At 34.5% G+C, this 72089-nt stretch overlaps 2 protein-coding genes and 1 long non-coding RNA gene across 4 annotated transcripts; 2 read left to right on the top strand and 1 right to left on the bottom strand.

Annotated features, from left to right (window-relative positions):
* Positions 1–16539: 16539 nt before the first annotated feature.
* LOC121206499 (uncharacterized) lies at positions 16540–22609 on the bottom strand. 2 transcript variants are annotated; one of them, XR_005901533.1, is made up of 3 exons: positions 22253–22609; positions 21115–21262; positions 16540–16577 (listed from the first exon to the last, which is right to left on the bottom strand). It is a non-coding gene; the product is annotated as an uncharacterized lncRNA (long non-coding RNA). The 2 variants fall into 2 exon arrangements; XR_005901534.1 differs by having other exon boundaries at positions 21115–21213.
* Positions 22610–40674: 18065 nt separating this feature from the next.
* Positions 40675–41511, top strand: LOC107889880 (probable leucine-rich repeat receptor-like protein kinase At1g35710). Its single transcript, XM_016814426.2, has one exon. The coding sequence runs from the start codon at positions 40675–40677 to the stop codon at positions 41509–41511; it is 837 nt and encodes a 278-aa protein (XP_016669915.2).
* Positions 41512–41832: 321 nt separating this feature from the next.
* Positions 41833–49316, top strand: LOC107889881 (MDIS1-interacting receptor like kinase 2-like). Its single transcript, XM_016814427.2, has 3 exons — positions 41833–42004; positions 47505–48665; positions 48922–49316. The coding sequence occupies exons 1-3, from the start codon at positions 41833–41835 to the stop codon at positions 49314–49316; spliced, it is 1728 nt and encodes a 575-aa protein (XP_016669916.1).
* The last annotated feature ends 22773 nt before the right edge of the window (positions 49317–72089 follow it).

The raw sequence follows: 72089 nt of genomic DNA, 5'->3' as shown, positions 1-72089 counted from the left end.
TTCTTGTTTTGTTATTCTACTATTTTATCTACTTTGGGTTGTAAGTATGCCTTATAGGTATTGAAAATTAGACCCCGATTCTTAAACCATAATGAAAAGTGGCATATTAGCTTTTTTTCAAATGCTTGTGGTTAAAGATTAGCAACAGTTTGTGCATATAGTGCAAAGAATTATCAAGTGCTGAAGTTGTTTTGTTATAAACACTGAAGATTTTCTATCTTTCAAATGATAGAAAATGCAGAACTTGCTTAATCAGTAGTCTTACAAAAGTTCATCGGAGACTACCAACCATGTTCTGCCAATCACTGTAACCTTGACTAATGGTTTTACCATAAACAGATAAAAGTTGAAACAAATTAAAATGGATCATGTTCTGCAAATCCCTAATAGTCAGTCATGTATAAGCTTATGCTATTTTCACATCATATATTTTTTTCTCCATATGAACTATTAAGTCAACATGAAGAAATTTCTTTCTTTGCATTGTTCCGAATCAAATAATTATTTTTTTTAAAATAAAAATGGGTCCACATTGTTTCTGCAAGTAGCTGAGTAATAGAATAATATTATTTTGTAGTAACAAGGTAACAAAATAATAGAATAATATTATTTTGCATGTAGCATTGAGATTGTTTTCACCAAAAGTTCTTTTTTTCTCCAAAAATTAGTAGCAATTGAAAAAAAAAATGAGTGTGTAGAGGTAAGTGTTTGATTGAATCGAGTCGAAACGAATATAATAGAAATATTTAGAGTTAGTTGAGTTGACAAATTCTTTTTTATCATCCAAACTCGATTTTTTGTTCCTAAATCGAGTCATGTTAAATGAAATTCGAGCCGAATCAAATCAAATAAATTTATTTGAGTTAAATTTTTAAAAAGTTAAATAGGCCAAATTGAATTTTGTTGACAATACGACTAAATTACAAGTTAGAACACACAAATTTGAGGTCATATATATTTCAAAACTCTTTCAAAGAAAAATAGGAGAAAATAAAAGATAATTTAGTATGATAAACTTAATTTGATAATTTACTTATTTAAGGGCTCTAATTTATTATTTTGGAATTTTTAAAAACTATATAATTTAACATTTTTCTATAATTTTAAAGAAATTTTAAGAAGTTTATATAATTTTTAAATTTTGAAAATTTTCTATACCTTTTCTTTATAAAATTTTGTAATTTTTTATAAATATTTGAGAGATTATTTTTATTTTTATTTTATATGATCAATTTACTCATTTTTGAAATTGATAGGGATTCAAAAAATTATTTACATTAATTAAAGTTGTAAAACAAATTAAAGTTTCATTAACCATTTGCATTCTGCTCCATTATTGGAATGTTGGAAATCTTGACTATACTTTTCTGCAAGCATATATATCGAATCCCTTGTTACACGTTGCATGATAGTGATGTTGTTTTTGAAGGAAAAAAGCACAATATTTTCATAATCAAATAATTAGTCAAATCGATGAGACTATTAATTTTGTATTCGATCAGTTCATTTAGTTTAATTAAATAAATTATTTAAAAGATCATAAAAAACACAGTTTAATCCATTCAATCGAATTTTTTTAGCTCAATGCAATTAATTTGTACCGATTTACGAGTTAATCATTTTAACCGTATCAATACAATTCAACCAACCGATCAGATCCAATTCAAACAACATTTCTTACGTGAGTATGGCCCAATCACTTCATTTATTAATGGTAGAATTTTTATTAAGATTATTTCTACAGTTTTACCATTGATAATAAAAAGAATAAAAGGAACAATATATAAATAACTAAAAATAATCAATCCATTTCTAAGAGGGGTCCGTTGGATTGGCGTTCTGAGATAACATTCCATGGAAAAAATTGGAAGACAAATACACTCGACTTTTCCACGTACATGTATATCCACTCCCCTGTTTCTTCCTACATGATAATGATGTGTTTTTGTCCCTAAGAACGGAAAAAGGTAGCTACTTTTATGCAAAAATGGCTGATTTCAAATCACTTCATTTATTAAGGGTAGAATTTCTACTAAGATTATTTCACCATTTTACCTATTAGTAATATAAATAATTAAAAAGGAATAATTTGATTTTTTAAAGGATTGATCCTTCTAAACAATGATCCATCTTTATTAGGATCTTGTGTATTTTTTATTAAATTATTTTTATTTTATAATTTACCGATCATTGTTCCTATACACAATCTCCAATTGCAATACCTTTCAATGAATTATATCCAATTGAACTTAAAAATTATATTCTTATAAGTGATAAAATTTAGAAGGAAGAAAAATAGATATATCTCACAAGAATTTACTTAGCCCAGTTGATCAATCTTGAGGACACAACTTAATTTAAATTAATTAGTTTCTCCAAAACAAGAAACGAAGGTAAGAAAGAGAGATTTAGGAAGGACTTGATAAAAGAGCATCGCTTTTTTTTCTTAGAAACTTCAACGAACAAACACAGAACATCCGCTACAACTTCCAGTTTACTCCTAAAAGACGAAGACAATTCAATAGCATAATACTAATCAATTTGTGTGAGACAATGACTAAAGGCTTAAATATAATATCTAATAAAATTAAATTAGTTTTCATATGTATTTAAACGAAATACAATTTGAGAATTGGAAGTGAAGCATCAATCATTACCTAATTAATAGTGTTAGAATTGACCCGATTAAGCAACAAGTAAAAAAAAATAGCGGAACAAATTGAAAAATTGAACATACAAATTTAAAGTGGAAAAACCCCTCCAAAGAGGATAAAAAACCACAGGCAAATATAACTTTACTATAATGGCAAAAGAACAAAGAGTACAAAAGATGGAGATAAAAACTAAACCCCGAAAACAAAGAACCCTCAAAACGTAAACACAAAATTCTCTAAATGTGTTATGAGTTCTAATATCTAATGAGTGTATTTTTCTAAGGTTGTAAAAGAGCCTATTTATAGGCTAAATTCATAGGTCAAATAATAATAAAATAATCTAAACTAATCAGTGTTTAATTCAAACAAGTAAACAGAGTTTAACTGAAAGATTATTTTTTAAATTTGACTGAAAATAGGAGTCATATTTAACAAATCTCCACCTTGACTCATATTTCCACAATGCCATCTTTGCCAAAGCCCGCCACGAGCCTACCTTGAACTATGCAGGGAATTAACTGAGTCGAATTTGTGCTTAAAAACTGGAAGACTTCTAGCCTTTGACTTGTACACTATCAAATCAAAACTAACCCTGGTTTGATTTTCACGAACACAATGCCCTAACTTTTCAAAACCTGCATCCAAAAGAGAACTTCTCTTCACCGAAATGGTCATACCTTTTTCCCTCCTATGACCAAGTTGCTTCCGCTCCAAACGAGTTGACTTCAACTCCATAACAAACGAGGGACGTCCGATTTCACTAGTCACTGTAGAACCTTCTAGAATATAAAGACTGCTGGTTCTTTTACCTTTTAACAAAACGAGAGCTCCACGAGATACTTTAATGCCACTTGACTCGGTGTTAATTCTGCATCCTTTCAAGTCTAAAGTACTCAAGGAGATGAGATTTTTTCGTAAATCAGGTACATATCTGACATCTGAGAGTGTCCTAATTGTCCCATCGGGCATCTTAATTTTAACAGTACCAATACCAATTACCTTACTAGATAAATCATTTTCCATGCACACAACTCCACCTTCAACCGAACTGTATGTGGAGAACCATTCTCTATTAGGACACATGTGGAAAGAGCATCCCGAATCTAGGATTCATTTGGACGTGAGCTTGGAGTTATCGCTCGTTGACACTAACAAGAAATCATCACTGTTTTCATCAACCAAATTAGCACCAGCTACATCTTCCTTGTTACTCTCAGCAGCTCTTTTATTTCGCAGTTTATAACAATCTGCTTTGGCGTGACCTAACTTTTTACAATAGCGACACCTTTTGTCTCGTTTCTTTGATGCCACCAAAACGGAAGCTTGCCTATCTGTCTTGCTATCCAAACTAAACTTATTGTCGAGTTTTTCTCTACTCAACAAACGACCCTTCACATCTTTGAACGAGAGTTTGCCTCTACCATAAATCAGGGTCTCCCTGAAAGACTTGTATGAATAGGGTAAAAAGCACAATAATAGCATAGCTTGATCTTAATCGTCAATATGAACCTCAACATTCTTTAAATCATTTAAAAGAGTAATGAATTGACTAATGTGATCTCTAAGAAGCTCACCTTCATTCATGCGAAATGTAAATAGACGTTGTTTCAACACTAAACGGTTAGCTAGAGACTTAGTCGCATAAAGAGTTTCTAACCTTTTCCACAAGCCGGATGAGGTTTTCTCCATCAATACCTCCTGCAATATCGTATTCGTGAGGTACAACTAGATTGCAGACAATGCCTTTTCATCAACCTCTTCCCATTCTGTTTGATTTAGATTCTCAGGCTTTTTCCTAGTAACAACCTTTTTCAAGTCGGTTTGAACTAGAATTGCCATCATCTGAACTTGCCACAGATTGAAATTTGTCTCACCATTGAACTTCTCAATTTCAAACCTTGTTGCTGCCATATCTGAATGTACTAATCTATGGAAATTGAACTAGCTTTGATACCACTTGTTAGAATTGACCCGATTAAGCAACAAGTAAAAAAATAGCGAAACAAGTTGAGAAATTGAACACACAAATTTAACGTGAAAAAACCCCTCCAAAGAGGATAAAAAAACCACGGGTAAATATAATTTTACTATAATGGCAAAAGAACGAAGAGTACAAAAGATGGAGATAAAAACTAAACCCCAAAAACAAAGAACCCTCAAAACGTAAACACAAAATTCTCTAAATGTGCTATGAGTTCTAATATCTAATGGGTGTATTTTTCTAAGGTTGTAAAAGAGCCTATTTATAGGCTAAATTCATAGGTCAAATAATAATAAACTAATTTAAACTAATCAGTTTTAAATTGAAACAAGTAAACAGAGTTTAACTGAAAGATTATTTTTTAAATTTGACTGAAAATAAAAGTCTTATTTAACAAATAGCTATTATGAAATCCTACTTTCACACTAGTATCTCTACACTCTGTTTACTTTTCGCAATTGTAATGAGCAGTGGAATTACGAAAGCAACAAACGATGATTTAGAATCTCTTGTAGCAGAGGAAAAAGCATTGAAGGAAATAGGGTGTTGGAGTAACTATAGCAAGAGTGATGTCGAACATTGTATGTGGCCTAGTGTCAAATGTAGTGCAACTGGAAGGGTCAACTAGATTGATCTTAGTGGCCATGCTCTAAATGGGAGTATAACGCCTCAAATCGAAACTCAAGTGCCTCATCCTGTCCTCAAATAATCCTAGAGGTGAGCTACCTTCTTCACTTGGAATCCTTACTCAATTGGTAGTGCTTGATGTTTCTTATAATGAAATTGTTGAGCATTCGCCTGCAATGCAACATGTGACCAGCAGCAACTCATCAAGCAGACCAACATTGGAGCTGAACCGAGTGCAGTAGCTAGTTTGATTCATTTTGTTTATTTTGTTCCTATGTAACTTTGTTTAGTTTCTTGTAATCTGTCTACAAAGTTAGTAGGATTAGAATTTGATTTGAAATTGATATAGCAGCTGATATGTCAGCTTGCTTTTGTGTGTAATTCAAGTTTGTATTAGTCATGTATTAGTAGGAGTAGTTATATTATTAGGTAACTGTCCACTTATTTTGTAACTTACATATATTTTCAAATTATCAATAAAATTGTGTGAGTTTTCAGTTATCTTCTTGTTCAAACTCTACTCTCTCTCGTTTTTGCTTCATTTCTTTTAATTTTGTTTTTGTTTTTTGCTTGCTTGCTGCCTTTGTTCCAACAAATGGTAATCAAAACCTGTCATCTTTGAGGGCCTCTGTTGTTGGTTTTTTTTTGAGAAAAATAGCTCGAGAAGAAAGAAATTGAAGTTGTTGAGTTTGTTTCAGCACAATGAGTTTCACACCGCCTCCACCACTTATGTTTGCTAGTGAGAACTACCACATTTGGGTAGTCAAGATGAAGACATACCTTCAAGCACACGATTTATGGAATGTGGTTGAGAATGATGTTGAACCACCTCACTTGAGGGCTAAACCTAAACAAACTAGGATGAGCATTCAATTGGCAGATAAAAGTATTAGATTTCCTAAGGGTATTGTTGAGGACGTGCTTGTTAAAATTGATAAATTCATATTCCCAGTAGATTTTTTTGTTCTAAACATGGATGAGGATAGTGACATACCTTTAATTTTAGGACGACCCTTTTTAGAAACTGCTAAAACTATCATATATGTTGGTATAGGTGAGTTAATACTTCGTGTAGGTGATGACACGATTAAACTCCAAGCTCATGGTTCTGTTAGGATATCTAGTGATCGAGATGATTTTATGAGTTCTTTTAATGTGAGTAACCTTGCAGCTCAATCTTCTTTGCAGTAAATTCCTCGAAAAAAGGTGATAGAGCCACTGTCCAGCTCAAATGAAAAAAAATAGAACAACTCATGAAGAACGAAGGCTTTAAATCAATGAATTAGACGAATGGCGGACACATGTCAATGAGAAAACAAAAATACGCGATGCAGAATCGAAACAAAGCCATGACATGTATAAGGATGTAACAAACCACTTTAAGGTTGGGGACCAGGTGTTGTTAGATGAAACGGATCCTTGAATCGCCACTTTAGAGCTTAATGAAAACGGAGCAACTCCTTTTACGGCACTGAACATTTTCTCATACGGTACAGTCGAGGTAAATCATTCTAAATTTGACACTTTTAAGGTAAATATTACTCGGCTAAAACCTTATATTGATAATAGAATTGATAGTGAGAAAGAGGAGTTTCGACTTCGTGAACCACCGTGACCATGCAAATACGAGGTAAGTCAAGCTTAGACTTTAAATAAGCGCTTCTCGGGAGGCAACCTGAGTGCTAACACTGTTAAATTCTTAATTTTAACTCACATTATATTTTTAAAAATTAATTAATAAAAAAATGTTTTTAAAAACCACACGGCCTAGACACACGGGCGTGTCCTTGGCCGTGTGGAGCTTGGGCTTTAATTTTTCCCAAAAATCGACAGAGGCACGGCCTTAAATAGTCCACACGGGCGTGTCCTTGACCATGTGAAACCTGGAGCTAAAATTTCCAATTTTAAACCAAGTCAAGAGTTACACGAGCAAGGCACACGGCCGTGTGTTAGGTCACACGGGCGTGTGGAAGGTTACACGAGCGTGGGAGAAGTGAGGGAGATTGCACATGGCCGTGTGACACAGCTATGTGAACCACACGGCCTGGACACACGAACGTGTCCGAGGCCGTGTGAAATCTGGGCTTGATTTATAGAAGAACACAGGTTAGAACGATAACACACGGGCGTGTGACACGGCCATGTAGCCTAACACGGGCCTATACACGACCGTGTCACCCCATAAATCCCTAAACTTAAATTAGTTTTCATTCTTTGTCTTCTTCCTAACTCAACAAATCCCACCCATAACCCTAGCAGCCGCAGCCTTTAGCCGCCGCTCCTATCTCCGTCACTAGCCTCCGATTACCGGCCTTTTCTCTCTTCTAAGCCACACCCCTCCCCTTATCCACTTCCTCAGCTCCCCTCTCCAATATTATTTCTCTCTCCCTAACATGAACTCCCTACCCTATCATCACCTACGACCCAACCTCGGCCCCCTGCGCACAACACTAACCTGAGCAGACCCAACCCTCCTCCGTTCGGTCACCACTCCCCGTCGACCATCTGTACCTCCGACTACTGCCCTGTCAGTTTCTTTTTATTTCCTAACCTTTTCTTTATTTTATTTTAATTTTCATTCTTTATTTACTTAATTTCTTTATTTCTTTCTTATTTCTTATTTTATTTTCAGCTTACTGATTATGTGGTTTTCAGTTGTTGTTAATTAGTTTTCCATTATATATTTTTGTTCTTGTTTAATGTTATTCTCTTCTATTTGTTACAGTACGAATACGTTATCCTTCATTCTTATGTGTAGTTTTGATTAAAATCATATTGCTTATCTCACTACTTTGGTTTACTTTAGATTACTATTTTCAATTCCTTGCTCATTGGTCATGTGTCCATTGTTCTTTTTCTATTGTTCTTTATTCTTAGCTTAAAACTATTTATTTAGTTTTCCTTTTGTAATTCTATTTTCAGATTTTCATGCTTCTTTATTGTATAGGAGCACATTGTTTTTTTAAGCCTACTTGAATTTTTAATTAGGTGCTACTTTATTTATTGATGTATTATTTTACTTTTGTAGGTACATTATGACGAACACACGTGGCAATCTAAGAGTGTTGTTCCCGCTTCGAAAAAGTGGAAGGGCCTCAGCAGCTCCTCCTCGAGCGCTTAGTTGAGGTCCGCCATCCCTATCACTGATTCCTAGCAGACCCATAAGAGGATCCCTTTTAGTTACTTAGACAGCGACCACTCGATCCAGGCCTCTGTATCATTAGGCCACATTGGAACAAGTCCTCCTAGCTGACGATGTTCACGCCTTTATCACTATAGCTCCGTGGGACATATTCTTTTCTATTACCGAGCCCACCTACATGGAGCTTATATTGGAGTTCTGTGTGACGTTCCTAGTTCAGTAGGTCATGACAGTTCACGATGAGCCAGGCACCATCACCTTTCGACTTGGTGGTTTGGTGCGCTAGATAGAGCCACCTTGAGATCGGTGAGGCTATGGGGCTCTACACCAAGGAATTTATGAGCACTGAGAATTTCCTGGGACTACATCAACACATTCATTATGTCCTATCTTGTTGTTGGACTGAGCTTACAGTAATTCAAATACCATATGACGCGAGTCGTTTCAAGGGGACGTCTCTCTCTCCTGCCCTACGGTACCTTCACGCTCTTCTAGCCCATACTTTGACAGGTCGGAGAGAGAGCACATGAGTTGTTAGTACTTATGATGCATATTTTCTATGGAGTATGGCTACTAGACATGTCTTTGATTTGGCGTATTTCATCGCTCTAGCCTTTCGCCATCAGACTGAACGCTACAAGAAGGGCCCCCTCTATTTAGGCCCTTACGTGAATCACCTCGCTCGACACTTCGGTCTCCTCGACACACCGGAGCAATCCTTTACACTCACTCTAGTTGGCCAGATGTCCCCTCAGGGTATTTCGAGCATGATCCATATGAGGGTGATCGAGTGACGCCGTAGAGTGGATCCTCTTCAGTACAGACTGTTTCATTCTGACGATCAGAATGACCCCGAGAACTTCGCTGATGATGTTCCTCCCTATCACGAGGACCCACCATAGCCTCCACCATGGAGTTACCGACATGCTCCCTCTGCTACTAGCTTCCGAGGAGTATCTTCCGAGGAGTTCACTAGTTTCCGTTAGTACTACGTTCAGCGGTTTGAAAGTATTGATGCGACTTTGCAGCAGATTTGTTAGCATCTCCACATTGCTCCTCCAGCGCCGACGGCTCACGACATTGATGAGTCTGATGATGAGGACCATTGAGTCCATTTGTCTGTATTTTTATTTTTATTTTGTTTTTATATTTGAACTATATTTTTCTTTCTAATAATTGTGCCTAATCAAGTTTTAACCCTTTAGTCTTCTTCAAAATTTGTGTTTATTTTCATATCAGTTGCTTAGAGTCATACTCTCTATTGAGCTTTGTCTACAATTCTGCTTTTTACTATTCTGGGAATTTCATCCATTATTCAGGGCAGTTTTAGTTTTCTCCCTCTCTTATGATATTCTTGTTATACTGTGATAATATATGTTTGTACATTGAGGATAATGTACATCTTAAGTGTGGGGAGGTGATTTATATAATTATTAGAAAATCCCTGAATTATGTCTTGTGTTTAAGTAATTTTCTCATATTACTATTAGAATGAATTTTTATCAATTTGTGATTTTTATTGATGTGTTTTGGATTAAATTCATAGGTATTTGTGCATTGATGGTTTAAACTTTAAGACATGAGAGAATCAAGCATGATAAGTCTATTTTCAGAATTAAAAATTTTTAGGTTGTTTCCCTAAGTTGAGGTATTACTTTAAAGTTTGAAATTTGCGAGATTGACATCAAAAACCATAAGTTTTGTGAGATTTTGAGCCCTTAGAGCATACATTTTTCTTGCTCACTTTATTGTTGGTTATGAGTGTGTCAATATTGATTTGTTATTCTAGAACTTGCTTCGATTATACATGTTGAGACCACACCTTTAATTTGATATACTGAGATGATAAAGACACCTAGGTTTTAACCAACTTATCCCATAAAAAGCCTACCTACATAATTAACCCTTAGTTAACCCCTTTGAGCCTAACAAACCATTTCTTGATTTACCCATTAATATTAACCCATAACTCATTTTTGATTCGTTGAGAATATTTCCTATTTTATTGACTCCCTTTTTGTCGAGATTTGATTTGGTTAGTTGCCTAACTATATTCTTTTGTTTCAATTGTTGAATTTTTTTTCTTATTATCCATTGATCTAAAAAAATAAAAAAAAGACATATATGTTTATTATTACTAGTTCTTTGGTTTGAGCTTAAGTACTTAATTTCATATTTTTAGAAGAAGCTCGTGTTATTCTTTAATAATTTCGATTGACGTAATTATTCAGCATTAGTTTATTTTTCTAATTAGGTAATTTATCAATTTGATCTCGATTCTAACCTTGTTTTTCAGCCTTTATCCATGCATTTAACCCAAGCCCCATTACAACCCTTTAAAGACCTTTTGATTTGTGTATCATCTCATTTTATAGTGGTGGAGATTATGGTAATAGCTTTTCATGTTTGACTTTTGAGTGCTTAATTTTTGAACCTTAAAACACTTTGAGTGAATCTTTAGTGAGGGTGTAAAATCTTGTCGATTTTGAATTAAAGGAATTTACTTAGATAAGGGGAAATACCTATGTTTTCATGCTTTAAAAATGTATGACTTGGATTGTTTGAATCTTTAGTGCTCTTTCAGTTGAATCATCAATGTGTGATTACTTGTGAATTGTGATAAAACAGTACTGATGAGAATTATGAATTGAAAAAGTTTAGTTTTAATTGTGAGTTGATGATTTTGCTTGAGGACAAGAAAATGCTTAAGTGTGGGGATATTTGATAAACCATAAATGTAACATGTTTTAATCTCATGCTTGGCATGTTTTTGGATGATTTATTACATAATTTAGTGAATTTGATGCTCCTAATCCTTTAATTTCATGTTTCTATACTTAGATGAGCATAAGGGAACAAAAAGAGAGGAAAACAGGCCAAAAACGGACAAAACGGGCTGATTTAAAAATCCACACGGCCAAGACCATTTCCACAGGATGAGCACACGCCCATGTGGTAGCCCGTGTCGATATCGCTCTCTGTTTCCCAAACACATGGAAAAAGCCAATTTTTAGGGTTTCTAAGCATTCTAAAGTCTATAAATACATACTAAAAGAGGAATTAAAGGGGAGTTAGAGCTGAACGAAGAAAAGACTCGAAGAATGCCAACAAATTCAACTTAGAAGTAGGATCTCCTTCAAGACTGAAGATCTGCATTCAATTTCTCTCGAAGTTTTTGGGTTTCTTTGTGTTTTGTTGTTTTCCTAATTTTGAGATGTTTTCCCCTAAAAGTATGAACTAAATTCCCTAGATACCTGGGGAGGATGAAACCTAAGATGGACCTTATTATTTGATTTTTTTGAATTATATGATAAATATTTGTTCTTGATCTTAATTATGTATTCTTATTTCATGTTTTAATGTTTTCAAGATATTAATTCATGATTGATGTGCTTATTCAGTGGAGAAAAAATCTCTATTTAAGAGTGGATCTAGCGTAATTGAGTGGAGTTGCATGCAATCCTAGAAATAGGACGACATAAATCTATCGGATTAAAGTCAAATCTAATAAGGGAATCTATAGATCAAGTTAATGCAACAATACACTACAAGAAAATAGACTTTTAGCGGTGCTTTTTTAGCCTTTAGCATAAAAAATAGACCGTACATTTCAGGACCCAAAACTTCAGTGATAATTCTGTTATAAATGTAACAGAACTATCAGTCGAAGCAATCGCTTCATACTCCTCCTTCTTCTCATTTAGTTTCTCCTAATAAATCAATCAAAGAGTTAGAAACGAAATATATAATAAAAAAGAATACAACATAACTTAACATTATTTAAAACTACTAACGACGAATTAAGTCATTATAATTAAACATTATAAATATTTATAATAAATCAAATTTTATTAAGTAAATATACCATAATTTCTCCAACTTTTGATGTCATAGGAGATCCATCTTTCTTCCTATGCATAATCTCAAAAAGCTGAAGGCGTCCAACTTTTTGACCATACGAGATTTCCTACAATATAGTAGTAAAAATATTATTTAATAGTAAAAAGTCATTAATATTTGATAGAATTAATAAATTCATAATACTTCGGCCTCAGCTACAGAAGTAAAACTTCTCGACCCTGCCATGTACGTAAATTTTTGTTTTTGCCTGCTACTTGTTCCAACTCGCTCACGGTCTTACATAATGAAATTATTATTACGTATATAGTAAACACTGTATATAAGAGCTTGGAAGTATGTAATACCTCTCCTTTCTTTGAATTCCAGAATCTAACCGCATCTTCCCATTGGTACCTCAGCATTTCCGGCGGGACATTTTGCAATTTTTCTTCGAGGCTTATGTCTTTCTTAAAATATTGTTTTTTCAAAGAGTTTTATGGTCTCTTCATTTTTTACCCAATGCCTTCTTGATATAGTCATCCGAGACCTCTAAAGCAAATCTTTCCTAAAAAAACACAAGTTTAGAATGTAAATATAAATGAAACTTAAACCAAAGTATTGTAAATTACATTCACGTTTTGTTACCTTAATATCATCGAGAGCCTGATTTTTGTTGCTATCAGGCAAGTGATGCCATGATTCGTAGTTGATGGGCAACATATTGGCATTTCGTGCTATAATGCCCAAATAGCCTACTAAAAGTCGAGCTTCAAATCCAACAGGCTGACCATGACTGTTTCTACTTACTTTGACACGCTCGATAGGATTTAAGTCGTATAAATCTTTAAGAAGCGTACGTCCTCGACCTCTGTGTGTCCCACCACTTTCAGCTGAAAAATGATATATTATTGTTATATTAAAATTGAAAAATAAATCAATAATAAAAGTCAACACACATATAAAATAAACTTAACATTACTTTAAAATTCTGCAGGCTCGTCAAGTGTCTCCGGCACATTCGAAAAGCCAACAACTGTCTGCTGTTCACTATTTCCTTCTTCCGAATTTGGAGTATTCTGGAAAATACTTAAATCTCGTAATCTTCTTCTACGCATTTTTCCTGCAATACACATAAAATAGCTGAAATTTTAGTAACAAATTACAACAATAATAGTACATATAAAATAGTTAAATTATATAACATGACCATGATTAAAATTATAATATTACATATAATTAAAAAATCGTAAAATCTTACTACATCATTATTCGTAAATATCTTCATCCACATCATGTCGAACCCATTGATGTTGTGTACTAGTACTAGGGATATTTTCATCTAAATTTTGTTCTGGAAAAGGAATGTTTTTTATCTTTCGGCGATGTCATCTCTACTTTCATTACCCATGTCAAACAAGTCTCTAGGGGTGTTCTGGAGTACAACATACCAACCCTCATCAGTTGGATCTTTCGAATAAAAAACTTGTTTCACTTGAAAAGAAAATACATATGGCTCGTCCATCAATTGTTGTCCAGTGTGAATCAAACGAGAGAAATTAACCATTGTAAAACCAAATTGATCTTTTTTAATTCCGCGAGCATTATTAACATCAGCCCAATCACACAAAAAAAAAACAACTTTCCATTTGTCATAGTAATCCAACTCAATAATGTTGGTAAGAAGTCCGTAATACTCCACATTACCCTCAACTGGATTAGTGTCCCTAGCACTAGCATAACTTGTAATTGAAGAATTAACAACAATTTCACAATTTTTAGTTCTCCTCATTCTCTCGCTATATTTTGTATGAAATTTGTATCCATTGATGAGGAAGTCACTATATCTTTTTATTACTCTATTCGGACCTGGGGAAAGCCATTTAACTTCGTCATTGACATCCTTCCTACTCCAAACCTATTGAATCGAAAGTAAATTGAGTAATTATAAATGTATTATATAAAAACATTCTTATTTGATTAACTAAATTTCACGATTATATGTAACTTATTAACTTCAGTTACATACCGTTTGGCTTAACCATTCATGAAAAGATTCTGTGAATAACTTATTAATCTCTCGATATTGTAATCTTCCAGAGTGTGCACGAGATCTCAAAATTTGTTTGTACTTACTATGTTAAAAACAATTTTAATTGGTTAGAAGATAAACAAATCAAAACAACGAATATGTGAGGAAATTTTAGAACTTTCTTGCGTAACGGTTCAATTCAATCGTGGTGAAAAAGTACATATCGATGTGCTTGTATCCACGACATATCATCTAATTCTGCAATTTCAACTTTGCCGATTGGTTCTCCATAACTTTGGAATAAATAAGTTTCGGCCAAGTTATAATCATTGAGCCCAACATTTCTACTTGGTTTATTCAATCGTGTTTCAACATCTTCTAAATATCTAGAACAGAAGGTCATGCACTCCTCTGTCAAGTAGCCTTCAACAATTGATCCTTCTGGATAACGCTTATTGCGACAATAAGAATTCAATTTGCTTAGGAACCTAAACATGATATACAATATTTATCAAAAGATGTAACTAAATGTACAGAGGTGAATGAATGAATACTTGAGAAATAAATTAGCATCTTTCTATAGAATACATCCATCGATAAAAAACCAGTCCACCAAGTATTGCTTCGTAAGGGAGATGGATTACCAAGTGCACCATAATAGTGAAGAAGGAAGGTGGAAAGATATTCTCCAAATTGCATAAAGTCAAAGCCACTCGATCCTGTACTTTCTCAAGTTCTTCAACATCCAAAACTTTGCCACAAATAGCTTTCATTATATTGGATAGTTTAATTATACATGACGTTACATTTTTTGACATACAGCACCATAAAGCAACTGGGAGTAAATCTTGCATCAAGATGTGGTAATCATGTAATTTTAATGAATATAATCTTCGATCTTTAAGACTCACACATCGAGATATATTTGACGCATACGCATCTGGGACCTTTATATCCTTCAACACCATGCAGAACACTTCTTTCTCTTCCTTTGACATTGAAAAAATAGAAGGCGACAACCGATATTTCCTATTTGAAAGTACTTAAGGATGAAGATCACGCCGAATTCTCATGTCAACTAAATCAAGTCGGCTCTGAAGATTGTCTTTTGATTTTCCATCGACATTTAAAATTGTCCCAATTATGTTCTCGCAGACATTCTTCTCAATATGCATGACATCAAAATTGTGGCATAAAATGTTGTGCTCCCAATAAGGCAACTCAAAAAAAATACTCATTTTTTTCCACAAGTCTGCCTCATTAGGATCATCCTCTTTATCAGATTCATCACTAGATTCATCCCTCAATCTTCTCTTTGTTTGCGTGTTAGGTGGTTGATTCATCTTCCCATAACTAAAACTGATATCTTTTAACATAAACAAGATTTCAGATCCAATGGTCTGCTCAGGAGCTCATTTTTACTCTTCAGTACCGTCAAATAGAGTCCTCTGAAATCTAAATTTATGATTTCCATCTAACCACCGATGATGGCCCATGTAAGAGAACTTCTTCCCATTGGACAACAACTTCGAACAAGTTTGCGCAATACAACAAGGACAAGCATAACGTCCTTTAGTACTCCAACTCGACAAATTAGCATAAGCCGGGAAATCATTAATTGTCCACAACAAAGCTGTACGTAAATTAAAGTTCTCCTTTCTCAATACATCATATGTCTCATGTAACACCCCAAACCCGACCCAGACGTTATGACCGGATCCGACTTGCCACATCGAAGCGTTCAAAACATTTTATATTGTTGATCCAGAAAAAACTTACTTAGTGTTTTAAAAGATAATTTCATTATAGGTTAAAGTGAATGGAAGCTGTGCACCAGGTAGGAAACCGGAAAAGAGGTGGTGAGTCCATCAGACTGCTTAAGTACCAAACTCCCTTCGGATCCAATCCTAGACATGCATACCGCCATTGCCACACCTTAACGTCATGGATATTTCTAGGAAACCGATTTTGATTAAGTCATTTTTAGGAAAAGTGATTAATTTTGGAAAATACTTTCATTGCGAAAGCTGTTCTTGTTGTCGTATTATTTTGAAATCAATTGTTGTTTTTGAAAACGCGCCCTAAAGCTATCCAATTTCAACAGTTAAAATAAGTAATACCTATCTTAGTAACACATATTAAAACCATCAATAATAATTAAGCGGCCTTATTACATTTAAAAAACCCAAAACTTCAAACGTAAATAAAAGGATGTCCAGATCACCAGAAGAAAACCAAACTTTCAGAATGGGTGGCCACTCCGAATTCCCTCACAGCTCCAAGCCCACTATGGTTGGGGATTTCCTGCGTGGATGAAAATAAAAGGGGTGAGTTTGGGGAAACTCAGTGTGTAAGGAAACCCATTCAAAGCCCAAGTCAGCTCAAGCCTATTGGGCCTAAGCCCGTTCAGGTAAGAGTGGTACTGGACCAGAGCCCTTTTCAGATTACAATAAACTGGGCCTTAGCCCCTTATTCAGATAACAATATGGCCCATAGGCCCATTTCAAAATACATGCAACATCAATAACATATGCAAGCCCATTTGGAGAGACTACTCAACCCACCAACCACTACACTCCACCCGTACCAGCCCTACACTCCATGTGGGGAATAGCTCAACCCACCCAGCCCAACACTCCACAGTTGCAGCCTTGCTGCTCAGTTAACAGTAAATTGAGGCAAAGCCTCCAGTACGTGGACAAGCCACTTTTAGTACTTCCTTCGTCAATATCCTAATCCCATGCATCAGATAATAACAACATGGCATGCAGTAAATAACAACAGTCAAACATGCATTTAGGTCAATTTAACCCTAGGGGTATTTCGGTAATTTATCTACTAGGGGTAAAACTGTAAATTTTCCACTTTTAAAGGTATTTCAGTAATTTATCTATTTTAGGGTTTTTCATGCATATTCCTACTTTTCACGTACTAACAGAATCACGTATCGAGGGTTCTTACGAATTGGGCCCGTTGGCCCATCATTCCAATTTTGGCCCATTAAGCCCAAAAATATCGAGGGCACAGAGATCATGCACTTTGCAGTCCAAAATTTGCAGCTTACCAAAAACATTAATCGATTTACCTCACGAGCATTCGCACACTCGCAAATCTACAAAATACCGGTTTACGGCATTTCGACTTTTGTCGATCCAGACTAAGAAAGATGGTGTTAGTTACACACCTGTTTGCGACGATATGCTGACGAGATCCACACATGAACTGCCTACAATTGGATTACTAACACATTAATCTAACTATTCAAATATGAACTACGTATTAACCCCTTACAATATTCGGCCAACCACACCTACAGATCATAGTAAGCTTATAAGAAATCAATAAGCAACTCATTAACAAATTTTTGTCAATGTTTACCACATAATCATAATCTCACTGCAAGCTGTCTTCCTGAACAACAGTCACTAAATCATTTATAACTGGAGCTACGAAACTCCAAATCAAGTGTCGTTAATTTTACCTGAAAATAGACTCATATATCTTCTATCCATAAAATTTTCAGAAATTTTGGTTTAGCCAATCAATACCAGATTTTTCTTAAAATTTCCCATGTTTCACTGTTTCACTAATCTGACCACTCTTCATTACGAATCAAATTTCTCATTGTACAGAATTCAAACTATGTTCTCGTTTATTTCATTTGAAAATAGACTCAAGATTCAATTACATAATTTATTCAGCTTCTAACTCATCTCCCACAATTTATGGTGATTTTCCAAATTCACGTTACTGCTGCTGTCCCAAGCAGATTTATTACCAAATCACTCTTTTACACATAACTTGCATGCATGTTTTTTTTAAACATGTATATCACCAATCAATCATCACATATCTATGATTTTACTTAAGTATAATCTCCATTTCATCATTTTAAAGCACAACATATTGGCCGATTTTTCCCCTTAGCATCTAAGCACATGCATGCTCATTTGTTTGGCTCAACTTCACATATCTTCCATTTTTCATCAAAAGAACATGAAACAACAACCATTTCCTTCATTTTAATTCATGACCAAATGCTCACAACACAACCAAAAACCAAAATATGCTTCAAGAGTTAAGGTAGAATCAAGAAGAACTCATGAACATCAAGATAGAAGCAAACTACCATGAACTTACCTTCAATTTTCTTCCCCAAGTGACCGAACATTCAAGAGCTTTCTCCTCTCCTTTCTCTTCTCTAACTTTCGGCTATGATGAACAAAGATGGACAAAACTTTGTTCTTTTCACCCCTTTTTCTTTTAATAAAATTTCATATTTCATCCATTTAATTCTTTAATACAAAAGACATGAAATGGCCATCATGGAACATTTACCTAAACCATTATCATGGAACATTTACCTAACCCATTATCATGGAATATTTACCTAATCCATTATCATGGAACATTTACCTAACCCATTATCAATTTGTACCATGAATTATGGATATCAAGTGCTCATATTGTCTACAACAACATGATGGCTGGCCACTTCATGTAAAATGGGAGGTTTGTCGTGCAAATCCTCCTATTTTGCACTCCTATTTATTTAGCCACTTCAATTTAGCCTATAGCATTTTCAAACATTTTCACATAGGTTCTATTTCATAATTTCACTCACAAATGACAAAATTAAAGCATAAAATTTTGCCAACATTCACAGAATTTCCAAAAATTGGGGCGTTACATCTCAACACCAGACCATAATTGTTTTAACTCTTCAATAAGTGGCTGCAAATAGATGTCAATATCATTTCTGGGACCTTTCTCTCCAGGGATAATCATTGATAAAATAAATGAAAGATTGCTTCATGCAAATCCATGGAGGCAAATTGTAAGGAACACGCACTACAGGCCAAGTACTGTACAAAGTACTCATGATTTTAAATGGATTAAAGTCGTCAGCTGCTAACCCAAGCCTCACATTTCGAGGATCTCTTGCAAAGCTTGGAAATTTACTGTCAAATGATTTCCAAGCTAAAGAATCTGTAGGATGTCTTAATAATCCATCATCGGTCCGTTGATCATTATGCCACCTCATAGATTTGGCTGTCTTTTATGACATGAAAAGCCTTTGAAGTCTTGGTATTAGGGGAAAATATCACAAAAGCTTGATTGGCTTCTTTCTTAACTGTGCCCTACCTTTATCCGTATTCACATCTTCTGTATTACTATTCATCCAACAAGACTTACCGCAAACATGACAAGACTGTTGGTTTTTTTAATCACCCCAGTACAACATGCAGTCATTTGGGCAACTATGAATTTTATCATACCTAAGGCCTAAATCTTTTATTAGTCTCTTCATATCTTGACAAGACTAGGGGATTTTTGCAAACGGAAACATCTCTCTCAGAAACTCTAGCAGCATTGTAAAAGAGTTTCCGGTCCACCCTCCCAAACATTTTAAGTGAAATAAACGAATGCAGAAGGACAATTTCAAATATTTTGATCCCTCGTAAAGTTCTTCGTTCATTTCATTAAGTAAATTGTAGAACTTCGTCGCTTCTTCATTTGACTCCTCATCAGGTGCACTTGTTCCCGTTTCGCAAAAAAACATTTCCACCAATATTACAATCATCGGATGCAATAAAGTCAGGTGGAAACGATTGCTCACCATGACTATGCATATTAAATGCATCCCGTAACATACCTTTCGTGTCATCTTGTCTAGGTCGGATTAATCATTGAATAGGTTCTACTAGATGTACACTCTCCATGGAAAATCCATTTTTTATACCCCTGAATAAAGCCATCAACAATTAGATGTTCGTAGACAACTTCACGAAAATGCCAATTGATGTTGCCTCACTACTTACACGGGCAAAGAATCATATTCTCTTGGCTTGCATTTTGAAATGCAAAATCTAGAAAAGTTTGTACTCCATTTCGATAAGTGTTGCTTACCCTTAACAAATTCATCCAACTCCTATCCATTTCGTTGTTCTTAAAGTCTAAAGTTGACAAGAAATTATGGTTACTAAAATAGATAATACATATCAAGTACCAAGTATCTAATGGGTGTAAACTAATTCAGGTAAGTTGCGGGATTTTCAAGTGTATATTTATGTATTATGTAAGTTATGATATGATATAAATTTATGTAAGGTATGTAAGTTATGTAAATTATGATATGAAATATATTTATTTATTACGTAAGTTATGTAAGTTATATATTTATGTATTATGTAAGTTTTGTAAGTTATGTAAGTTATGATATGATATATATTTAACATTAAGATAAATATTATTTCCCTTTAAAAAAATTATTTTAATTAAATAATATTTAAATAAATTAATCCAAATTATTTGTGATAATTTTTAATGATATAAATGAGTTTGATTAAAATTATAAAGTTAGAATAGTAAAATAATTTAATATAATTATAAAAGTGTGACCCATCAATTAAAACTTAATTTAGTAAAAAATGTATTAAATTATTTAATTATTTTCGAAAATAATAAAAATATTGTAATTTTTTCTTTTATATTTTTATATGAAATCTAGAAAAATAACGCATATTAAAATTTTAACCCAATATCTCTTAATTTTTAATATTTGAACATTGTTATTTTGACTATAATCTTATTTGTTTTGTATGAAGTATTTATAAGTACATTTGTTGTAAAAGGTTTTTTCATCAGCATCACAACATAGATGTATTGTAATCTAATAATAGGATAAATGCATAATCAAATTTACGTTATTTGATTTTCATTTTTAAAATATCTTTGTTAAGGAAAAATAGGAGGAACTAGCATTGGATAAATAGTTGTTCTTCAAAAAAAACATAAATGATCTACTTTAGAGAAACAATGAGGTTCTGAGAGTTTAGACCTTGTTCGTTACTGGTAAAGATTAGCAGCCTTCACTTCAATGCAGCCCCTCAGATTATTTTGTAGAAACACCAACTGATCAACAACAGCTAGATGCAACCTTACAGTAATTGGGTGTAAGAGTTTTAGATCATCAGAACAAGTCCTGCCTAAAATCAATGATAGCAGTAACAATCATTATAGCAAAAATGGAACACCATGTACTCTTCCCTATGTTTAAGCCACACAACCCATATGCAACAAGCAGACTACAAATCAAATTTTAGAAGGATTTATTTATACTATGATGATAAATGATTTATTTCAAGGAGAGTTGCTCTTTGACCCCTTTACATCAAAACTCAAGTATTTTGACAAGAGCCGGCACAAACTAGAGTAATAAATTAAAATATAATCCATAAGAAATTTTTTTACTACATCCAAAGCCACTGTAGTGATTTTAGACAATTAAACCCTTTTTGGTTGTATAACACATACAGTAAATTTCCTTTTGACCACTATGCTAAGTATCATCATGTACAACCCCAATGGCAGTGACCCAAAGCATTTACTGACAGCTAAAGAGGACTCAGTTGCAGATCTCTACTCAATTTAATGCTGTTAAGCCTTTTAGCTAATAGCAATGAGATTTTTCAAGCTAATTTCTCTCCAAGGAAGTGACTCAAAGCCTTCAGCAACAACTAAAGGGAACTAGTTTAATCTCCCTATATTATTCCATTTGACAGCAGAAGAAATTGTTTTAACAGAATTGTCTTTAACTCTAGAGTAAAAAAGCATCATTTTAATTGCAAAGTTACCCTACTTGGATAGAATTAAAGCACTAAAACATACTTATAGTTATAGACACTTAGCAACCAGTAACCTACACAAAGAAGTTCTCATAACATCATGGACAAGTTAAACAGATGAAAGAATTTAGAATAGAGACCAATGCACTATGAAAGAATTTAGAATAGAGACCAATGCACTACTGTGCATATCATCATTGTAACTAAAAGGTCTACAATCTTGGAATATATAAGAGTAACATGTGAACATATAAAATGTTTAATGCAACTGATTTGTACCAGAATAGATAATCTTCAAACTCTTAAACCCTAAAACAAAATTCAAGAGAGCAAGAATTACGAAGCACTTACTTTGTTCTCGATGAAGCAATTGTTGAAGTTGGTATCAACCAAAACACGATCTGAGCGAGGGCTAAAAAAGCTGAAGAAACCTCCGACCTGGTCCATATAACAGTCAACAATATCAGAAAGGGTCGAACCAATAAAATGAGAACCGAGAAGAAAATGGGTAAAAGGGCTGAGTGAGGGTTTCTGCTTAATGATTGGTTGAGGCAAAGGGGTGCAACGGTTACGCCGCAGATGGTCGAGTCGACGGCGATGCAACAGATGGTCAGGTCCGGCGATGAAGAGATGGGTTGGGGTTTGATTTGCTAAAATTTAGGGTTAGGGGGAATTTTAAGGGAAAATTTTAGGGGAAAAACACTTAAGGTTTTTCAGGTATAATTTTGGGGATAAAAAGGTGGAAAAAAAATGATGCCGTTTAGGTAGAAAACTGAATACCTTTTGCGGTGTTTCAACAAAGTGCCACTAAATACAAAGTAAACGGCGACGTTTTACTCACGCATTACACATATTTCCGACATTTTTGAATCAAACGCCGGTAATGCATAGCTTATTGCGGCATTTTGGAACAAACACCACTAACAACAATGATAAAACGGCATCGTTTCAAGGACTTGTAATATACATTTGCGGCGTTTTATGGAAGCACCACTAAATAAAAATGATAAAATGTCACCGTTTTGCTAACCACTTATCAGATTTTACGGCATTTTCGGTAAACGCCACTAATAACAAGGGTAACACGTTGCCATTTTATGAAAACCTAACACATATTTGCGGCGTTTTTTGCTAAAACACTGGTAATAAGTAGCCTGTTGCGGCGCTTTACAAGAAACGCCACTAATGCCTTTAAAAATTAGATTTATTTAATATATAAATTAAAAAATATAAATTAGAAAACAATCAGCTATATACCCAAAAAACTTTAAAATTATTTTAAGTAATAGTATTTTAATTTTTTTCCTTTTAAATAAATATTTTTTAAAAAATTTAACTATTATTTAAAAGAATTAGATAAAATTTGAAATCTTGAAAATTATTCTAAATTTGAAATCTTTTGTTTTGAGATTATTTAATATATAAATTAAAAAACAACTAGTCATATACCAAAAAAAAAACTTTAAAATTATTTTAAACAATAGTATTTCAAATTTTTCATACTAATTAATTACCTTAAACCCCTAACCCCTATCCCTATAATCCTATAACCCATAACCCCTAAACCCTAAACGCCGATCCATTTAAGCCCGCAACCCATAACCCATAACCCCTATCCCATACCCTCAAAATCTTAAACCTTAAACCCCTAAACCATAAAACCTTAAACCATAATTAACCACTAACCCCTAAACCTTAAACCATAAACCAAAATCCCGAAACCCATAATCAATAAACCTTAAAACATTAACTCATAAGCCATAAACCCTTTACCCATGTCCCCTTAACCATTAAACCCCTTAACCCTTAACCCATATTGTAACACCCCTATCCCGTGACCGTCGCCGGAATAGGTAAGGGGCATTACCGAGCTTGTAACTCATGTCAGAACCGTAAAATTTTGAACTTTTTCTTGAAATAAAGGTCATTCATTTAGATAAGTACTAAGCACGGCCAGGGAAAAAATTTATACTTCTCTAAGTAAACATTCAAAAGATGCCATTTTCGCATGGCTTATATACATTAACCAAAATATTCTTCCGCCACTAGTCTATTTTATACATGCCATAAGATAATCCAAAACATAGCAGTACCAAACAGTGGATAGTAATAGTGTGACTAGTTGCTGACGATCCCCGAGCCTGTAGCTTCGCAATGAGATCTATAAAACAGAGGAAACAGAGTAAACGGAGTAAGCATTACAATGCTTAGTAAGTTTTAAGCAGTGTCAACAGATAACAATCAAATTATAACATAGTTGTTCGTATTTTTATTTCACTCTTCCTTCGGGCATACCATCCCTTTACCGAATATGCACATCTCATCATATACAATAGGCAGATAAACTTTCACATAAAAGTGAGCTCATGTGACATAGATATATTGTATGATTTCACATAACCTCTCACACTGATCCGATGTCACATAATCATAGGAATAGTCTCATAGATTGCTCTCGTATGCATCACATAACTACCTTATGATTTAGTGCAAATCAAGCTCACATATAAACTTGGAGTACATACCTGTTTAACCTTTCGCATTGAATATATTTATAAGCAATTCTTATTACGAAGTCTTACCCGGACAAAATCCCCACACGTAGTCATCGGGTCTTTAGAGCTCGGATATAGTATGAGCATGAAGCTTACGGACATTAATCAGTGATAATATTCTCGCATAAAGCCTGCGGGGTTTTAACCCGGATATAGTACTGACACAAATGCCATTCGGGACTTATCACATTTATACACTTTCACATCCATCACGTTGGCCACTCGACCCTGTCACATATATACACTTTCACATTCATCACATCGGTCATTAGGCCTTATCACATATATATACACTTTCACATTCATCACATCGGCCATTAGGCCTTATCACATATATATACACTTTCACATTCATCACATCGGCCATTAGGCCTTATCACATATATATACACTTTCACATTCATCACATCGGCCATTAGGCCTTATCACATATATACACTTTCACATTCATCACATCGGCCATTAGGCCTTATCACATATATACACTTTCACATTCATCACATCGGCCATTAGGCCTTATCACATATATATACACTTTCACATTCATCACATCGGCCATTAGGCCTTATCACATATATACACTTTCACATCCATCACATCGGCCATTAGGCCTTATCACATATATATACACTTTCACATTCATCACATCGGCCATTAGGCCTTATCACATATATATACACTTTCACATTCATCACATCGACCATTAGGCCTTATCACATATATATACACTTTCACATTCATCACATCGGCCATTACGCCATACTATCATTTCATATTCGAATACTCATAAACTTACAATATCACGATTTAGAATTCAAGTATGGGTTTAATCAATAGCTTATGAGCAACTAAAACAAGTTTATCAAGGTTCACAACATAATCTCAAATTCAGCACAAGCTGTTTTTCCTGAGCAATAGTCACTAAATTATTTATAACTGGAGCTACAAAACTCCAAATCACTTTCCGTTAATTTTTCCTGAATATATACTCGTATATCTTCCATCCATAAAATTTCCAGAATTTTAGGTTTGACCAATCAATACCAGATTTTTCTTAAAGTTTCCCCTGTTTCACTGTTTGACTAATCTGACCATTCTTCACTACGAATCAAATTTCTCATTTTACAGAATTCAAAATATGTTGTATTTGATTTCATTTGAAACTAGACTCATTAAGGAGTCTAAGCATATAAATTTATCTTATAACCATTTTTGTACAATTTATAATGATTTTCTAAAAATAGAACAGGGGATTTCGGAGTCATTCTGACACCGTCTCACACAACTTTAAATATCTCATTATCGGAAATTCCTTTGCTCACAAGGTCTCTTTTATAAGAAACTAGACTCATTAAGCTTTAAATAAATATTTTATTCAGCCTTTAACTCAACTCCCACAATTTATGGTAATTTTTCCAAAACGCTACTGCTGCTGTCCCTTGCAGATTTATACAATTTACTCTGTAAAGTTCTCATTCACATATTTAAAACATAATCTCATATATGCCGTTTTCCATATCATTCTTCATTATAACTAAACTTATATGCTAGAAACTTACCTTAAAAGTTGTCGACGACTATAATTCTACGGCTATTCGCTTAGTTTTGTCGTCCCTTTTTCTGACTTTTGTCCTTGATGCTCTTGAGCTTAATCCACTTAAAGGTGACCAAATGCCTTAACTTCAATTTCTTCTTTTCTTTCTTTAGGTACGGCAATGGAGGAAGAAAAAGATGAACCAACTTTGTTTTTATCACCCATTTCTTTTAATATAAGTTCATATTTCATATTATTTATTCATTTAACATTTAATTTATTAATATAAAAGGCATATATTTTGTATCTCATGCTCCTTATTTTATCATACTTCCCATGAAACACTAACTTAACATGTTTATGACATGTTCTTGCCCATCACACTTGGTCTACCATACTTGTCATGGCCGGCCACTACTAATTAGGGGGGAAATTGACATGCAAGTCCCCCCTTTTTTATTTCATGCACTAATAGATCCTTATGCTTTGACCTATCACATTTCAAAATTTTCTCACATAAGTCCTATTTGATAAAATTCACTTACTATTAACAAAATTCAAACATGAAATTTTCACACATGCATATGTACATATAATGAGCATCAACTATGACGGTTAATTATCTTTATGACTCGGTTTAGTGGTCCCGAAACCACTTTCTGACTAGGGTCACTTTAGGGGTGTCACAACTTTTCCCCACTTAAGAAATTTTCGTCCCCGAAAATTTCTATCGATGCATAGTTTAGGATAACGTCCTCTTATTGAATTATATCCACAAAGACATTAGCTCATTGATAGCAATTGTAATTCATTATTGATTTCGCATCGATCTATAAAATCATTTTCTTATCTTAAAACAAATACATAAACATTTCTACAAGTATGCACATATATCTCATTTTCTTGATTTCATAAGTAATAATCACTTAATTTAATTCACAAATGCATTTCAAACACATATTAAGCACATATTAATATGTATAATTCACATCATCAACCCACATATTTGTAACCCACATTTTCATTCATGTATAAGCTGTAACCTGACCGAAAGTACACATATACTCAAACATCCCAATAAATATCCTTTATCACTCCATCATATCTCACTATTCAACTTAACCTATTTCCAACAGAAAATCAACTTCCACATACCTGAACATTGAGTTCATTTAGCACATTCAATCACCGTTAACGATACCCGTATACAATCGATTTGGCATCAAGCCTCATATTGTATACCGGCATGGGATTTATTTTAGCACATAACCCATATATCCAAAATTATCAGCATTCATCACAAATTCTTACAGACTTTCAAATGTCGAACTTAATCGAAATAATTTCTTGAATATGATTAACAAAAAAATAGGGGTCATTTAGCAATAGCACATATGACTTCATATACCAAGCATTCCATAGACTAAATTCGTAACACATTTATAAAATGAATTCATTTCTTAACAACATATCCACCATCTTTTTACTTTCATCTGATTTTCTCATACCTTCCGTACATACCTGTATCACTTATTCTGATCTTACTTAATTTATCATCTTAAATATACCTGTTGAATCATTCGAAATCATTACGGATACTCATTAAGCACATATAACTCTTACAATGCCATATCCTAGATATGGTCTTACATATTCTCACATATCGAGCCGATGCCATGTCCCAGACATGGTCTTACACATTATCTCAAATCAATGCCTTCGTCCCAGACGAGGTCTTACATGAATTCCACTTCACACACTTAGTGCCCACTGACCGATCTCGCACTCATAGTGCTCGGTTAAAGGAATTCGCACACACACAGTGCCTCTAATCATTCACACACATAGTGCTCTTATTCATTCGTTATTACACATTGAAATGACTTAACCAAGTCTATAAACATCATGTATGTACACTTTTAAACATATCATCTCATTTAAATTTGAATTCGTATAGTAATGAACACTTAAACTTTGCTCAAATTACCGGCACGAAGCCTACTAGGCACGAAGGCCTGAATACACGTCACCAGCATGATTGCTCTTCGGGACCTAGCCCGGATATAACACCAGCACAAATGCTCTTCGGGGTTTAGCATGGATATATCACTAGCACGAATGCTCTTCGGAACTTAGTCTGGATACATCATTAGCGCGAATGCTCTTCGAGACTTAGCCCAGATACATCACTAGCACGAATGCTCTTCGGGACTTAGCCCGGATACATCACTAGCATGAATGCTCTTCGGAACTTAGCCCGGACATTTCACCCTCAATTCTCATGTACATATACACATATAGCAATACACATTAGTATATCATTTACATTACTTGAATACAAACACAACATGCTTATCGACCATTCAACTTCCAGTTCCATAGCCACATACAAAAATCACATTTATAGTCATAACACTCTTTCAAAATTGCATCACTTATACCCTTATAATTCAATCCAAATCGAAATTCAAATACGAGTACATGATACGTACCTGATCAACTTAATAATTTAGGCATATCTAAGTGAAGTTATATCGCAAATTCTCATAGTCAGAAGCTTGCTACAGCTCGATCGGGATCAAGATTCATTGCAATACAGCAAACACATTTTAATAGCCAAAAATCATCACACTATCATTTTATCACTTTATGGCATGTATAAATAGACTCACGCGTGCTACGTTAGTCCTAGAATCGACTAAACCGTAGCTCTGATACCAATAAAATGTAACACCCCTATCCCGTGACCGTCGCCGGAATAGGTAAAGGGCATTACCGGGCTTGTAACTCATGTCAGAACCGTAAAATTTTGAACTTTTTCTTGAAATAAAGGTCATTCATTTAGATAAGTACTAAGCACGGCCAAGGATAAAATTTAAACTTCTCTAAGTAAACATTCAAAAGATGCCATTTTCGCATGGCTTATATACATTAACCAAAATATTCTTCTGCCACTAGTCTATTTTATACATGCCATAAGATAATCCAAAACATAGCAGTACCAAACAGTGGATAGTGATAGTGTGACTAGTTGCTGACGATCCCCGAGCCTGTAGCTTCGTAATGAGATCTATAAAACAGAGTAAACGGAGTAAGCATTACAATGCTTAGTAAGTTTTAAGCAGTGTCAACAGATAACAATCAAATTATAACATAGTTGTTCGTATTTTTATTTCACTCTTCCTTCGGGCATACCATCCCTTTACCGAATATGCACATCTCATCATATACAATAGGCAGATAAACTTTCACATAAAAGTGAGCTCATGTGACATAGATATATTGTATGATTTCACATAACCTCTCACACTGATCCGATGTCACATAATCATAGGAATAGACTCATAGATTGCTCTCGTATGCATCACATAACTACCTTATGATTTAGTGCAAATCAAGCTCACATATAAACTTGGAGTACATACCTGTTTAACCTTTCGCATTGAATATATTTATAAGCAATTCTTATTATGAAGTCTTACCCGGACAAAATCCCCACACGTAGTCATCGGGTCTTTAGAGCTCGGATATAGTACGAGCACGAAGCTTACGGACATTAATCAGTGATAATATTCTCGCATAAAGCCTGCGGGGTTTTAACCCGGATATAGTACTGACACAAATGCCATTCGGGACTTATCACATTTATACACTTTCACATCCATCACGTTGGCCACTCGGCCCTGTCACATATATACACTTTCACATTCATCACATCGGCCATTAGGCCTTATCACATATATATACACTTTCACATTCATCACATCGGCCATTACGCCATACTATCATTTCATATTCGAATACTCATAAACTTACAATATCACGATTTAGAATTCAAGTATGGGTTTAATCAATAGCTTATGAGCAACTAAAACAAGTTTATCAAGGTTCACAACATAATCTCAAATTCAGCACAAGCTGTTTTTCCTGAGCAATAGTCACTAAATTATTTATAACTGGAGCTACAAAACTCCAAATCACTTTCCGTTAATTTTTCCTGAATATATACTTGTATATCTTCCATCCATAAAATTTCCAGAATTTTAGGTTTGACCAATCAATACCAGATTTTTCTTAAAGTTTCCCCTGTTTCACTGTTTGACTAATCTGACCACTCTTCACTACGAATCAAATTTCTCATTTTAAAGAATTCAAAATATGTTGTATTTGATTTCATTTGAAACTAGACTCATTAAGGAGTCGAAGAATATAAATTTATCTTATAACCATTTTTGTACAATTTATAATGATTTTCTAAAAACAGAACAGGGGATTTTGGAGTCATTCTGACACCGTCTCACACAACTTTAAATATCTCATTATCGGAAATTCATTTGCTCACAAGGTCTCTTTTATAAGAAACTAGACTCATTAAGCTTTAAATACATATTTTATTCAGCCTTTAACTCAACTCCCACAATTTATGGTAATTTTTCCAAAACGCTACTGCTGCTGTCCCTTGCAGATTTATACAATTTACTCTGTAAAGTTCTCATTCACATATTTAAAACATAATCTCATATATGCCGTTTTCCATATCATTCTTCATTATAACTAAACTTATATGCTAGAAACTTACCTTAAAAGTTGTCAACGACTATAATTCTACGGCTATTCGCTTAGTTTTGTCGTCCCTTTTTCCGACTTTTGTCCTTGATGCTCTTGAGCTTAATCCACTTAAAGGTGACCAAATGCCTTAACTTCAATATCTTCTTTTCTTTCTTTAGGTACGGCAATGGAGGAAGAAAAAGATGAACCAACTTTGTTTTTATCACCCATTTCTTTTAATATAAGTTCATATTTCATATTATTTATTCATTTAACATTTAATTTATTAATATAAAAGGCATATATTTTGTATCTCATGCTCCTTATTTTATCATACTTCCCATGAAACACTAACTTAACATGTTTATGACATGTTCTTGCCCATCACACTTGGTCTACCATACTTGTCATGGCCGGCCACTACTAATTAGGGGGAAATTGACATGCAAGTCCCCCCTTTTTTATTTCATGCACTAATAGATCCTTATGCTTTGACCTATCACATTTCAAAATTTTCTCACATAAGTCCTATTTGATAAAATTCACTTACTATTAACAAAATTCAAACATGAAATTTTCACACATGCATATGTACATATAATGAGCATCAACTATGACGGTTAATTATCTTTATGACTCGGTTTAGTGGTCCCGAAACCACTTTCCGACTAGGGTCACTTTAGGGGTGTCACACATATCCCCTTAACCATTAAACCCATAACCCTTAATCCTTAAACCCATAATCCATAACCCTTAACCTTTACCCACTAATCCCTAAACTTTAAACCACAACCCTTACACCCATAATCCCTAAACACATAATCTCTAAACCTTAAAATATTAACTCATAAACCATAAACTAAACTATAATGATAATTTATTTCATATTTTAAAATTAATATTCTCTTTTTCGATTATATAAGAATTTCTTTAATATATATTTTGACAAACAATCAGTCATATACCCAAAAAGCTTTAAATTTTTTTTAAATAATAGTATTTTAATTTTTTCATTTTTAACATATATTTTTATACCTTTTTATTTTCAAATTTTTTCTACATGTCATTATTTTTTCTGAAGAATTTAAATATTTAATTAAAAATAAATTGTATTTTAATCAATATAAATATAAATAAACCATTTAAATAATAAATATATAGATAAAAAATTTTGCGGCGTTTTTATACTAGACATATAGCGGCGCTTTTATAAAAACGCCGCTAATGCCACTAAGGTTTAAAACAAAACAATGGCATCTTGTTGAATTTTTTGCAGTGTTTTCCGCAAAACGCCGCTAATGAAACTAAAACGCCGCTAATGAAACTAAGGGCCGAGAGAAAACGACGGCGTCTTGCTGAAATTATTAGTGGCGATTTTACAAAAAATGCCACTAAAGGTTGAGCATTAGCAGCGTTTTTTATAAAAGCGCCGCTAATGCTCGATCTATAGTGGCGCTTTTCAAAAAATGCCGCTAATGCTCGATCTATAACGGCGTTTTAATGCTGAACTTTAGTGGCGTTTTTTATGTAGTGATAGGGGTTTTAATTAGAAAAAGATTTCAATTAATCAATCTAGAGTCAGTTATTTTTACTCTCGAAAGGGATATTAATCAGTTATTTTTACTCTCAAAAGGGATATTAATATAATTTAGGGATTTTTACTGATCAAGACAAGTGAATAAATCGTTTAATTTAGATTTAGAATAATAAGTGAAGTCTAGGTGGATTCTTTTCTGGGTATTGTCTCTCTCATCGGTTTTCTTCAAATATTTTCCTACTTTACTCTCTGTTTCATCTTAGTAATTAGGTTAGTTAAGATTAGGTTAAAATAAATCCCTTTAATTTATTCGGCTAGATAATAAAAAGATAGTAACTACTAGTACTTTTAGTCCTCATGGATACAATATTCCTGACTCAACATAGCTATACTACCATTCGATAAGTGCGCTTGCCTTTGTCGTATTTTAGTTAGTTTGTGACGTCATCATGTAATAACTTGTTCGATCCACTTCATTTCATTTTAATAGAATTATAAAAATTGACTAAAATGCGTAATGGAAGTCAAATTCCAGTACCAATATGGAAAAAGAAAAAAAATAAGTACTAATTTGAAATTAAAATCGAATTCAAATACTAAAAAGTATATTTACCTAAAATCCAAAGACTATATTTTCTTTCTCGTACTTGGTGTCAAATGCAGCTTCCCGCCTACTTCCCTTTGCTTTCGTTTTGCTTTTGGCTTGACATTTTTTTTGGTAAATTACACTCAAAGTTATTAAATTATTTGTAAATTTATATTTTGGTCAGATATTTTTGGTAAATTACATATGGCACACTGGATTTTTAGAATGTTGCTATATGACATTTCTTATTCATACTGTCTACGCCAATAATTATTTGTACATTTTGGTTAGATTTTTTTGATAAATTACACATGACACATTGAATTGTTAGAATCATTATTATATGACATTCTCTATTTACACTATCTGCATCAATTAAAAGTTCTCATTCCTTTTTTTTTCTAAATTTTAATTTTTTTTTATGAAATAAATTTGAACATTATGAATTTGTGAATTAGAATCCAAACACTTTCTTCTCTTATCTCTAACACTGACTGTCAAATTGACTTGGATCTAAAATATGTTTTACTCGTCGATGGGTCTAACCCACCATACAGATTGTCAAATTGTCACTCAGAGCTTGCTAACTAGATTTAAAAAATATATATAACAACCTAATGATATAAATATAAATAAAAATATGTGAATAGCTCAATCACTTAAAAGAAAATTTTTGAATAATTTAATCATTTAAATTTTTGAAGTTAAATAATTAAAACGCACCTTTTTAAATGCAATTTACCTTATTTCTATGTCGAAGTCGGTGCCAAATGCAACTTCTCTTTGCTTTCGTTTTGCTTTAGACTTGGTGATGTTTTTATGGTGTGACAAAGACCCACAATCTTGGCAGTAGCAGCCTCTTTTATTTCACTTCCCAATTCCCATAATGGATCGGCCGTCCCCACTTCAAAAGTTGGGTCTTTGAGTGATGTAAATCTTGAACCTAAGGCTAAAAACTAAAGAACTATGAGCATAGAAAAAAGTGTCACCAAGCTTGCTTTTTTCTCTATGTTTGTTTTCAATTTGATAACGATTTAACCCCATATTTGGCTTAGTTTCTTGTGTAGGAAACACGGTTTTGCTTTTATTTTTACTGTTTAAGTGAAATAGCTTGGAAAGAGAGGAAAGTGCGAATTATGAAAGTTTGATGTTTTGATTGGTTAATTACAAAGTGTTTTAATATGTTTAAAATGTTTTTAATGGATTTTGATGTGCAAGTCTCAAAATATACAATTATATATCTCTTAAAATTGATGGAATCATATTATATAATATATGATAAAATTATATATTTTAATTTCGCAAAAGTTTATAATTCAATTTCGATCCTTCAAAATTTTTTGAATTCACCTCTAAAGCTAGACATGTTGTAGAATTTGTTACTTGGCCAACCATGCAGCTGATGAAACTCTGATACATGTTGGTCTGTTTGAAGCATGCTGGTTCAGCTTAGTTCCTATTTTAGTTTCAGTTGATTTTATCTTAACCAATGTTTTGACATGGACTGGTTTGATTAGGTGCTGATTGACTCTTTTTGCTTAAGTGCAGGCAATGTTTTGTAAGTTTCAATATAGTTAGTGAGAGTAGTTATGTGTTTGGTAATTTAGTGACTTAAATTGAAATGATTTTTTATTAAATGGATAAGCAGAACATTTTCAACTTCATTTTTATGCTTCTTGCTGCTCGTTTTTCATTTGTTCTTTGTTTTACTTCTCTTAAAACACCAACAATTGCTATCAAGACCATGTTGTCTTTATGGGTCATTGTTTTTGTTTCTTGTTAAAAAAGATAGAAGCTTCTTTGTTTCTTTTTGCTGTAAAACATGTCTTCAGCAAATTTCTCACCCCCTCCACCACCTGTTTTTGCTGGAGAAAACAACCATTTAGGTAGTGAAGATGAGGACCTGCCTCCATGTTTATGACTTGTGGGATGTGGTCTAGACAGGCAGGGAGACACCACCTTTGAGAGCAAACCCCACCATTGCTCAGATAAGGCAATTCAGTGATGAGTGTGCCAAGAAATACAAAGCAATATCCTGCATGTAGAATAGTGTTTCAGATGTTATTTTCACAGTGATCATGGCGGGTGGAGGAGGCGAAGTCTCATCGCTAGCCAGTTAGAATGATGAAAGAAAAAAATTTTGTGTCCAAAACCTTGCTCAGACGTCATGATAAGAATAGGGTAATCACTTGAATTTTATTAATACATCTCAAGGACATATATATCTATGTAGTAGTAGACGTCATGATAAGAATAGGGTAATCACTTGAATTTTATTAATACATCTCAAGGACATATATATCTATGTAGTAATAGTTACATAGAAATCAAATTGCTAAAAAACAATATCTCATAATAATAACTTATGTTATTTCATTAGGAATCAAGTTGCTAAGAGGTAATATAACAAACTATCACAATGACTTAGAAAAAATCACTTGATAATTGGCTCTGACTTTAACTTCTTTAACTACTTATACATCTAATTGTTTGTTTGGACTTGCAGTCAGGGCATACCCAAAGGGGAGGGGTCCTCGCGGCCCTTTGTTCAATGGGATAATTCCATATATAGCCCCTTCCTAAAATAAAAAGATCCAATTTAATCCCTTTTAACTTTTGATTAAATGGAAAAATCTTAATTTTAATCTTTTTGAAAAATTAATAATTTAATTTACTTTAAACATTTTTAATAGAAAAATTTTAACTTTAGCCTCCACAAATTTTATAATCTTATCTCGCCCCTTTAAACAAAATTTCTAGCTTCGCACCTACTTATAATGATATATTTATGTAAAGAAATGTATCATTTGAATCACCAATTATTTTTAATGGTACAAGATAAATAATTTCTATAGGATTACTTCATAGAGAATGTTCAGCCCATCTTAAACCTTATCAAACATATGTGAAATCAATGATCTGAAGTTAAAAATAGTTTGGCTACAATTTTCACGGAGAAACACAAACTTTGTGAGAGCACATTTTCAAATAAAAATTAATTACAGAAAAGAAGAATATAACATTTTCATATTTACACAGTCAATTGCACTTCATTTTCCACTTTTAAATATAAAAAATAACCCAACACGCTACTTTACTTTAAGGTACGCTTCGTTAGTCGAATTTCACATAATGTTACATTTTAGAATAAAATTATTTTGTTTAAATTTTCAACATTCTAAACATTTTATAATCTTATATTCTTAAATAATTTCAAGATGATGTAATATGACGTGTAATCTCCTTACAACTTATTCATGTTATCTTAGATTACGAAATAATTTGCCCTTTGTTTTATTTTTTTACTCAAATTAGACTTTAGTTTACCCTTTGTTTTATTTTTTTTACTCAAATTAGACTTTTCTTCTCAAATAACATTTAAAAAGGATTAAAAATTATAATATATTTTTCTTAATAGTAAAATAATAGAGGTCATACATCAAAATTATTATTATATTTCCTTCAATAATTTATTTATTAATATATTAATTAAAGTTGATTATTATAATTATGATTTACAAATTATTTCAACATTATATATTTACTTATGAATATATAAATTGTAATAAAAAAATATGAATTATTATAATTTTATAGAAACTGAGACTGAAAATATTTATCTTATTGAGCAATATCATTATAGGTTTTGATATTTTTTTGACACAATGCCTAGAACTACTCTTAACTCATCCTCAACCCATAAATTAGAAGATCATATACTTCAGTGCATGCTCAAACCCATATCTTCCTGCATTGACAACAATACTTATATCAATCGAGATAAAACTCAATCGACGAGACTACGTTTGTTAAACCAAACATCTTTAAAGGAGGCAGATTTTAATATCTTTAATCTACAACAAGTTTAGAGGTTTCTTAAGTGTTCATATTTTGTTAATATTGAAATATTATCCTCAAAAACGGTGAAAATGTATTCTCCAATTTGGCCGAAACTATAAAAACGCAACCAAACCGATATTAGAAAAATTGGGGTTTAACATTATCATTATTGCTTTCTTAGAAGAATAATACTATTGGAACCCACCATTGTTTGAAAAGTCAAATGGGGTGGGCACCGAAAGTAGAAAGTAATATTGGTTGGCAAGTTGGGTTAAAAGTTGGCATGGGATAATTGCAATTTTGGTCCCTAATTGTATAGGGACATTGCAAGTTGATCCTTAAACCTCAACTATAAATAGGCCTAACCATTGCTTACTTTCTTCATCCCATAATTGACATTCTCTACTTAAGGCATTATTCTCTCTCTCTATTTGTAAATTTCACTTGTAATTTTTGGAGTAAAATATATTTGGTAGTGCCCGAGGACGTAGGCAAAATTTGTTGAACCTCGTTAAAATTCTGGTGTTCTTTATTATTTGTTTTGCATATTTTGTGAATGTGATTGTAGTGATTTATTGTGCTATTAAATTACGATAGAGGGATATTCTGGCTAGGAAAGACTTGGTATTTAAGTGATCTTCGTGATCTACCTCTCTTTCCTGGAAATTGAACTTAGTGTGATTTTTCAGTACAATAATTTTACTCTTTCACACGCTTCCGCGCAACAATTGGTACCAGAGCCAGGTTCGTACTTGGGGAATACGACCGTTTACGGTACTATTCACGTATACAGCACTATTCACGTATACGGTACTATTTACGTATACGGTACTATTCACATATACGGTACTGTTCACGTATACAGTAGTTGGGATTGAGGAGAAAAATGGCAGTAGCATCGTCATCAGCAAGGACTACTATGACAAATGCAAAATTTGAAGTAGAGAAATTTGACAGTACCAATAATTTTGGTATGTGGCAATGTGAGATCCTGGATGTCTTATGTCAGCAAGAGCTAGATATAGCCCTTGAAGAAAAGCCTGACAAGATGGATGACAAGGAGTGGGCCAAGATCAATAGACAGGCGTGTGGTACAATCCACCTATGTTTGGCCAAAGAGCAGAAGTACTCTGTCATTAGGGAGACATCAGCGAAGAAGTTATGGGATACACTGGAAGAAAAGTTTCTAACGAAAAGTCTTGAAAATAGGCTTTATATGAAAAAGAAACTTTATCGATTCACGTATGCACCCGGTATGTCGATGAATGACCATGTGAACTCATTCAATAAAATTTTAGCAGACTTGCTAAATTTGGATGAGAAATTTGAAGATGAAGACAAGGCATTATTGTTGTTGAATTCCCTTCCTGATGAATATGATCATCTTACCACCACATTGCTTCATGGGAAGGACACGATCACATTTGATGCAGTCTATAGTGCGTTGTATAGATCTGAGACTCGAAAGAAAGATAAAAGAGATCACAGAGATACAACCGCAGAAGTCTTAACAGTAAGAGGTCGTTCACACAGCAGTAAATCTGGTAGAAGGGGAAAGTCCAAAGGGAGACCCGCCAAAGATGAATGTGCCTTTTGCCGTGAAAAAGGGCATTGGAAAAAGAATTGTCCTAAGCTACAAAAGGGCAAGGCTATTTCTAATGCATGTGTAGCGGAGCATGATGAGGAGTCAGACTTTAGCTTGGTTGGCATGGCAATGGCATGTCAAACGGATGAGTGGATTTTGGATTCAGGATGTACTTACCATATGTGTCTTAATAAGGACTGGTTTTCTAGTCTTAAAGAGCTAGAAGGTGGAATTGTTCTTATGGGCAATGATAGTGCTTGTAAGACAATGGGAGTGGGTACAGTCCAATTGAAGAATCACGACGGCTCAATCCAAGTCTTGACAGATGTTCGCTACGTACCTAGCCTGAAGAAAAATCTCATCTCATTAGGGGCCCTAGAATCTAAAGGGCTCACAATCACTTTGAGAGATGGATTACTAAAAGTAGTAGCTGGGCAACTGACGGTGATGAAAGGCACAAGAAGAAATAACTTGTATTTTTTAAATGGAAGTACAGTTATTGGATCAACATCAACAGTTTCTACAAAAGATGTAGATTCAGAGGCTACCAGATTATGGCATATGCGATTGGGACATGCTGGTGAAAAAGCTTTGCAGACATTGGTGAAGCAAGGCTTATTGAAAGGTGCAAATTCTTGCAAAATGGAATTCTATGAACATTGTGTTCTGGGCAAGCAGAAGAGGGTCAAATTTGGTCCAGCAATTCACAATATGAAAGGAATTCTGGACTACGTTCACAGTGATGTGTGGGGACCTACCAAAGTAGCTTCTTTGGGAGGTATGCACTATTTTGTTACTTTTGTTGATGATTATTCAAGAAAAGTATGGGTGTATCTAATGAAAAGAAAAAGTGAAGTTTTGGATGCATTTCTGAAATGGAAGAAGATGGTGGAGACTCAGACTGGTCGAAAAGTCAAACGACTTCGATCAGATAATGGTACTGAGTACAAAAACGATCCATTTCTACAAGTATGCCAAGATGATGGCATTGTACGACACTTCACTGTTCGGGATACACCACAGCAAAATGGGGTGGCAGAACGAATGAATCGAACTATACTGAAGAAAGTTCGATGTATGTTGTCCAATGCTGGATTGGGCAAAGAATTTTGGGCTGAGGTAGTTACATATGCGTGCCATCTAATTAACCGTTTGCCATCAGCTGCAATAAATGGAAAAACTCCTATGGAGATGTGGACTGGTAAATCTGCTACTGATTATGATTCTTTGCATGTATTTGGTTCCACTGCATATTATCATGTAAAAGAATCTAAGTTAGACCCAAGAGTAAAGAAAGTATTATTCTTGGGTATAACTGATGGAGTAAAAGGATATCGTCTCTGGTGTCCTGATACAAGAAAGATTGTTTTCAGTAGAGATGTGACTTTTGATGAATCAACCATGTTGAAGTACAAGGATTCACAAAAGGATGACAAAACCAGTAGTACTTTGCAGTAGGTGGAGCTTGAAAAGGTTAACGACGATCCAGCTAATTATTGAAGAGGGGAAAATTTATCTTCAGAAGATCAAGACTGCAGATAATCCCGCAGATATGATGACCAAGGTGGTAACAGCAACCAAGTTCGAACATTGTTTGAACTTGATTAATATCCTGCAAGTTTAACAGTTGAAGAAGGCACTATCAAGTATTGTTGTCAAAAGCAGAAAGAATTGTGTGAAGATAAGATTATCGTAATCAAATCTTCAAGGTGGAGATTATTGGAACCCACCATTGTTTGAAAAGTCAAATGGGGTGGGCACCGAAAGTAGAAAGTAATATTGGTTGGCAAGTTGGGTTAAAAGTTGGCATGGGATAATTACAATTTTGGTCCCTAATTGTATAGGGACATTGCAAGTTAATCCTTAAACCTCAACTATAAATAGGCCTAACCATTGCTTGCTTTCTTCATCCCATAATTGCCATTCTCTACTTAAGGCATTATTCTCTCTCTCTATTTGTAAATTTCACTTGTAATTTTTGGAGTGAAATATATTTGGTAGTGCCCGAGGACGTAGGCAAAATTTGCTGAACCTTGTTAAAATTCTGGTGTTCTTTATTATTTGTTTTGCATATTTTGTGAATGTGATTGTAGTGATTTATTATGCTATTAAATTACAATAGAGGGATATTCTGGCTAGGAAAGACTTGGTATTTAAGTGATCTTCGTGATCTACCTCTCTTTCCTGGGAATTGAACTTAGTGTGATTTTTCAGTACAATAATTTTACTCTTTCACACGCTTCCGCGCAACAAATACAACATTGAGCTGCTTAGTTTCTAAAATCAATTTTGGTCTTCATTTCCCACCAACGAAACGTTGAACACATTGTTCATGTACGCGGCCAATAATTTTCATAATAATGCTACAGAAAGGTAATTATTTTTAGTAGTCATAATAATTTTCATAATAACTTTACGGAATATGCTTTCATACTAGATTTTGCTCTTTCCAAAAGTAATCAATAGGAAAATACTGGTTGACCTTCAACTGCACATATAGCCAAATGTTGGATCAAGTCTTTATATATATATGTTTTTACCGGCTCTTTAAAATTGGGAGTAAAGCTTCAATCCTGATCTTAATAGCTATGGCATTCTCCTTTTACACTTTCATTGCTATTTTACTTTTTTTACTCTCTATAATAGTGAGGAGCAGTGAGATTACTAGAGCAACAAATAATGATTCAGAATCTCTTGTAGCTGAGGAAAAAGCATTGATGGAAACTGGGTGGTGGAGTAACTACAGCAACAAAGGTGTTCACCATTGTACATGGCCTGGTGTTAGATGTAGTCCTGCTGGGAGTGTCATCGAGGTTGATCTTAGTGGCCATGGTCTAAATGGGAGTATAACACCTCAAATAGGTGCACTTTCCAAACTCAAGTGCCTCAACCTGTCCTCAAATACTCTTAGAGGTGAGTTACCTTCTTCACTTGGAAACCTTACTCAATTGGCAGTGCTTGATGTTTCTTATAATGAAATTCATTCTATTCCCTTGGAAATTGAGAAGATGGAGAATCTTGTTTCTCTAAATTTGACGAGGAACCTCATTGTTCATATGCCTTCAACTATTGGTCTTTTGACCAATCTCACCCACTTGATTATGACCTCTAATCCATTGCAGAGCATCATCCCTCCCCATATATGGAACCTGAACAAGCTAATGACTCTCCATCTCGGAAACTGCCAGCTCTACGGTTCCATTCCACCAAATATTGGAAAGCTCAAGAGTTTGGTTAATCTCCATCTCTCAAGCAACATGCTTGTTGGTCCAATCCCATCTTCTGTCAACAACTTAACCAATCTTGTATCATTGGTTCTTTATGGAAACCAACTCAATGGATCCATTCCGCAAGAAATTGGGAGGCTAACCAATTTGACTACACTATATCTATCGTCTAATATGCTTCTCGATTTATCAAAATAAAATAAATGGTTCCATTCCACAAGAAATAAGACATCTTGGGAAGTTGTCTCACTTAGATCTTGGTGCCAATAACTTGAGTGGTGAAATCCCTTCGTTTCTAGTTCTTTTACCCAGCTTGAGTCGTTTGTACCTTGACTCAAATCTTTTTGAAGGTTTCATCCCATTAGATATTAGAAAACTAAAGAATTTGACTTTATTGCTTCTCTCTGGTAACAGACTCACTGGCTCAATCCCTTTATCTTTGAGTTATTGACCAATTTGTAGTTGTTGTCCCTTGACAGAAATCTTTTACACGGTTCCATCCCTTATGAAATTGGAAATATGACGAATCTAATAGAGCTACAACTTGATTCCAACCACATTTCCAATTCCACCCCTTCATCTCTACTTCATTTACGCAATTCATTGCATCTACCCATGGCTTCGAATCTTTCGGAAGGTCCTATACCCCATGAAATTGAGAGTTTGAATGCCCTGGGATACTTAGTGTTGGGTATGGGTCCCACTATGTGGGAAACCCATATTTTCTACCACAATGTATTGTCTTTTTTTGGCCTTTTATGTGTGGGATGTGGGCAGCCTTTCTTTTATTATTGAGGCAGAAATTTTGAGAGAGTGAGATTGAAGCTCATCTAGAGAAAGAGAGAAGAGAAAAATCAGTTTTTCAAGCTTGGTGCAGCAGTGATCAACTCTTCCATCGAAGGTTCATCCGTGGTTCGATTGAGCTGATTTTTGGACAGCAGCTAGGCGATAAGGTGTTCTTGACTTTGTACGGTCGGATTTTTCATCCGAGCCTTGTAGCGTCGGAAATACCCATTTTTTAGCAGCTGTATTTTTTTGGTGATGGTCTCTCATTTTTCTCTCTTTTGCTAAAGATTACATATTATTAGCCTTGTTGGAGTTGAATGCTTGTTGTAGGCTTAATATTGTGATCTTGTAGTCAAACATTTGATGATAGTGGAGCTCTTGATCGGACTCTAAAGTCCCGTGGTTTTTACCCTTGATTTAGAGGGGTTTTTCCCGTAAAATTACCGGTGTCTCTATTTATTTTTGTTGTGGTTGCATTAGTTGATTTGTGGTTGATTAAGGTTGCTAGAGAACATATCTTGTGCTATTGTGCTTGCCATAATTTTTTACAAGAGTTATAGGGAGAGAAAGAACACCGGTTGTGATTTCACTTTGTTTCGGTTGTTCGGTTTCTTCCTAACAAACTGGTATCAGAGCTTGGTTATTTTGTCAGATAATTATAGAAATTAAGACGAGCAAGATGATTATGTTGAATGGCACAAATTATCAACTTTGGCGGAATAAAATGAAGGATTTGTTGTTTGTGAAGGCTTTGCATCTTTCGGTCTTTACTTCTCAAAAACCTGATTCAAAAAGTGATGAAGAATGGGAATTTGAGCATCAACAAGTGTGTGGCTTTATTCGAAAATTTGTTGAAGAAAATGTTTACAACTGCATTGATCAGGAGACACATACTCAAACATTGTGGGAGAAGCTTGAAAGCTTGTATGCTTCGAGGTTGGGCAATAACAAGTTGTTTTTGCTGAAGAAAATGATGGCGTTGAAATACAAAGAAGGAATGTCTATAGCTGACCACGTTAGTGAATTTCAGAGTGTGATGAATCAGTTGCTTGGTATGGGTGTCAAATTTGATGACGAGATTTTAGGACTTTGGTTGCTTGCTACTCTACAAGACTCTTGGGAGACCTTTTGGGTCTCGCTCATTAATTCTGCCCCACAGGGTATTATTACTTTGGATTTGGCTAAGAGTGATGTGTTAAATGAAGAGGTTAGAAGAAGATCCCAGGGTTCTATATCACAGTCCGAGGTGTTGGTTATTGAGAACAGGGGGAGGAACAGAGACAAAGATGGAAAGGGTAGAGATAAAAGCCAAAGCAAGTCAAGATCGAGATACAAGAATCTTGAGTGTCATCATTGTGGTAAGAAATGTCAAATCAAGAAATATTGCTTCAAGTGGAAGAAAGAGAATAAAGGTGGTGGTGATAAACACGATCGGAATGACGATGAAAAATTCGAGCGTGTTGCTACTGTTACTCGTGAAGATCTGTTAGTTATTTGTGATGAGAATTTGGTCAACCTAGTATGCGACGAGACTAGTTGGGCAATTGATACTGGTGCATCACTTCATGTCACATCGAGGAAGGTATTCTTCACATCTTATACTCCTGGTGATTTTGGGGTATTGAAGATGGGTAATGACGGTTTGGTTTCGGTTATTGGTATGGGAGATGTTAGCTTGGTGAGTAACAATGGAACAAAGTTAACTCTCAAGGATGTCAAACATGCACTGGATATCCGTTTGAATTTGATTTCTGCAGGAAAGCTTGATGATGAGGGATTCTGTAACACCTTCAGTGAGGGGCAGTGGAAGTTGACTAAAGGCTCCTTGGTTGTGGCTCGAGGAAAGAATAGCTCAAATTTGTACTTGATGCAAGCTTTGACTTCTCGAGAGACGGTGAATGTGACAGTGAATGACAACTCAACTGAGTTGTGGCATAAACGACTCAGTCACATGAGTGAGAAGGGGCTTAACTGTTTAGCGAAGAAGAATCAACTTTCGGGTTTAAAGAATGCTACACTGAAGAATTGTGCTCATTGTCTAGCAGGAAAACAGAGAAGAGTTTCATTTAGAAGCCATCCTTCTCATAGAAAATCAAAGTTGCTAGAGTTGGTCCATTCAGATATTTGTGGTTCGATAAAAGTAAGATCACATGGTGGTGCACTTTACTTTGTGACTTTCATTGATGATTGTTCAAGAAAGCTATGGGTTTACACTTTGAAGTCTAAAAATCAAGTCTTTGAGGTGTTTAAACAGTTTCAAGCATCAGTTGAAAGAGAAACAGGGAAGAAGTTGAAGTGCATTCGTACTGATAATGGTGGCGAGTACACAGGGTCGTTTCATGAGTGTTGTCTACGACAGGGAATCAGACATCAGAGAACACCACCAAAGACTCCACAGTTAAATGGGTTAGCTGAAAGAATGAACCGAACATTGATTGAGAGAGTCAGATGTTTATTGTCAGATGCAAAGTTACCAAGATCGTTTTGGGCTGAAGCTTTAAATACAGTGACACATGTGATAAATCTGTCTCCTAGTGTTCCTTTGAAAGGTGATGTGCCAGATAGAGTTTGGTTTGGTAAAGACATGTCATATGATCACCTACGTGTGTTCGGTTGTAAAGCATTTATTCATGTTCCAAAGGATGAAAGATCCAAGTTGGATGCCAAGGCTCGACAATGCATTTTTATTGGCTATGGTCTAGATGGTGAGTTTGGTTATAGACTCTATGATCCAGTTCAGAAGAAACTCGTGAGAAGCAGAGATGTTGTCTTCATTGAGGATTAGACCATTGATGACATTGATAAGACGGAGAAAGTGGATTCACAAGGTAGTGGTGACTTGATCGATGTGAATCCGGTTCCTCTAGACTCTTCACTAGATCCTATCCAGGATAGTGTGCATGATGATGTTAGTGGTGACCATCAGACTATAGGTGACTTTGATACTCCCATGGATGATATTGTGAATGATCAACAACATGCACCTATAGCTCTATCAGCAGTTCCACTTTGAAGGTCTTCCAGAGATCGACGATCTTCTGTCAGGTATTCTCCTGATGAATATGTTCTTTTGACTGACGGAGGAGAACCTGAATGTTATGAAGAGGCTATGGAGAGTGAATGCAAAGATCAGTGGGTTGAAGCGATGAAAGACGAACTTTAATCCTTGCATGAGAACCATACCTTTGAATTGGTGAAACTGCCTAAGGGCAAAAGAGCTTTGAAGAATCGATGGGTTTACAGGTTGAAGCAAGAAGAGAAGTCTTCATCTCCACGATACAAAGCTAGATTGGTTGTCAAGGGTTATACTCAGAAAAAGGGGGTTGATTTTGAAGAAATATTTTCTCCGGTTGTGAAGATGTCCTCTATAAGTACTATACTGAGTTTGGCAGCTTGTTATGACTTAGAGGTTGAACAAATGGATCTGAAAACTGCTTTTCTTCATGGTGACTTGGAAGAAGAGCTTTACATGGAGCAGCCAGAGGGTTTTGTTGCACAAGGGAAAGAGGACAATGTGTGCAGATTGAAGAAGAGCTTGTATGGTTTGAAGCAAGCTCCAAGGCAATGGTACAAGAAGTTTGAGTCTGTTATGGGGGAGCAAGGCTACAAGAAGACTACTTCTGATCATTGTGTATTTGTTAAGAGATTCTCTGGTGATGATTTTATTATTCTTTTGCTCTATGTTGATGATATGCTTATTGTTGGTCAGAATGCTTCTAGAATTGAGAAGTTGAAACAAGAGTTGAGTAAATCCTTTGCAATAAAGGATTTGGGGCCAGCAAAGCAAATTCTTAGCATAAGATTGACACGTGATAGAAAGGCCAAGAAATTATGGTTATCACAAGAGAGGTACATTGAGAAAGTACTTCAAAGGTTTAGTATGGACAAAGCTAAAGCGGTGAATACTCCATTTTCTATGCACTTTAGATTGAGTGTTAAGCATAGTCCTTCCACAGAAAAGGAGAAGGAAGAGATGCAGAAAATTCCTTACTCTTCAACCGTGGGTAGTTTAATGTACGCAATGGTTTGCACGAGACCAGACTTGGCTTATGCCGAGAGCATTGGAATGCAGTGAAGTGGATTATGAGATATCTTCGTGGCACTTCCAACATGAAACTTTGTTTCAGCAATGAGAAACCTGTTCTTGTTGGGTATACAGATTCAGACATGGCTGGTGACATTGACTCGAGGAGATCTACTTCAGGTTACTTAATCACTTATGCAGAGGGAGTTGTGGCATGGCAATCGAGACTGCAAAAGTGTGTTGCATTGTCCACCACCGAATCAGAGTTCATTGCAGCAACCGAAGCGTGTAAGGAGATGCTTTGGATGAAGACGTTTGTGCATGAGCTTGGTTTTACTCAGGAGAAGTATGTCCTGTATTGTGATAGCCAGAGTGCTATTCATCTTGGTAAGAACTCAACTTTTCATGCTAGATCTAAGCATATTGATGTGAGGTACCATTGGATACGAGATGTTCTTGAAGCTAAGTTGTTAGAGCTTGAGAAGATACACACTAATGATAATGGTGCTGATATGTTGACGAAGGCCTTACCAAGAGGAAAGTTTGAAGCATGTTGTTTGACCTCCGGCATGGAGGCATTCCCCACATAGTTGGAGGGGGTGATTTGTTGGGTATGGGTCCCATTATGTAGGAAACCCATATTTTCTGCCACAATGTATTGTCTTTTTTTGGCTTTTTATGTGTGGGATGTGGGCAGCCTTTCTTTTATTATTGAGACAGAAATTTTGAGAGAGTGAGATTGAAGCTCATCCAGAGAAAGAGAGAAGAGAAAATCAGTTTTTCAAGCTTGGTGCAGCAGTGATCAACGCTTCGATCGAAGGTTCATCCGTGGTTCGATTGAGTTGATTTTTGGACAGCAGCTAGGCGATAAGGTGTTCTTGACTTTGTACGGCTGAATTTTTCATCCGAGCCTTGTAGCGTCGGAAATACCCATTTTTCAGCAGCTGCATTTTTTTGGTGATGTTCTCTCATTTTTCTCTCTTTTGCTAAAGATTACATATTATTAGCCTTGTTGGAGTTGAATGCTTGTTGTAGGCTTGAAATTGTGATCTTGTAGTCGAACATTTGATAATAGTGGAGCTCTTGATCAGACTCTAAAGTCCCGTGGTTTTTACCCTTGATTTAGAGGGGTTTTCCACGTAAAATTACCGGTGTCTCTATTTATTTTTGTTGTGGTTGCGTTAGTTGATTTGTGGTTGATTAAGGTTGCTGAGAACATATCTTGTGCTATTGTGCTTGTCATAATTTTTGACAAGAGTTATAGGGAGAGTGTGCTTTCGCTTTGTTTCGGTTGTTCGGTTTCTTCCCAACACTTAGATCTCTCAGACAACAAATTGAGTGGCCCCCTTCCATCTCAGATTGGTAATTTGTCAACTTTTAGTATACTTAAATTTGGAAAACAATAACTTGAGTGGAAGGATTCCCCTGCGAATTGGTGGCTTATGCCTAAACCAGCTTGATCTAAGCCATAACATCATTAGTGGAGATATACCTTCTCAACTCAATTCCCAAAACATTGATCTTAGCCATAACCTTTTCCAAGGAGTGATACCTTCCCAATTTGGGAATTTAACTCATTTAAGCATCTTAGATCTCAGTTGGAATAATCTAACGGGCACGATTCCCGAATTTCTATTTTTTGTGGGGAACCTCAATTTGTCATTTAATTCACTGAGGGGTCAAATTCCATATGGATTATTGCATTTTGCACCCGAGACATTTACAGGCAACAAGGATTTATGTGGTTCCATTCAAGGCTTCCGTCCTTGCCCTTCATCTCCAAATGTAAACCGAGAAAGAAATAGCAAAGTAGTGAAGCAGAATCTACCTATTGTTATTCTTGTTCCAACTTCATTATTTTTTGTCTCGACTTTTGTGTTGGTGATATTCATCCTGTTTCGACGATATAGAGCTAAAGCTTTGAAACCTGATCCAAGTCCAACCAAAAATGGAGATTTATTCTCTATTTGGAACTTCGATGGAAAGATTGCTTTTGAAGACATCATCAAAGGCACAGAGGATTTTGATATCAAATATTGCATTGGAACGGGTGGTTATGGCAGTGTTTACAGAGCAATCTTACCAAGTGGCAAAGTTGTTGCATTGAAAAAACTCCACCGATTGGAAGCTGAGCAACCGGCTTATGATACAAGTTTCCGAAATGAGATCAAGTTTTTAACAGAAATACGACACAAGAACATTGTCAAGCTCCACGGATTTTGTCTCCACAATCGTTGCATGTTCTTGATTTATGAATATATGGAAAAGGGAAGCTTGTTTTATATCTTGAGCATTGATGAGGAAGCTGTGGAATTGGATTGGACCAAAAGAGTGAACATTGTCAAAGGTGTCTCACATGCTCTATCTTACATGCATTATGATTGCAACCCTCCAATTGTTCATCGAGACATCTCAAGTAATAACATTTTGTTGAACTCTGAATTGGAAGCTTTTATTGCTGATTTTGGAACTTCAAGACTTCTTGATCCTAATTCATCTAATCGAACTGTAATTGTTGGCACGGACGGATATATTGCCCCAGGTTCTATACATTCACTCTCTTTTTTCCCTTTTTATTTAGCTTCATTCATTCTTAGTTTGTACTGATTATTTGTTTTGAATTACATATTATTCAAAACAAATGGGAAAAGCAAAATTAGCAAAGATCAAATGTAAATAAAATTTTTGTTTTAACTTAAGATTAAAGAATTCAAATGCAATTACACATGCACCTACAATTGACTGCACAATATAAATTCACATCTATTTTTAACTATTCTTTTTTGCTTTAATTACAGAACTTGCTTATTCATTAGTTGTGACTGAAAAATGTGATGTATATAGCTTTGGAGTGTTGGCATTGGAAATATTGATGGGAAAGCATCCTGGTGAATTGTTGTCAACACTAACATCATCGTCATCGCCATCTAGTATCCAAAATGTCATGTTAAATGAAGTTTTGGACCCTCGATTATCACCCCCAAGAAGTCGAAAAATGGCAGGAGACATCGCTTTTGTTGCTGTGATTGCTTTCGCATGCTTACGGGCCAAACCCAAAGCTCGACCAACAATGAAATCAGTGTCTCAAGAATTCCTACACATCAAGTCTCCAATTTTAGTGCCTGTCCATGAAATATCTCTTATCGAGCTTAAGAACCATGAGATGCTTACGAGCGGTGAAAGTTACAAATAATTAGTATTTGATTTGATTCTACAGTTTTAAGACGATATGAATATCATATTCTTCTAAATATCTATTGGAGTATGCCCTAATACAGTGATTGTATTAACATATTTTTACCTAGTTTATTAAAAGACATTTTCATAATTACTTTCAATATTTATTTATGTGTTAAATAAATTGTATAATGATGAAGACCTAGGAATATTGATATGATCATTCTTAAATATCCTTAGGCAAGTATTATTGTGGTATTAGACAACAATAATGTATTGAGACTAATATGTGCTTGGTTGATGACGAGTGTTATGGATATGTGATATCAAGTCAACATATAAGTATATGTTAGAGGTAATTATCATGGATTGACTCACAATAAAAATGATTCTTGGATTATTATGTAATAGTCACGTTATTTCTCATTAAGAATTGCAAGTATGATCTTAGACTTCTCGTAGAAAATGATAAAGTAATTTTATTTTATTAAAAAATTAAAATAAATTATCAATTCTTTTATAAAATGAGATATTCAAAATTTTCACGTATGTATCTTTTATCCAGAACTATCCAAAAAAATATAAAAGATTATATTAAAAAGATTAAAACTAAAAAATAAATATTTTTTAATATTATTATCTACTTTTATAAAATAAAATAATTATATTTATTAATTTACTGAAAATTTTTCTAATATAAATTCAAGTAGTTTTATTAACTTGTGTTAAGAAATCACCAAAGACTTACTTAAAATGTAATATATTGGATAAATTAAAATTTAGTTTTTATACATTTTGTTTATTTTATATAAATTTTATTTGTTTGACTTAGACATCGCATAGATTTCATTCTTTCCCAATTTAAAAAATAATTAAACTATTCAATATATTTTGTTAAAATAACATTTTTATCAATACTCTTGTTGCTCTATAATTGCATCTGCCCCAACATTAATTCCAATGCAATAGTGATACGAGGAAATGTATGATAATGATGCTTTTTTAAAGAAAGAGCACAGTATTTTCGTAATCACATGATGGTGAAATCCGTCGAACCAACAGTTTTTGTTCTAACTGATTGATTTGATTTATTAAATAAATTATTAAAAATTTTATAAAAATTAAAAATAAAAAAATTTTAGTTCAATCAGTTCAATCGACTCTTAATTTAATTCAATCGGTCTGTATTGATTCACATGTCAATCATTCTAATCTGTTAATCAAACCAACAACATGATCAGTTTTTGATACAATCAGTCAATTTAGTCTTATTCAACCAACATTCCTTACATATGGTTCATCTCCAATCACTTCATTTTAATGGTAGAATTTTTAGTAAGATTATTTCAACACTTTTACCATTGATAATATAAAGAATAAAAAGAAGATATATAAATAATTAAAAATAATCAATCCATTTATAAGAGAGGTCCGTTGGATTGATCTTTTTAAAAGTGACCGATCTTAAAGAATAACCCATCTTTATTAAGAAGATTGTTTAAATTTGTTATAGGCCTATACGTACTAGATAATATACAAACTAGGAGAAGATTGTTAGTATCAGTTTCATGTTTCAGCTGCTGCTTCAGTTGCATCTTTGCTTTGCAATTGGGTTATTATGCAATTTGTCATAATCAAAATGTCTTCGACTCTGTGGTAAAGATCCTGCAAATGCCTGAAGTTTTTTTTGAATTGCACAACTCAACGTATGTGTCCATCTCGAATTTTACTTTTGCAGTTAATAAAGTTAATTACAATTGAATCAGCAATTGATTGGCAAATTCAACAAACTCTCGTACACCATCGTTGCTATAATATCCTTTTCACTCTCTACAACGGTATGTTCTCCGAAATTAATTGCAATGCATTTGTAATATGAGAAAATGTATCCCTTAAGTAAAGACTAAGCCAAAGGTGGTTGGACCAGAGACAATGATGTTGTGAGTTCATATTCCATGGAAAAAATTGGAAGACAAATACAATTGACTTTTCCACTTACATATATATCCACTACCTTGTTTCTTCCTACATGTTAATTATTATTTTTCCCCTAAGAAAAAAAGTAGCTACTTTTATACAAGAATGGCTGATTTCTGATCACTTAAGGGTAGAATTTCTACTAAGATTATTTCACTATTACCTATTAGTAATATAAATAATTAATTAATAATAATTAATTAATTAAAAATGAATATTTTTAAGAAGAATCAATTTTGATTTTTAAAGGATTGACCCTTCTAAAGAATAATCCATCTTTATTAGGATCTTCATTTATTACCTGCTTAGAAACTTCAACGTAGAAACACAGAACATCCGCTACAACTTCCAGTTTACTCCTCAAAGACGAAGACAATTCAATAGCATAATACTAATCAATTTGAGTGAGACATTGACTAAAGGCCTCAAATATCTCCTATTTCAATGCTTCTTCATGAAATATCTCTTATCCAGATTAAGAACCATGAGATGCTTATGAGCAGTGAAAGTTCAAATAAATAGTAGTTGATTTGGTTCTGCATTTTTAACAAGATATGAATATCATATCCTCCTAAATATCTATTGGAGTATACCCACATATCTATCGTATGATCATTGTAATAACATATTTTTACCTAGAAGACATTTTCATTATTTTTTTCAATATTTATTTATGTGTTAAATAAGTTGTATAATGATAAATGTTGGAAAAATTGTAATTTTTGGGAACTTTGAGGCGTATTCTCAATTGATAAAGGTGGAGAGTTAATCATAAAATTATGATTTTATATTCTACTCCATGAGATATGCTCAAAATGGTTGAGTGATGAATGAGAATTTGATGTTCAAAGTAAGCTACTTGTGAATATTTGTTGATGAAATGAAAATCTTAGATCCCACATTGGTGTGAGATATGTATATATATATATGAGAACCCACTTAAAAGGTGATTGAATGACTAAGCTTGAAACATTGTCTCATGTGCAGGGGGATGTAGATCCAAACCCATCGGGGTTGGCGCACACTCACACGATATGGGCGACGCAAAATGTCTAAATCGATTGAGCCTAAGATGGGCTTGCGGATATTTTAGCCCAACACGAAATTTATTGATTTGATTTTAATCAAATGGATTTCATTGCTCCTTAAATATAGATTTTGTATCTTTATTCATGATTATTTTCCAAAATTCCTCCATATTGAATGCCTATAAAAGACTAAGAATTCTTCAGATTTTTTTCCTAAATTACACTCTCTCGCATCGAGTTTATTTTCCTCTAAAAAATTTTACTCTTTTTCTCTTCATATTTTCCTTCGGTGATAGAAAAAGGCAACATTTGTTCGTTGATCACTGTAGAGGTTCTACTGCTTCAATCATCGGGTTGTTGTATCCTGGGAGACAGTCGACCAATGTTTCTCCAAGTACTATAGGAGTGGCCAAATCTATATTAAGGAAACTGTGTAAAAAAAAGCCTCAACATCTAGTAAAACTCAATTCTTCTTTTCGATTTTTGGTTTTTGGTATGTTATTTATTGGTTTTTCATATCTAATAATTTAAATATAAATTATTAAATTTATATTTTATTTTTATATAAATATTTGTTTATTTTTATTTATATATTATGTTATCTAACGTGTTTTGTCCAACAATAAAGACATAAGAATATTGATAGTGTAACAGCCCGATTTAGACCCTAGTCGGAACAGTGGTTTCGGGACCACAAATCCAAAGTCGTAAAATTATTTTAATATTATTTTTGGTGGTTAGAATATATTATTTTCTATGTGTGAAAGTTCCGTGAAGTAATATTATTGTTTGAATGTTTAATTACGAAAAAGGACTAAATCGCGTAACGCGTAAAAGTAGAGTTCTATTGTTTAAATGTAGTATATGGTTATTATATTAAAAATGAGAGTCCTTGCATGTCAATTAGACCTTAATGGCATAGAAGAAGTTGTTAGTTTGGTATTGTTGAAATTTTTAAGGTTTAATAAGGTTAAAATCGTAAATAAGTAATTATGTTATAAAATTAATAACAGAAAGCCAAATTCTTCATTTTCATTCACGCATGGCCAAAATTTTGAGGAAGAAGAAACAAAAATAGGGCTTTACATTCGGCTAGCTTAATTCTTCAATTAAGGTATGGTTTTAGCTCAATTTTTAATAATTTTTACATTATTGAGATCGTTGCTTCGTGTTTTAGCTAACTCGTACCTTAGATTTTGAAATTTTTAAAGGTTCGACATGTTACCATTGATGAATGTTTGAGTAAATTGATGGTTGTTGATGAATTATAGAAGTTTGATGATAGTTAAAATAGTTGTATAAAGTGATTTTTTGATAATAATGCAAAATAGGTATTAAATTGTGAAATTTTAAAATGTGATGGCTAAAACGGTGAAATAAGGAAATATTTGGGCTTCTAGGAGTCCCTAAGAAATTCAACTAAGCTTGAGTTGGCCGTAAATTGAATGAATTTCATTTTACAAGCTTAAGGACTAAATTATAAAAATTGGAAAAGTATAGGGGTAAATGTGTAAATTTTCCAAAATATGAATTGTGGACTAAATTGAGTAGATTGAATGCTAAATGGGTTAAATTTGATAACATTTAGATCAAGAAAAGCCGAGATCAGACTTAGATCATGGAAAGAACAAAGTCGCGGAATAGTCGACTAATCTCGTCATTTTTGCGTCCGAGGTAAGTTCGTATGTGATGAACTTATTTAAACATTGTATTTAAATGCTTTGAGATTGCATGAATTGAATGTTTGAGAATATTGAGTTATTTCGAATGATTCGACAAAGAATCATTATGGAATCTTCAAAGACTCGTTGATAAGAGATAAAGATTTCGACTATGGTTTTGATGTTGGAAAGTCCCGGTTGAACCTTAGGAATAGTTTAGGATGCTAGTGACATGTCATTAAGGTATTGATATCAACACTTCAGGTGCGAGTTGCCTTGAGTAGGCTTCGGGCCATGGTATAGCCATTTCGGATGTTATCTTGAATTGGCTTCGGGCCATGGTATAGATACTCCGAGCGAAGTTACCTTGAGTTGGCTTTGGGCCATGGTATAGGTACTTCAGTGATAGGTTACTTTGAGTTGGCTTCGGGCCATGGTATAGGTACCTATGGTATGAAACTCTTGAGTATCCGACTTCTATTCCGCATGGTTCAACGAGAAAAATGAAAGAGACGGACGATTGTGAGATTGATACGGCATGGTACAGGTATATGCATAAATTCTATAATTCTCGAAGTGATAAGATAAAGAATGAAGTGTTTACTCTTGTGAATGAGTAAATGAAAGGTTTGTTCATTGAGATGAATTGATAGTTAATGTTTATACAAATTGTTGAATTATGCATACGTATTTAATTGTGATATTTCATGCGAACTTACTAAGCTTATAGCTTACGTTGTTAATTTTCCATGTTTTATAGTGACTTCAAAGCTAGCTCGGATCCGGGGATCGTTGGAAGCATCGTCAAACTATCCACCGTTCTTTTGGTATTTTGAAACTATATTTTGGTTCATATGGCATGTATGGGGACTTAAGTCTTTTTGGTATGTTTTGTTGGTGATTGTGGCCATGTGATTTGGCTTGTGTAGTTAATGAATTATGATATATAAATATAAATGTATATAGCTCCTAGTTGATGTGGCTATTAGTTGAACTGTTATTTGGTATGTTTGTGGAATTAGGCGTAGATATACATGTTAAATGGTGCTATGATTTTAATGGCATAATGTACTATCGTTGTCTTGGAATTGGTCGATGTTAGAAATGGTATAGGATGAGCATAAATGAAGTTGTTGGAATGTCTATTTTTTGTTATGAATCATGCCATGTTAATGGCTAATGGAAATATGTATGTTGGTATGATTTTGTGGGTGGCAATTGGCTTGGAAAATAGTCTTAAGGTTGTCCACAAAGGTAGACACACGGCCTGTGCCATGGGCGTATGAATTGGCCATGTGTCCCCTGCATCTTGTATTTTAGGTTTGATGTGGCCACACAGGCTGAGACACGGCTGTGTGTCTTGGCCGTGTGGGAGGCACGACTTAGACACATGGGCGTGTACCCTAGCCATGTGAAAATTACAGTTTAACTTTAGAATTTAAATTGCCACACGGGCTGAGGACACGGGCGTGTACCTTGGTCGTGTGACCTTAATTTGTTGCTGACGTCAGAAATAGAATGCAAGCTAGTTTTGGCAAGGCCGAGCACACGGCCTGGATATGGGCATGTGCAAGGTACACGGGCATGTGGTCTGGCCGTGTGGTGCAAGTCAGTAGGTATGTCTTGTATCCATACAGCTGAGTCACGGGCGTGTCTCGTGGACGTGTGAGGGACACGGCTGGGGCACACTGGCGTATGACTCTTGCAGTAGTGAAAATTTTCTAAGTTTTTGAGAGATCCTTTGAGTTATCGGTTTAGTCTCGAACCTCCCTTAAGCATGTTTTAAGGTCTCGTAGAGCCTTATAAGGGGCACGATGATTCTATGTTCAAAGTTTTAAATTTTATGCAAGTTTGATGAGTGGAATTGTGTTTGAATATGATGGTATAAGTTTGATAATGCCTCAGACCGTTTTCCTGCATTGAATACGGGTAAGGAGTGTTACATTTATTGGTATCAGAGCTACGGTTTAGTCGATTCTAGGACTAACATAGCATGTGTGAGAGTCTAGCTATACATGCCATAGACGAATTATAATAGTGTGATGACTTCTGATGTTTAAATTGTGCTTTTATATAGTAAATGGATCCAGTTCGAGTAGTAGATGATGAAGTTTAAAGTAATACACCGGCTCCCAATCGAGGGGCGGCACCGACCGTATCTAGAACTATATCTAGTAGTTAAGGAGGAGAGGCTAAGGAAGCCTTATTCCATGTGTTGAATGAATGGTTTGCAGAGTTCGTTCGCACGAACCAAACTGCTCCCCAACCTCCACCCCCACCTATGCCTCAACGAGTCCCTATTGCTCCTCAAGTGGTGAACCCAATACAAGTGAATAAGCCTCCGGTAGATAGAATATGAAAACACGGGGCTGAAAAGTTTAGAGCTACCGTGGATGATGATGCTGTGAGGGTCGAGTTTTGGCTTGAAAATACGATCCGTGTATTTGAGAAAATATCTTGTACTCCTGATGAATGCATTAAATGTGTGGTCTCGAGATACTGCTTATCAATGGTGGAAAACTCTGATATCTGTGGTTCCGACTGAACGAGTGACTTGGGAGTTCTTTCAGACAAAATTTAGGAAGAAATTTATAAGTCAGAGCGATCAAAAGCATAAAGAGTTCCTGGAACTAAAACAAGGTCGGATGACGGTTGCTGAGTACAAGAGGAATTTTGTACGGTTGAGTAGATATGCCTAAGAATATGTATCTACAGAAGAGATTATGTGCAAATGATTTGTTAATAGGTTGAACGAGGATTTTAAACTTATAGTTGGGGTTCTCGAGTTGAAAGAATTTGTCGTTTTGGTTGAAAGAGACTGTGGAGCTGAAGACCTTAGTAAAGAAAAGAGAAAAGCTGAGTCTGAGATCAGAGATTCGAGGAAGAGATCGATGAGCAAATCTTATCATTCCTCATCAAAGAAATCAAAAGATTACTTTAGTCGAGTGGCAGCTTCAGCGGGGTATTCAAGTAGAGATCATGGGAAGCAATACTCAAGTCCTAAAGCTTAAGCTACCTTAATGGCAAGTGTTGATAGTGTGAAGAACCATAAACTGGAATGTTCGCATTGTGGGAGATGACATTTTGGTGAGTGCTGGGCCAAAAGCAATAGTAAAGCCTGTTTCAAATATGGCTCATCTGATCATCTTATCTGAGATTGTCCTGAATCGGTTGAGAAAGACAAACCTTAGTTTAAGAGGTCGAATAGTACATCAGTGAGAGGGAGACAACTGAAGCACCCAAGGAATATGTCTAGTAGCAAAGGTGCAATGAGGGACACAGCTGTGAGATCCGAGGCTAGAGCACCTTACGCAATTCGCGCTCACGAAGATGCGTCGTCGCTGGATGTGATTACTGGTACTTTTTCTCTTTATGACACTAATTTGATTGCTTTGATAGATCCTGGATCGACTCATTCGTATGTATGTATGAATTTAGTGTCTAGTAAAAGTTTGTCTGTTGAGTCGACTAAATTTGTGATTAAAGTATCGAACCCCTTAGGCAAGTATGTTTTAGTTGATAAAGTTTGCAAGAATAGTCCTTAGATGATTCGAGGTCACTGTTTTCCAGCTAACTTGATGCTATTACCGTTTGATGAGTTTGATGTGATTTTGGGTATGGATTGGCTGACTCTGCATGATGCTGTGGTAAATTGCAGACGAAAGATTATTGAATTGAAATGTCAGAATAGTGAAATTCTTCGAATTGAATTTGATGAATCAAGTGAATTGCCTGTTATAATTTCGTTGATAATGGCTCAGAGTTATATGAAAAAGGATTGTGATGCTTATCTAGCGTACGTTTTGGATACCAAAGTGCCTGAATCAAAGATTGAGTCAGTATCGATAGTATGTGAGTATCTAGATGTATTTCCCGAAGAGTTGTCGGGATTATCGCTGATCTGAGAGGTTGAGTTTGGTATTGAATTAGTACCGGGGACAACGCTGATATCGATAGCTCCGTACAGAATGGCTCTAACAGAATTGAAAGAATTGAAATCTCAATTTTAAGAGTTGACAGATAGGGGTTTCGCGAGACCGAGCTTTTCACCTTGGGACGCACCAGTGTTATTTGTTAAAAAGAAAGATGGGTAGATGATAATGTGTATTGATTATCGTCAGCTCAACAAGGTTACAATAAAGAATAAGTATCCATTGCCGAGGATTGATGATTTGTTTGATCAGTTGAAAGGGGCGACAGTGTTCTCGAAGATAGATTTGAGATCCGGCTACTATCAGTTGCGAGTTAAAGATGTGGATATGCCGAAAATTGCTTTTAGAACGAGGTATGGGCATTATGAATTTCTTGTTATGCCTTTTGGTTTGATTAATGCTTCTACAAATTTTATGGATTTGATGAATCGAATTTTCAGACCGTATTTAGACAGATTTGTTGTTGTGTTTATTGATGACATTTTGATATATTCGTGAGATGAATCCGAACATGCCGAGCATTTGAGAATTGTGTTGCAAACCTTGAGAGATAAGCAACTGTTTGCTAAATTCAGCAAATGTGAGTTTTGGCTCCAAGAGGTCAGATTTTTGGGGCATATTGTTTCAGCTGATGGTATTCAAGTGGACTCGAGTAAGATTTCGACTGTTGTGGATTGGAAACTACCTAGAAATGTGTCCGAGGTCAGAAGCTTTTTGGGTTTAGCTAGCTATTACCGGAGATTTGTAAAAGGATTCTCGATGATTGCTACACCGATGACTCGGTTGTTACAAAAAGATGTAAAGTTTGAATGGTCTGAAAAATGTCAGCATAGTTTCGAACAGTTGAAAGCGTTGTTGACAAAGGCACCAGTTTTGGTTCAACCTGAGTTAGGAAAAGAGTTTGTAATCTTCAGTGATGCGTCGTTGAATGGGTTGGGTTGTGTGTTGATGCAAGAGGGCAAGGTGATAGCTTATGCTTCGAGACAATTGAAACCACATGAGAAAAACTATCCGGCACACGATTTGGAATTGGCCATGATTGTGTTCACGCTAAAAATTTGGCATTACCATTTATACAGGGAAAAATGTCATATTTTTATGGATAACAAGAGTTTGACGTACTTAATGACTCAGAAATATTTGAATTTACGACAACGAAGGTAGCTCGAGTTGCTGAAAGACTATGAATTCGTGATCGATTATCATCCGGGAAAGGCTAATGTAGTCGCGGATGCTTTGAGTAGAAAATCATTGTTTGCTTTGAGAGCTTTGAATACACGGTTGAGTTTGTCTGAGAATGGCTCGATTTTGGCTGAATTGAAAGCTAAACCAGATTTTCTCCAACAAATTTGCAAAGCTCAAAAATGTGATGCCGAGTTACAAGCTAAAAGAATACTATGTGAGTCGACTAGTAATTCTGAGTTCAAAATCGATCCGATGATTGCTTGATGTTTCGAGATAGGATTTGTATACTGAAAAATCCAGAATTGATTCAGAAAATTTTGCACGAGGCACACAATGGTTGTTTGTCTGTTCACCCGGTGAGAACTAAAATGTAAATGACTTGAAACAGTTGTATTGGTGGTCGAAAATGAAATAAGATGTTTTGGAGTTTGCTTTGAAATGCTTAGTTTGTCACATCAAGTGCCTTCGATATTGTTACAGCCTGTGATGATACCGGACTGGAAATGTGATCGGGTTACAATGGACTTCGTGTCGGGTTTACCTCTAACTCTGAAAAAGAAAGATGTTGTTTGGGTTGTGGTTGATCGACTGACAAAATCGGCACATTTTATTCTGATACGTACAAACTTTTCACTTGATCGATTAGCTGAATTGTATATCTCTGAGATTGTGAGATTGCAAGGGGTGCCCATTTCTATTATTTCGGATAGAGATCCAAGGTTTACATCACGGTTTTGGAAGAAATTGCAAGAAGCTTTAGATACGCGGTTGAATTTTAGTACTACTTTTCATCCGCAAACCGACGGTCTGTCTGAGAGAGTAATTCAGATTATGCTTCGATGTTTTGTTCTAGGGTTCAAAGGCAATTGTGAGAAATATCTGCCATTGGTTGAATTCGTTTACAACAACAGTTTTCAATTGAGTATAAAGATGGCACCGTACGAAGCATTGTATGGTCAGAAATGTAGAAGTCCGTTGTACTGGACTGAGTTGAGTGAGAAACAGATTCACGGGATCGATTTGGTTACAGAAACTGAAGAGAAAGTGAAGGTGATTCGAGACTGTCTGAAAGCAACTTCTGATTGACAAAAATCGTACGCGGATTTGAAACGAAAAGACATTGAATTTCAGATTGGTGATAAAGTATTTCTGAAAGTGTCTCCGTGGAAAAAGATTCTCCGTTTTGGTTGTAAAGGCAAATTGAGTCCGAGATTTATTGGACCGTATGAGATCGTCGAGAGAATAGGGCCGGTTGCATATCGATTAGCTTTGCCGACTGAGTTAGAGAAGATTCAGAATGTGTTCCATGTATCGATGTTGCAATAGTATAGATCGAATCCATCTCATATTATTTTTCCGACTAAGGGAGAGATTCAGCCGTATATGTCGTATAGTGAAGAGCCGATCAGAATTCTGGCTTGGGAAATCAAAGAATTGAGAAACAAACACATAGCTTTAGTAAAAGTATTGTGGCATCGTCATGGTGTTGAAGAGGATACGTGGGAGCCCGAGGAAGCTATGAGAAAATAGTACCCTAACCTTTTCGATGGTACGATTTTCGAGGACGAAAATCCCTAAGGGAGGAGAGTTGTAACAGCCCAGTTTAGACCCTAGTCTGAACAATGGTTTCGGGACCACAAATTTGAGGTCATAAAATTATTTTAATATTATTTTTGGTGGTTAGAATATATTATTTGCTATGTGTTAAAGTTTCGTGAAGTAATATTATCGTTTGAATGTTTAATTACGAAAAATGACTAAATCACGTAACGCGTAAAAGTAGAGTTCTATTGTTTAAATGTAGTAGATGGTTATTACATGAAAAATGGGAGTCCTTGCATGTCAATTAGACCTTAATGGCATAGTGGAAGTTGTTGGTTTGGTATTGTTGAAATTATTAAGGTTTAATAAGGTTAAAATGGTAAATAAGTAATTATGTTGTAATATTAATAAAAGAAAGCCAAATTCTTCATTTTCATTCATGCATCGCTGAAATTTTGAGGAAGAAGAAACAAAAATAGGGTTTTACACTCAGCTAGCTTAATTCTTCAATTAAGGTACGATTTTAGCTCCGTTTTTAATAATTTCTACATTTTTGAGATCGTTGCTTCGTGTTTTAGCTAACCGTACCTTAGATTTTGAAATTTTTAAAGATTCGACATGTTACCATTGATGAATGTTTGAGTAAATTGATTGTTTTTGATGAATTATAGAAGTTTGATGATAGTTGAAATAGTTGTATAAAGTGATTTTTTTATAATAATGTAAAATAGGTATTAAATTGTGAAATTTTAAAATATGGTGGCTAAAAGGATGAAATAAGGAAAGATATGGGCTTCTAGGAGTCCGTAAGAAATTTGACTAGGCTTGGGTTGGCCGTAAAGTGAATGAATTTCATTTTACGAGCTTAAGGACTAAATTGTAAAAATTGGAAAAGTATAGGAGCAAATGTGTAAATTTGCCAAAATATGAATTGTGGACTAAATTGAGTAGATTGAATGCTAAATGGGTTAAATTTGATAACATTTAGATCAAGAAAAGCCAAGATCAGACTAAGATTATGGAAAGAACAAAGTCGCTGAATAGTCGACTAATCTCGTTGTTTTTGCGTCCGAGGTAAGTTCGTATGTGATGAAATTATTTAAACATTGTATTTAAATGCTTTGAGATTGCATGAATTGAATGTTTGAGAATATTGAGTTGTTTCAAATGATTCGACAAAGATTCGTTATGGAATCGTCAAAGACTTGTTGATGAGCGACAAAGATTTCGACTATGGTTTTGATGTTGGAAAGTCCCAGTTGAACCTTAGGAATAGTTTAGGTTGCTAGTGACATGTCATTAGGGTATTGATATCGGCACTTCAGGTGCAAGTTGCCTTGAGTAGGCTTCGGGCCATGGTATAGGCATTTCGAAGGTTATCTTGAGTTGGCTTTGGGCCATGGTATAGATACTCCGAGCGAAGTTACCTTGAGTTGGCTTCGGGCCATGGTATAGGTACCTATGGCATGAGACTCTTGAGTATCCGACTTCTATTTCGTACGGTTCAACGGGAAATATGAAAGAGATGGACGATTGTGAGGTTGATACGGCATGGTATAGGTATGTACATAAATTATATAATTCTCGAAGAGATAAGATAGAAAATGAAGTGTTTACTCTTGTGAATGAGTAAATGAAAGGTTTGTTCATTGAGATGAATTGATAGTTAATGTTTATGCAAATTATTGAATTATGCATACGTATTTAATTGTGATATTTCATGCGAACTTACTAAGCTTTATAGCTTACGTTGTTAATTTTCCATGTTTTATAGTGACTTCAAAGCTAGCTTAGATCCAGGGATCGTTGAAAGTGTCGTCACACTATCCACTGTTCTTTTGGTATTTTGAAACTATATTTTGTTTCATATGGCATGTATAGGGACTTAAGTCTTTTTGGTATGTTTTGTTGGTGATTGTGGCCAAGTGATTTGGCTTGTGTAGTTAATGAATTATGATATATAAATATAGATGTATATAGCTCCTAGTTAGTGTGGCTATTGGTTGAATTTTTATTTGGTATGTTTGTGGAATTAGGCATAGATATGCATGTTAAATGGTGCTATGATTTTAATGGCATAATGTACTATCGTTGTCTTGGAATTGGTCGATGTTAGAAATGGTATAGGATAAGCATAAATGAAGTTGTTGGAATGTCTATTTTTTTGTTATGAATAGTGCCATGTTAATGGCTAATAGAAGTATGTATGTTGGTAAAATTTTGTGGGTGGCAATTGGCTTGCAAAATAGTCTTAAGGTTGTCCACACAAGTAGACACATGGGCGTGTGTCTAGGTCGTGTGTGACACACGGCCTGCGCCATAGGCGAGTGAATTGGCCGTGTGTCCCCTGCATCTTGTATTTTAGGTTCGATGTGGCCACACGAGCTGAGACACAACTGTGTGTCTTGGCGGTGTGGGAGGCACGACTTAGGGACATGGGCATGTACCTTGGCCGTGCAAAAACTGCAGTTTAAGTTTAGAATTTAAATTGCCACGCGGGCTGAGGAGACGGGCATGTGCCTTGGCCATGTGACCTTAATTTGTTGCTGACGTCAGAAACAGAATGTAAGCTAGTTTTGGCACGGCCAAGCACATGGCCTGGACACGGGCGTGTGCAAGGCATACGGGCTAGACACACGGGCGTGTGGTCTGGCCGTGTGGTACAAATCAGTAGGTATGCTCTGTATCCACACGGCTGAGACAAGGGTGTGTCTCATGGGCGTGTGAGGGACACGGCCTGGGCACATGGGCGTGTGACCCTTGCAGTAGTAAAAATTTTCTAAGTTTTTGAGAGATCTTTTGAGTTATCAGTTAAGTCCTGAACCTCTCTTACGCATGTTTTAAGGTCTCGTAGAGCCTTATAAGGGATACAGTGATTGTATGTTAAAAGTTTTAAATTTTATACAAGTTTGATGAGTGGAATTGTGTTCGAATGTGATGGTATAAGTCTGGTAATGCCTTGGACCCTATTCTTGCGTTGAATACGGGTAAGGGGTGTTACAGATATGATCATTCTTAAATGTCCTTAGTCAAGTATTATTGTGGTTTTAGGCAACAATAATGCATTGAGACTAATATATGCTTGGTTGATGACAAGTGTTATGGATATGTGATATCAAGTCAACACATAAGTATATGTTAGGGACAATATACTGGATTGACCCACAATGAGAATGATTCTTGGATTATAATGTAATATTCACGTCATTTCTCACTATGATAATTTCATGTATGATCTTAGACTTCAAATCATTGTTGTTTCAACATCCTATTATACCCCTAACTCGTCTTCGTCACCAGATAGGGTTTACGAAGCATTACATTACAAATTATTATCTGTAGAAAACAAATTTAACTCTATATTTGTATAAATAAATAAACCCATGGTGTTTACACCACCATTCATGATAAATAATTAGACGAAAGAATGCGGAAGTAGATCGTAAAGTTTTTCAAAATCACGGATTTGAGTTAGGGCTCTAGACGTTCGAAAAGAAACTTAGATGTTTTTGACACAACCTGAAATGCAATCAAATCCAGGTTAGATAAAACAATTAAAATAAATAACTAAGATAATTAAAATAGAATAATAAATCTACGATTAAAACAATAAGGAAGAAAATAAAGAAGATAGATGGAAAGATAGAACGTGGTATGTAGAATTCTTAAGAAGCCTTAGAAACACGAAGAATCCACAACCCCCCTTCAAGCGGCTCTAATTTTCCTCCAAGAAAGAAAACTTGGCAACAAAAATTTTGAAGATGATCCCTACAATCTAAAAAGATTGTTAAAACTCTTCTAAAAGAAATTCAAGAGAAATTCTTAAAAAAAGAAAACTCAAATAGAATTTATAAACTCCAAAGAGAAGTTGAATTATAATGAATTGAATCCATTATGTACAATGCAAAGGCCTATATATAGGGTAGCAAAATAAATCTAAATAAAACTCTTAAGTATACTAGAACTCTAATTTAATCTAAATAAGAAGTTGTTTTAAAGTAAACCTTCTTATTAACATAAAACTCCTAAATAACTTAAAATACTTAATAATTATAAAACATTTAGAATAAAATAATACTAAAATAATAAGAGATGATAAATACGATATTGGGCTCATATATAATAAAAATTGAGCCTAAACCCAAACCCAATATGATTTAAACGCGAATTAGAAGCCCGAAACTCATAATTCTCGTCATAATCCTGTTCAGAAATTTTGCTTGTGCAGTCTTCACTAAAATGTTCATAACTTGAGCTCTCGAACTCAAAATCAAATGATTCAAAATGCATTTCGAAGCTAAAAGATATATCTTCAAATGCCATGCATACATCTCAACCCATAAATGTTAGGATCCCATCCAAAAAATCATCGCAAGTCTGTTGATTTTCCAAGCTAGAAAATTGGTAGCTTCGGTGAATGAAATTTAATAAATTTCACCCCATTTGTGCATGTATCATTCCCCTTTTCCTCAAAAAGATTCGTTCTTGAATCTTGTATTTGATCAAAATCTGATTCAATTTGCTTAGCCTTTGACATTGTTGTTGGGCATTGAGGTAGTGTGAGCCCATCACATTCATGGATCTAAAATTGGGCCTTGAGACTTGCATAATTCCTCCCTTACTCAAGAAGATTCGTCCCCGAATCTTTAGCTACACAAAAAGAAAAGGGATTAGAATAAATAACAATAAAATGAAACAAATACTTACCTAAGCCTTCTTGTGCACCAAAACTATTTCTAGGATCAAAGATATGATTTTGATATCCCAAATCAGCATGGATCAAGTATCTCTCCGTCAAAAACAAACCGTCAATACTAAACAAATAAATATTACGGACATGAGTGTTTAAGTAAAAAATAACTTGTAACTTTTTTTGAATATACATGGTCATCCATAAGAATTTCCAACGATAAGTCAAAAATTTCACATAATTATAAAAATAAAAAAATTAATATTGCAATGTAAAAATTCATCATTAAAGGTCAAGATAGAAAATTTTGTTACAAAAGGAAATATATAAAATGCTTTAAAAAACCTATTTGATGCAACAAAATTACTATTTTAAACCTTTACAAAGGTAGATAAACCTATACAATCAGTTGAACTTTTAGACCAAGGTTTAATGAAATTTGACCAACGAGAAAACATGTTGTAAGAAAATATTTGGCAAACAAAATCAGTAGCATACTTATCAAAAACATTCAAGGTATGCTTTCTTAAATTATTTTCTATTGTTTCCTTACATTCTTTACCGTTTAGCACTTGTGGAGAATTATTAATATTCAACTTACCTTTTTCCCACAAGTAAAACCGTCTGTCGGTGGTAGAGTAATATAATTGAAAGTCCGTCAATGGATCCTTAAAGTCTTGTAATGAAGAAACACCACTAAACAATTTTGAGTTAGGGTTAGTTAAAACATAATCACTACTCACTTTTGTATGGGTATTTTCCTGCTTTTTATTTTCTTTTTCCACTTGAGAACTCTCCAATTTTAACGCATATGGATTTTCACTCATTAGATTTGGGCCATCAAGTAGACTTTTATCACTCAAGGTCTTTTTCTCTCTGTCTTTTCACATGATTCTTCCTCATTTCCCATATCCCCCTTGTTGAAACCCATTTTTGGAAATTGACTTTTTATTTTTATTTTTTAAAAATGAAGACAGTTGCCACCAACCTTTTTTATTAGGTGTGATCAGATCACCTCGTAATTTGAACATTTTAATAAAAGATTAGATTTACTAAAATGATGATTTTCGGTCTACAAAATCCACAAAATGGGTTTGGGAGTCGGTTACGCATGAGGAAGGATTAACACCCTCATAACGCCCAAAATTGGTACCTAGTTGATTACTTGATGTCTTAATGTCGAGAATTGGGAATTCAAAAAAAAAAATAAAGTACGATCCCTTTTTTTTGCATTATGTTATTTGATTAAAATATCACTAACTAAATTAAATTTTATGGAGAAGGCCTTCTTATTTTGAGTTAATCGAGAAGAAAAGATCATGCCCCATAAGTTAGGGCATGAGGTCTTGAATCCTTGAAAAAAAGAATAATCGTCATTTAATTATTACCTAAGTCCTATGTGTGCTGAATTTTAAAAGGATGTTCGATTATTTCGGTTCAAGGAGAAAGTCGTACCTTGTATGTTAGGGCACAATTTCTCAAATCCCCTAATTAAAGAACATCGTCTCGGTTCTAATTATTTCCTATGCGTCAAGTAAAAGCAAATATAACATTTAATGTGATGTGCGATTAATTTTTTTGAGTTTGGTACCAAATGAACGAGTGTATGTAAGCATAATATACAATAAAATAATGGCAAAAAATAAAATACCTACATAGGTACAAACAAAATAACACTTGATGGGAGTCGAAACCACCAAAAATAATTCCTACTAAAATAACTCTAAATAGTAGTAAAGAGTGGTAATAGGGTCGAGTCCACAGGGATTGGATGTCGTAATCAACTTTCGTGTTCACTTATGAACAGAATATTCATCGCGTTAAGGGTCGTGTTAAGAGTCGTGGCAATAGTCGTGCCCACAACTCCAATTATACATGCAAAAGTTAGAAATAAAAGTAAATCGAGGGGTTTTGAAATGTTTAGAAACTAGATAATTGAAAATAGCATAACTAGCATAACTAATTAATTAAATAAATTAGAAAATAAATTCAGAATTTTGCAATAGATAAAATAAGCCTTAGCCTTAGACTTGGTAAATTTCGTACCAAGAATCGATCCTCGAAAATTAATCTTCTCCTCCAATCGATAAGCTGGTAATAGTAGTTAAGAACGTCCTAACCACCAATTCTTCCTCTAGTAGCTAGCTCTGGTACGACCTGCAAATCAACCCTTACCGATTATCTAACCGAGATACACGTGTTCCCGATTCAAGATTCCGGCAGCCTTGCGTTCTGAAGAACCCAACTCGAATTAACGGCCTTAACCGCGCAGGTCGTTTAAACCCAATCACTTCTTCCTCGATTTGTTCTCGAAAATTCGAATACAGCACGGCCGACTCAAATCTCCAACTGTAAGCAAACACGACTCCAACCCAACGTGCACTTTGACTTGAAATTGAATTTAACTTTAAGGGATGATTGGTCTATCCCGATACTTAGGAAAAAAATGAATATCGATGGGATGAATTTTTAACACGAATTTGTATCTCACGATTCCCGACCGGAAAGAACACCGGCCTAAAGCTAAGATGAAATTTAGTGTAGCATGAATTTATTCATGCTTGTAAGTTGTTGAAGGTGATTGAATTTGAATGATAATGGAAGAAATTGAGGAATAAAAGGGGGTGGAAAGTAATTGGACGAATTTAGAAAAAAATAAAGAAATTGAAATGAAATGGACAAAATTCCCACGTCAAATTCAAAAAGAAAAGAAAATAATTCAATTCCAAATGGAAATAGGAAAAGAGAAGAGAGAATGATTCAATTCCAAACTGAAGTACGAATACAAAATTAATGGATGATTTCCTAAGAACATAAAGCCCCTATTTATATACATGGGGTTTACTAAATTTAACCTAAACTAATTTAATAAAAAATCAAAAATAAAATAAAAATAAAAATAATAAGATTTTCCTATTTTTGGCTTTTACAAAGTCAAAATATTTGATATGTCATTGGCTTCCTCCACCTTTTTTATTTGGCCCCGTGTCAATGATTGTCTTTCAAATTGGCCATTTTTAGCTTGTTTTTGACTAATTTCATCCCTGAAAAGATTAAATCATAAAAGCACTTAATTAGCAGGGTTTACTTTAAAAATAAACAAAATTAAACACAAGAAATATGCAAATTAACATGTTTATCAACACTATAATGAAATAATAATAAAAGAATAAAATGATTGTAGTAAAGGTAATGAGGGTAAAATAGTAAATGATTATAACATAATAATAATAGTAATAATAATCATATCTAATGACAAAAATAAAATAAAATAAAATAAAAACTACTCAAGGATGTAAATAAAATTACATAATTTAGGGAGGGGTAAAAATATAAATAATCATAAAATAGAAGTGCTGGAAATAATAAAATAACAAATAAAAAATAAGTAGGCAAATGACTAAATTGAAAGCTAAAAGAAATTCTAAGCATAAATTAAAAAACAAAAAAAGCAAACAAAGGATTAAATCAAAACAAAATAAAAAGTATAGGGACCCAAGGTGTTATTTTCCCCAACCCAGCATACGTGTCATTCCCTTGGTAGGTCAACAATGGGTCAAGGGACTGATTTGCAAAGAAATTAAAATTATGGGGTAAAAATTAAAACAAATAAAAAGGGAATAGGATGAAATTAAAAAGGAACAAAAAAGTGGAAGGACCAAAATGGAAATAGCTCCTCCATGTGAAAACGTATAGATCCTAGGGATGTCGGATTGGCTTTGAAATGAAGCCGTTTTGGGCGTCTAAAGCCAAGCCCAAAACGACGCTGTTTTGAGGGGGCTATATAAGTTTAAAAAAGTTAAAAAATTCATTTGCATTAGTTTAGAAAAAAACATTTCATTTATCTCTTTTTTTTCTCTGAAGCCCTCTCGTAGTTTGGTCATGGGGATGACAGTACTATGCCATGGCCACCGGTCATCAGTGACAGAGACCGCCGCCTCTGTTGGCTGAAAATTCTTAAAAAAAATACTCCCTTTGAAACCTTATAGCATGTAGAACGTTATTCTAGGGTCAAAATCCCCTAAAAAGAATCAAACCTCAAAAAAAAGATGAAACCCTTCGGTTTCTTTCTTGTCCAATGAGGCCCTCGATGAACCCTAAGGGGTTTGGAAACCTTTTGAATCGGGGAGGCCAGCCACATCGGTGGTGAGATGAAACGTTAGGTAAAAATCTAAACTTTTTGTTTTATTTTATGTTTTTTTTTGAAAAAAAGCTGAAATAAATGGACTACCTTTGTTTTAGAAATTCCATTGTTTTCTTTTTTTTTCTATTTGATTTCTCTGGTGTAAAAATTAAATAGGGTTTTTGTTTGGCTTTTATAGCCAAATCAAAATACAAATATATTGTTTTTTTTTCTTTGTTTTTGTTTTTACTTTCATTTTGTTTGTTCGATGTTTTTGTTTCCTATCTTCTACTTTTGTCTTTTTTCTCTTTCTGCAGGTGTTGGTGGTAGAGGGCGAAGTCAACGGTGGTGGTGGCAGAGGAGGTGTCAGACGGCACGCCTGCTAACATGGCGAGGTTGTGGCACGAGAGGGATTAGGGTTTCGCTGTTAGTTTAAGATAATTGGCCATTGGGCTTTAGGTTTTTTGGGCTTTTAGGGTTTTTTGCATTTGTAAATGGACTCTTCATTATTTTTATTTATGTTTTTTTTGTTGGGCTGGACGAAATTGGGCCTCTACACCCTTCACAAGTATTATGAATATTTAATTCAGTACAATATATCTCAGTAGGAGATTATGACGTTTCTATTTCATCTAACTCTATAGATGCAAGAAAAAAATTCTGATAAAGTCACAAAAGTAACATATTTTAATCTTAATGCATTTTGGATGATTAATTATGCAAATTGGTGAATTTTATGCTTCTAATCCTTTAAATTCATGTTTATATACTTAGGTGAGCATTTGGGAGCGAAATGAGCAAAAAACGAGTGAAAACGGACAAACAAAACAGTTTTCAAAAGCCATGCGAGCTAGACCTTCCCACACGGGTTGGACACATGGTCGTGTGAGCTACACGAGCTAGATACATAGCCAAGTACCAGACCATGTCGATTTCGCAACTTGCTTCCCAAACACATTGAAAAACACAATTTTTAGGTTTTCTGAGTATTCTAAAGTCTATAAATATCAAATGGAAGAAGAGAGAAGAGAACCATCAGAGAATATTGAAGAAAACAACTCGAAGAACACCATTGGAGCCAACTCTGAAACAAATTTCCATCAAGATTTAAGACCTCTTTTTTCTTTTAAAGTTTTTATGAGTTTTTTTATTTCTTGTGGTTATTCTGACTTTTGGGTGTTTTTTATTTACAATTATGAACTAATTCCCTAGATACCTAGGGGAGATGAACCCTATGATGAATTCTATTATTTTATTTTTGTTTTATGCAATGTACTTGATTCTTGTTCTTAGTTATCTGTGCTTATCTCTTCTTTTAATATTTCTAGGATATTAATTCATGTTGAATGTGCTTAAATTAGAGGAGGAAAAATCCTTATTTAAGAGTAGATCTAGCATAATTGAATGGAGTTGCATGCAATCCTAGAAATAGAATGGCATAAATCTACCGGGTTAGAGTCAAATCTAATAAGGGAAACCATAAATTAAGTTAATGTGATAAAAAAGGTTTTAATTAGAAAGAAATTTTAATTAATCAACCTAGAGTCAATTGCTCTTACTCTCGAGAGAGATATTAGCATAATTTAGGGATTTCTACGGATCAAGATACCAAGTGAATAAATTATTTAATTTATATTCATAATAATAGATGAAGTCTAGGTGGATTCTTTTCTTGGTATTGTCTCTCTCGTTGGTTATTGTTCAATTATTTTCCTAATTTATTCTTTATTGAGTTCTTAGTTAAATTAATTTAGTAATTTTAGTTTAAAATCAATCACTCTAATTTGTTGGCTAAATAATAGGAAAACGGTAACTACTAATACTTTTAGTCCTTATGGATACGGTATCTCTACTCACCATAGCTATACTATTTATCGATAGGTGCACTTTCGTTTGTTGTATTTTTAGTTATTCTTGTGATACATCAAATTCTCATTATCATTTTTTTCTAGTTCACAAAGTTCGCCATCTTCTTTGATCAACAAAAGCTTCTTGTTAGCACAATCACGACTATAGTGTCCACGCCCTTTACATGTAAAACATTCAACGTTACAAGCTCTTTGTTGTTTTGGTGAAAATTTAGTAGAAATGAGCTGCTTGAAAGATGTTGAAGAATGTTTTGTAGGAGCCCCACTTTTCCACTCAAAAGGTTTAGTCTTAGCATGTTTTGGTAGTAACTTATTAATAGCATAAGAAGGTTTCGAATTCTTGAAAGTAGAATTAGAACTTGTACCTTAATAATAGTGTGATGAGCCAAATGGACGAGATTGATGTTGTTGAAATTGTTTCTCAATCTCGATTGCCTTGTGTACCATCTCCTCAAGATTAATATAGGTTTGAAGATTAAGAGCATTGGCTATCGAAACGTTGAAGACATCTACAATCGTAACATGGTATTTTCTTCATCCTCTCATATATTTGCTCTTTGCATAAGCATCTTCATCTCCTTAATGTACTCATCAACAAATCGGTTACCTTGAACAAGGCGTTTAAGTCTCGTTGAGACTTCTCTATAGTAATGAGAAGGAACATAACGCTTTCACATCACTTGCTTCAACTTTTCCCATGTTGCAATTACTCTTTTATAGTTTCTTTGATGATTAATTCCAAGTTGAATCCACCAACTCAATGCATAATCCGAAAATCCACAG

This window comes from Gossypium hirsutum, chromosome A09 (assembly GCF_007990345.1).
Source record: "Gossypium hirsutum isolate 1008001.06 chromosome A09, Gossypium_hirsutum_v2.1, whole genome shotgun sequence".
Lineage (NCBI taxonomy): Eukaryota > Viridiplantae > Streptophyta > Magnoliopsida > Malvales > Malvaceae > Gossypium > Gossypium hirsutum.
This window is presented reverse-complemented; position numbering and strand designations above follow the sequence as displayed.

What these genes read in the sequence shown, in the direction of transcription:
- LOC107889880 (XM_016814426.2), top strand. Translation starts at nt 40,675, where the DNA reads ATGGCATTCTCCTTTTACACTTTCATTGCTATTTTACTTTTTTTACTC.
- LOC107889881 (XM_016814427.2), top strand. Translation starts at nt 41,833, where the DNA reads ATGACGAATCTAATAGAGCTACAACTTGATTCCAACCACATTTCCAAT. An exon ending in CCTGGGATACTTAGTGTTGG is followed by an intron (nt 42,005 to 47,504) that starts GTATGGGTCCCA and finishes GTCAACTTTTAG; the next exon opens with TATACTTAAATTTGGAAAAC. An exon ending in GGACGGATATATTGCCCCAG is followed by an intron (nt 48,666 to 48,921) that starts GTTCTATACATT and finishes CTTTAATTACAG; the next exon opens with AACTTGCTTATTCATTAGTT.